This window comes from Anabrus simplex, chromosome 7 (assembly GCF_040414725.1).
Source record: "Anabrus simplex isolate iqAnaSimp1 chromosome 7, ASM4041472v1, whole genome shotgun sequence".
In the NCBI taxonomy this organism is placed as follows: Eukaryota; Metazoa; Arthropoda; class Insecta; order Orthoptera; family Tettigoniidae; genus Anabrus; species Anabrus simplex.
This window is the reverse complement of record NC_090271.1, coordinates 298682692-298754780: the sequence shown is the minus strand read 5'-3', so window position 1 is coordinate 298754780 and position 72089 is coordinate 298682692.

Sequence of the window (72089 nt, the reverse complement as noted above, 5' to 3'; positions counted from 1 at the left end):
CAACCAGAATGTGGTTATCAGGTACACCCGAGCACAGAAATGGCGTCCTGATATAAACAAAGCATTGTATCCCCCCACCTCCTCGCTTAACTCATTGCTTCAGGGAGACAGCCCGCTACAAGGCTGTTGTGATTGAAATGGGCACTGTGGAGGATGTACAGCAATACACACACTGTGCCTTCAGCACTACCCGTTCACTCCCTTCCCCTTCTTTTCGGTACTGAAGTGGCCTTCAACACTACCCCTTCACTCACTCACCTCCTTTCCAGCACTGGAATGGGGCAGTGTTGATTGTTTACGTCGGGACACCATTTCTGTGCTTGCATGTACAATACCTGAATGACTCAGGAAGGACGACACTTCCAGCATCTTTTATAACATAAGATTTCATATAAGTTTGTATTCACGTTTAAAGCAGAGCGGCTGCGCGCCACAAAAGTTCGGCTGAGGCAGTTGCCTTGAGTTCGGTGTAGAGTTTATGAAATAATATGTATGTAATGTATGTAATGTATGTATGTAGATATGTATGTATACAGGCCAATGTAGTTGATTCCTGTCATGAACTCCACACTCCTAAATATAGCCAGAGTTCATCCAGTTCTGAGCGATGGTGATTTGGTCCCAGGCTCTAAGTAAGCCATCGGAATATTGAATCAGGTAACCTTAGCCAGACTTGACTTGCGGTTTAACGGCATCATACAATTGCATTTGATCGTCAGCCCAGGGTTTGCACACACACCCAATGATGTTTTAATTCAATCAATCAATCAATCAATCAATCAATCAATCAATCAATCAATCAATCAATCAATCAATCAATCAATCAATCAATCAATCAATCAATCAATCAATCAATCAAAGATCTACATTTAGGGCTGTCGCCCAGGTAGTTGACACCCCAACAATACTTCGCTTAGCATTTCCTTAAGTGTTTTCAAGGAACATGAAAATGTATCGGGTATTTCCCTTGATAAATTATTCCAATCCCATATTTCTCGTCTAATAAATGAATATTTGGCCTGATTTGTCCTGATTTGTCCTCTAGAATTCCAAATTTATATTCACATTATGGTCCTCCCCACTTTTGAAAGCTCCACTGAAACCTATTTGTCTACTAATGTCACTTCACGCCATCTCTCCACTGACAGCATAGTCGAGCAGCTCCTCTCCTTCCTCCTGAATTTTCCCACCCAGAAATTTGCATAATTTTCGTAACACTATTCTTTTGTCGGAAATCCCCAAGAATATATCGTGCTGCTTTCCTTTGGATCATTGCCAGTTCTCGTATCAAATAATGCTGGTGTGGGTTTCATACCCTGGATCCATGTTCTAATTGGGGTCTTACCAGAGATTCAAACATCCTTTCCTGCCGTACATGCTTACTACAACCCTCAAGTAAGCATGTTAAAGAATGTGTATCCTTTTTTGAAGATCTATCGAGGCTTCATGTTTAATTTTAATCCTGCCGTTGCCTCTATCCTTCCATCAACGATCCTAATATTTTGCTTGTAGGCTATACAGAAGATACGCATATTAGTGTGTAGGATACGTTGTTAAAAACTAAAGGTTAATATAGATTTGAATATGGTTTAGTTTTAACTTTGTAAATTTATTTTACTACTGTGTCACAGCAGAGGGAGTGCTGAGGACTCTGTATACTCTCTGAAAACTTTGTTATGCATATATGGATATATTAAATGACGAAATGAACATATGACTCATTTCGTACTTTAATACCCTTCGATTGTTGGATTTCAACTTGGTCGCAAAATCCCAGTCGATATGTGATACACATTGGTCGTGATGTATTTTCTCTTGCTCTTCAGTACTTCATCCCTACACATCTCGCTCATCTCCTTGTTCCATAATTTACCTCCACTGTCCCTAGAAGAGTTCTGTCAATACTGAGCCAGCCACGGTATTGGCAACTCCTCATTTCATTCTTTTTTAAAAACCTCTCTGTGCGAGAGATGAGAGGCAGATCTGCATCAGTTCTGATACGTTATAGCAACTTACGAGGGTTTTCCGTATAATAATAATAATAATAATAATAATAATAATAATAATAATAATAATAATAATAATAAAACCCCATGGCGCAACAACCCAGAAGAGTCACGGCGTACCAAGCGACCGCTGCTCAGCCCGAAGGCCTGCAGATTACGAGGCGTCGCGTGGTCAGCACAACGGATCCTCTCTGCCATTATTCTTGGCTTCCGACACCTGGACCGCCATCTCACCGTCAGACAGCTCCTCAATTGTAATCATCTAGGCTGAGTGGACCTCGAACCAGCTCTCAGATGTAGGTAAAATTCCCTGACCTGGCCGGGAATCGAACCCGGGTCCTGCGAGTAAGAGGCAGGTACGCCACCCCATACCGCGGGCCCGGCTTAATAATAATAATAATAATAATAATAATAATAATAATAATAATAATAATAATAATTGACTACTTGGCTGAATGTTTAGTGTTTTCAGTGTTCTCATTTTCGGTTCAGAGACTCCCGTTCGATTCCCGGCCGGTTCGGGGATTTTAACTTTATCTGGGTCATTCCGATAGTTTGGAAGCTGGGTGTTTGCCTTAATATAGGCTACAATTACATACACCATATAACACTAAAATCCACCTCAAAAACTCGCAGTAGTGAGTATATCCCTCCCCAAACGGTCGGCGTCAAGAAAGTGGCCATTTGACATGTTCATCTTCCTGACACCTAAGAATAGCAACAATAGGCCTAATAAGGGGCTCTAAATAAGCTTACCCCTGGATAAATCATTAGAAGCATTACTATCATGGTACAACTTTGCCTCTGGACTTGAAAAACGCCTGGATTCGATTAGGAAGTGCGTTCCCAAGGTTGTGCTGGTACGTCGCATCCAGCCTAAATCACTCGCTACCGAGCTCGATAGCTGCAGTCGCTTACGTGCCGCCAGTATCCAGTATTCGGGAGATAGTGGCTTTGAACCCCACTGTCGGCAGCCCTGAAGATCGTTTTCCGTCGTTTCCCATTTTCACACCAGTCAAATCCTGGGGTGTACCTTAATTAAGGCCACGGTCACTTCATTTTACTAGTCCTAGCCCTTTCCTGTCCCTTCGTCGCCATAAGACCAATATGCGTCGGTGCGACGTACAACCAATATCAGAAAAAAAAATCACTCGCTGAGGATTTGATCGCGCAATTCCACCAAATTGCGGGGATGCTGAGGTCGGCATTTTACCCGCTATTCCAACATGTTCCGCTGATTTCCAATGGAGTCCAATTCAGGTGATTTTTCAGGTCATTCGAGATGGAATAGGGTGGAGGAGTGTTCAGAAAACCAGTGACATGTGCGTCCAGCCCGATGAACTTTGCTCTTGTCATCTTGAAAAATCAGGGTATCAATAGCGCACTCATCATGCGGATGTTGACTGAAAGGCAACACCTGAGCATCCAGAACGCTTAAATCTACATACTGGTTCATGTTAGTGGTCACCTCAGTGAACAGGTCCAATGCATCATACGAAAACCACCCCCAAATTATCACAGATCCACCTCTGGCTTGAACCTGACCATGCACACATTCAGGATGAAATGCTTCATTTGACATTGGATGCGCTCGACGACGTGCGCCATTGGAATACAGGCAAAAATATGATTCTTCATACCACATTACGTTTCGCCAGTCAGCTACTGTCCACGTTCGATTATTTCTACCCCATTCAAAACGTGCAGCTTTATGTGCCTGTGTGAGCAGTGGCCTCTTGTGAGGTGATCGATTCCAAGTGTTCATTGCATGCAGGTCCTCTCGCAATGTCCTACTATCGCTAACAGGTTGGGATGGACCTTCAATCACTGATTCCAGAAATTCCTGTCTATTTTGGATGTAATCCGAATCACTATGGTGGTTGGTAGTGTAGTGTGTTGTCTAAATATGAAGAGGGTAGTGTTGGGAAAACACAACACCCAGCCTCCAAGCCAGAAGAATTAATCATTCGCAATTACAATCCACGACCCGGCCGGCAATCAAACCCGCGACCCTCTGAACCGAAGGCCTCAATGCTGATCATTCAGCCAAGGAGTCGAACTCAGTTAAAATTCCCCACCTGGACGAGAATCGAACCTATGGCCCTCTGAACCAAAGCCCTGGACGCTGACCAATCACATTCAGCCACAGAGCCGGACAATACCAACGATCTATTAATGTGAAGTAGTATTGTTCTTTATTATTTTTGCTTAATCCGTTTACAGTCCAGGGTTGGGTTCTCCCTCAGACTGAACCTAGGATTCTACCTTTACCGCCTCAAGGACAGTGTCCTGGAGCGTGAGACATTGCGTCGCGGAGGACCAGTATCTCGCCCAGGCGCCCTCACCTGCTATGCTGAACAGGGGCCTAGTGAGGGAATGGGAAGATCGGAAGTGATATACAAGGAAGAAGGAAGGAAGAGTCCCTGGCCTTAAGTAGGTACCATCCCCGCATTTGCCTCTAGAAGAAGCGGAAAACCACGGGAAACCACTTCGAGGTTGGCTTAGGTGGGAATCGAGCCCCTCTCTGCTCAGTTGACCTGAAGCTGAGTGGACCCCGTTTCGTGGCAGAGCCGGTAATCGAATCCGGACCTCCAGGGATGGCATATAATCACACAAACCACTACAAAACAGAGGCGGACAGTATTATTATTTTGCTAGTAGTTTAACGTCGCACTAACATATAAAAACTTTTCGACGACGAAAAGAGGGGAAAGGGTTACGATTTGGCAAGTAATGGCGATGGCCTTAAGGTACAATCCCAACAATTGCCTGGTGTGAAAATGGGAAACCAAGGAAAATAATCTTTAGTGTCGTCGACGGTGGGATTCGAATCCACGAACCCCCGAATGAAAGTACACAGCTGCGCGACCCTAACCGCTCGGTCAACTGTCTGGGCAATTAAATGAAGTAATTCATGTAACATTACTAATGCTTTATGAGAATAAAACTCTCCTTCGAGGTGATGGCGCTTTTGATGGAATTCCTTTTAACAATTAGAAGGGAAATGAAGGACACTGGAGACGCTGTATAGTATTCGGCACGAAGGCTATGAACTAAAAACCAAATATCGCCGCCCCATTGTCTATTTTTAATGGATCATGACTGCTACGAACTTGACTAGCTACATACTGAAATGAGACATAACCATCAACAAAGAAACCTCAATGTAAGCATCAATAATGGAGGTTCCCTTACCCCAGTAATTGATCAAACAACTGCAATTATGGTGTTCTTTAAAAAAATATAATTAAAGCGGTTTTCAGACTCAGTGAGGAATTAAGGAAAACACTCTCTCTCACCCTCACTCAATTTAATCTATAATTATAAAAGGAAGTGTTTGTCTGTCTGTCTGTGTGTCTGTGCGCGATGCCCAGCAAAATCTACAGCACACAGAGATCTGAAATTTTGAACATAGGTAGATGGAAAGGGGTCCGAATGCACCTCGAAGCCGGAATTTTCATTTTCGCTTTCGTTGGTGAGTTATGAACGAAAACCCATTGGAAAACGTGCATTGGGATATGACAATCCAACGTGCTGTCACGAAGATTAAATGCATAGAGTCGCTGTCGCTAGGCAACGTACATAAGATAGGTAGAGAACACAATATTCAAGGAGCCATTTTACGTCCAGGGCGTAGGAGACCGTTTTTGGTCTTACATGGTGTGACGGCATACGATGCTGTTGATGCTCTGCAATGAACACGGCTCTGAAACTGATGACGAATATTACTGAAGCCACCATCATTACTGAGCATGCCGCGGGCGAAGTAGTATTCCTCGGACTGTAAGTCCATTGAGTAGGAAGCAATTTTCGGCTCACGACACGAGGAGTCATCAGCCCGTAATATTCGGAAGTGTTTGTGTTTATGTGTGTATGTGTGTATGTGTGCCCAGCCAAATCTACGGCACACAGAGATCTGAAATTTTGACGTAGGACAATCGCTTAATGTTGTAGGACTCCATCTTCGAAAACGGTGCTTTTGCCAATGTCAGCTGTACGTGGATTGTTCAAGAGTCCGAAAGGCAAACACAATACAGTATACATCTTACCTTCAAATGGAAGGACATTAATATATTTTATTCCGAAGCTCTATAAGGAGACAATAGGCTATATTTTGTATTATATAACATGGTCTTTTACATGGTTTTAATATTATTTGTCCCATCCATCAACCCGGTATCTTAAGGATTGAAAGTAACAATATAATAAAAATGAAATAATGTGTTTCATGCAATTTACGTCAAAACGATGTGAGTTAATAAATATAATGCTTTAATTTGCTTTTAAATAAATAGTTTAGAAACATCTAACGATTGAATCAATAAACGCGGGCAAATTCGCGGACACACGCTAGTGTCATATATTTCGGCCTTTATTTTGATATACGCATTGCTATAACCTTATTCTTCGTCGTTTGCCTTGTAGGCTATAAATAATTCAGCTTCCTTGTTAAAAAAATATATTACTTGTGGCACTGAAATGAAACCACGCTGTAATAATACACACAAGAAAGTATATTACATGCACATATGCAACATGTCAATAAGAATATTCAAAGGCTAAGTCTTCAAACCGTACGCAAGTCGTCACAAGGCAAACTTAGGTTAGGTTAATAAAAAGAATCCCTTCCATTTCAACCGAATTGGTGTTTGTAGAGGAAGTAATATTGTTTTTCTTTTCGGAAGAGTTCTTGCAAATTTTATGGCATATTATACAACCTGACTAAATTCTATACATACCAATCGGACGAAATAATTCCGTATTAATAAAATGTTATGTTCTTCATTTAACGCCATATACTTTATTAAATGCATTTCCGGAGAATGCCACAATTGTATTTACATGGCATTACCCAAACAGATTTACAATCCTACAGAAAAAGGCCCCGAGTTCGATTTTCGACCATAACAGGGATTTTTACCTGAATATGAGGGCTAGTTTGAGGTCCACTCAGTCTACGTGATTAGAATTGAGAAGCTATCTGACAGTGAGCTAGCGGCCCCGGTCTAGAAAGCCAAGAATAACGACCGAGAGGATTCGTCGTGCCGTCCACACGACACCTCGTAAGCTGCAGGCCTTCGGGCTGAGCAGCGGTTGCATGGTATGGCAAGGCCCTTAACGGCTGTAGTGCCATGAGATGAGGTTTTTATACCCGCAAATGTAACAGTAGTGATTTTCATGATACGACACTGGCAATACGTATAATCTCGCAAGTCACGACAAAAAAATCATGACTAACATAGTGCCAACCTGCAAGATTAACAGTAACTGTAAGACGTCGTATCGGCAAGTAGAGTCCCTAAACTGTATGGTTTGTGATACTGAACCGAACCCAACAGCTAGAAAATAACTATGAATCACTAACTTCAGTATTAATAGGGGAGAAAGTGTAAGGTTGTACCCTTAGTGCATGCGCTTTCTTGGTAGGGACTAAAAGTACGGAATAAAAGGCATTGTGGAGCACTAATTTGATATGGAGTCAGTCAGATCTGAGACGCCGTTCGACCGACATCTAACCGTGTAAGGGACCACTGGTGTGCTAACATAAGCCTTCAATTGCAGTAATGCTCATATTGTGGTCGGTACAGATCCGCGGCTAATGTGACTCATGTGGGGAGGTATTCAGCGGACGCCTGGAGCACGGCATTCACAATACACACAACAGGTATTGAAAAGGGGTGTCCAGCAGTGCAATTGAATAACAACATGTATTGGGCAGAGGTGTGCACCAATGCAACACAGTGACAACATGTACTTGACAGGGGTGTCCGCTAGTGCAATAAGCACTCAACATTTACTGGGCATCAGTCACATTTTTTTTTTTCGAAATTGAGTTAATAGTGAATTTCTCATCTCGAATGGTCATCACATCGTTTTATAAAGAAAGGAGATCCGTCCAGCCTCTCCATCACTGTGATATTGTGACTGGAAAGTTAGCGTTATGTAATGCAAGGGCATCGGTCGGACTGGAGCCCTACTTTTACGAAATGCCCATAGAGGCGCTAGGTGATTATTAGAGGAGGATACGGAATATTTCGTCTCATGTCAGTAACTATTCTTCATCCTGAGACTAAGAATTTTGTTATATTATAACTTCCTAACATTTTTCCGTGAAAAATAAAAGGCTGTATGGAAACAACGAGTGGTTAGATAAAGCTATTCATTTGTAAACCTCTTTTACAAAGAAAGGTCATCAGTCCACAAGATTTTAAACAATCTGTATAATTTAACTACTGAAGATAAATTCATGAAATATGTTCAGAGGAATCCTAATATGCATTCCCTATTTAATGATAACAATTTTCACATAGTAAAATGTTCAGACAGGTTTTCTTGATTTCCCAACAATCAGCCAAACTGGACAGAAGCCCATTATTTATGAACCGATTCAGACGGTGTATAACTTTTATGCAAGTTTTATACACAGTTTATGTGTAATTTGTTACTAATAAACTGTGCATAAGTCTCCTGTGTATATACCTGTTATGGGTATACAGTGAATTACTTGTACAGACCAGGACCGTTGTTAGAGTTTTATAGCAGTGTGTGATGAAAGAGAAACAACGAGCGATCAGTTTATTTTAGTGGTATTTACTGTCTGCTGTAATATAATCATGTTAAAGTATCCGACTTATCAATTAACTACGCTTTGAAAGAATGAAAAATAAAGTTGATGATCTCCACACAGAAGGCATAGAACATGTAGAGATTATGGAGACTGGACTAGTTCGTAAATTAAAACACTTTAAGGTACGGAGTAACCCATTTCTCCTAGATGACGAAAGTTTTAAAATGAAATATATATTTACGAAAGAGTATGCTTGAATTGTCAAATGTTCCCACATCACTACGGAAATGAGCGCGGAATGAGGTTAATATTTATTAACAGCGACATAATTATTTCTAGCGCTGAAATATGTGTATTATTGTTCGTTCACGTTTATTCGAGCATTCTATTCTATTCCTGCTACCAGGCGGCTTCTTGAAAGATTACGTCAGAATATGAAGAGATAAGAAACAGAGTCACACTCGCAGCATGTTACTCAGTGTTCCCGGTCGAATGCACCCCTTGCATTAGTAAACATCGTTTTCAACCGCATACTTCTAGGCTGGTGTATGGTACAGCCGCACTATATTTACTGTCAGCAAACGCGATCATAAAGGCGGTGGACGTGAAGAAACACGCCAGTGAACTTCAGGAAGAGATTCCTCCGGCGTAGAAAGAGTGTATATGCGCAGTATATTAATACAATGCGTATACCATGTTTATTCGTTCTATAAATATGTAAATGAGGTTTATTCAGTGTATAACTATACAAGAGTCGGCCCCGTGTTGTAGAAGTAGCGTACCAGCCTCTTACCCGGAGGCCCCGGGTTCGATTCTCGGCCATGTCAGAGATTTTTACCTGGATCTGAGGGCAGGTTCAAGGTCCACTAAGCCTACGTAATTAGAATTGAGGAGCTATCTGACGGTGAGATAGCGGCCCCAGTCTAGAAAGCCAAAAATAACGGCTGAGAGGATTCGTGCTTACCACAATACACCTCGCAAACTGCAGGTCTTCGGGCTGAGCAGCGGTCGCTTGGTAGGCCAAGGCCCTTCAAGGGCTGTAGTGCCATGGGGTTTGGTTTTTGGTTTTATATAACATGTAAAATGAGCTTGAAATTTACTCCCTTTTTAAGTTACTAAGCAGAGAATGGAAGAAACCAGGGGTGAAAAGGAAACGAGATGCAGTTTATGAGAGAAATGTGCGGAAGGAAATCTAAGGAAAGTGTGAACAGTTTCGCGTACGTCCAGCAAGCGGTAAGAATATACATAATGAAGTGTGCTACAGTCCACCTCAGTGGTACGGTGGTTAGTGTGATTAACTGCAACCCTGGAGGCCCGGGTTCGATTCCACGCTCTACTATGAAATTTGAAAAGTGGCACGAGGACTGGAACTGGGTCAACTCAGCCTCGGGAGGTCAACTGAGTAGAGGTAGGTTCGATCCCCACCTCAGCGATTCTTGAAGTGCTTTTCCGTGGTCTCCCACTTCTCCTCCAGGCAAATGCCGAGATGGTACCTAACTTAAGGCCACGGCCGCTTCCTTCCCTCCCCTTTGTCTATCCCTTCCAATCCTCCCATACCCCACCAAGACCACTGTTCAGCATAGCAGGTGAGGCCGCCTGGGCGAGGTACTGGTCATCCTCCCCAGTTGTATCGCCCGACCCAGTATCTCACGCTCCAGGACACTGCCCTTGAGGCGGTAGAGGTAGGATCCCTCGCTAAGTCCAAGGGAAACAAACCAACCCTGGAGGGTAAGCAGATTAAGAAAGAAAGAAAGAAAGAAAGAAAGAAAGAAAGAAAGAAAGAAAGAAAGAAAGAAATTGTACTATATCCTATGATTCTGCTGAAGATACTCTACATCCAACAAGAATTTATGGAATATACATACATAGAAAAATAACTTGCTTTTAATTATTTTGTTTTATTTTCATTATACTGGCTGTAACAATGGGGTAGGCCAACATTTCATTACAAATTCCTCCTAAATAGAAAAACGAAATATGTTATATGGACACAGGTCCGGAAACGCCTTATTTCCATGTTAAATTTTCTACAACTCTGCATAATGCATTAATCAAGAAAACATACAGAAACAGAACGTGCCTACGTATCATAATTTTTCTGACAAGAAATATTCAAAATTCTCTCCGTTAGCATTGATACACGCACACGGCGTCTCCGAAAACCGTAAAAGTAGTTAGTGGGACGTAAAGCAAATAACATTATTATTATTATTATTATTATTATTATTATTATTATTATTATTATTATTATTATTATTATGAGTTGCCTTTTTTGTTCGACATACATCCGGGATTCAATTCAATGGCGGACTGATACATGTATCGTGTTGGTATTTCAGAAATATTTTGTGTTTGGTGTCTGGAACGTGTTGAAATGAAAGGAATGTTCCGTTTGATACACAGAAAAGTAATTACGGAAACAATACTTTAAAAATTAATTGAATTTATATTATAATAAATTAAAGTATTTATGGAATTTTCGAGAAATTATCGAGTTCGAACGAAAAAGGTAATTAATAATATAAATGAAAAAATGAAGTAGCGTATGGCCTTTTGTGCCGGGAGTGTCCGAGGATATGTTCGACTCGCCAGGTGCAGGTCTTTTGATTTGACTCCCATAGGTGACCTGCGCGTCGTGATGAGGTTGAAATGATGATGAAGACGACACACACATAGTCCCCGTGCCAGGGAAATTAACCAATTAAAGTTAAAATTCCCGACCCTGCCGGGAATCGAAGCCGGGACCCCTGTGACCAAAGGCCAGCACGCTAACCATTTAGCCATGGAGCCGGAAATAATAATAATAATAATAATAATAATAATAATAATAATAATAATAATAATAATAATAATTGCTTTACGTCCCACTAACTGCTTTTACGATTTTCGGAGACGCCGACGTGCCGGAATTTAATCCTACAGGAGTTCCCTGCCAGTAAATCTACTGACACGAGACTGACGTATTTGAGCACCTTCAAATACCACCGGACTGAGCCAGGATCGAACCTGCCAAGTTGGGATCAGAAGGCCAGCGTCTCAACCGTCTGAGCCACTCATCCCGGCAAAAGACAATTCAGACAGCTCAAAATGTTTGCATTTGTTTCTCAGTGAAAAACTGGCTTAACATATCCCTCTGTACAGATGTTGGTTCCCATAGGGATTCTGACATATTTGTTCCGAATGAGTAAATTTATAATAACTTTATAAATTTCCCTACGGAAACCAACATCTAAATCATCTGATGGCCAGGCAGGCATCAATATTTGAAAATGAGAACGTTTCTCATAGAGTATTGTCACTGCCGGTGACTCTTAGTAGCTTACGCAACGCCCTCCACGGTACGCACTAGCCATGCGTCTTGGTAGGTGTGCTGTTTACCAACTGATGAGCTTAACTTAGTACACTAGGCGAAACGCTGGCAGCCAGGAATGAGTTAGCTGGAAAATTTATAATGTCCAATAACAGATCAACTATGTTGGTATTATATCCCTCTGTACCATAAATTGTCTACGCTAAACCTACAAATGACAAAGCAATTTAATCTCTTGTGTCCTCTGCATAGTATTTTAAGGTTGTCCGCACCTCAGTACATTTTATCTAGGTTTACCAAGTTCTCGAAGACACATCAGCTGAGCAATTGCTCTCAAAAGACGAACAACCTGACAATGCCTACACTCATCGCCAAACGGTACACTCGCTGTGCCATGTTTGGAAGGACAAGATTCGATCACGAGTGTCAGCTGAACAATTATAATGTGGAACAGGATGGGGAGCAAACGCGACAGTACTACGAACATCAGCTCTTGCCTTGATCTATCCAGTTGCAGAATACTGCTGCCCTGTGTGGCTTAACAGTGTATATACTTCAAAAGTTGATACACAACTGAATGATACCATGAGGACAATGTCAGGCACCATCAAATCGACACCCCTAAAATGGTTACCCGTTTTATCCATCCCCCTCACATACGAAGAGAACTGGCTCTAGTAAGAGAATGGCGGAAATGTCGCAGTAACCCTCAACTGCCCTTACATCATGACTACAACCCTCATAAACCGAAGAGATTAAAGTCCAGAAACCCATCATGGAAGTTAGGCGAGAAGCTCCTGGAAACACATTTTGATGCTGATGAGATATGGCACGAAGAATGGACCTCTTCAAATCCTGACCACCTGGGTTTAATCCACCATCCTTGTAGAGCTCCTCCTGGTTTCAACTTACCGAGAAGGGAATGGACATCTCTAAACAGAATCAGAACAAACCATGGAAGTTGTAAATTGTGGCTTGTCAGGTGGGGAAAATCTGAAGACCCATTCTGCGACTGTGATAATGTGCCTCGGACCATCCAGCACGTTGTTATGGACTGCCCAAAAAGAAGATTCAATGGATACATTAAAGAATTACATAGTGCCTCTACAGAAGCAGTGGACTGGCTGAAAAGTCTGGACATTAAGTTTTGAATGCTGACTTGTAAATCACATACTTACTTAAGAAATATGTATTTATATGTACTTATAATGTATCCTTGTGTTGCCATACGAAATAATAATAATAATAATAATAATAATAATAATAATGTGGAACTCTCATAGCCTTTATACCATCTGTTTAGGAAATCCTGCTGCTACAAACAGTTCCTTAAGTTCATTCACCACATCCTCAATAATTTACTTTCTTAATTTTGTGTCAAGGACCAATAATTAATTCAGTGATCTAAAGTATAACCCTAATCACATGTTAATTAGGGTTCAGTATATTAGGATATTCAATAAATAAATGACAGCGTTTTTAAAGCACATTTTATTCTGATATATCAACACTGATGAGCCCGATGGATACTTCACACCAGGCAAATGTTGGGGCTGTACCGTAATTAAGGCCACGGCCGCTTCCTTCCAACTCCCAGGCCTTTCCTATCCTATCGTCGCCATAAGACCTATTTGTGTCGGTGCGACGTAAAGTAACTAGTAGAAATGGATACAAAGTGTTGAATCAGTAAGTGATATTTTCAGTAGAATGTTCAGGTCTATAAATTCACTTATAGTGGTCTACAGTGAATAATAATACTCCATATTTTAAGAATAGAAAATCCTAGAAAACACTTCTTTGCCCTTGGCACCCTTCTGGCAATGTGACATCGCTCAAGATTTACCGGCAGTGCGTATCGATCTTTTGGCGAACTTCTTGGCTTCGCCTCCAAGACAGACGCGCTCTCCTCTTCTGAACTCCGAGACTCCCATCCATTTACTCGACAGCTTTCCGAGTCGAGCGGACTACCTACATACACTCGGTGATTGCAACTCTTCACGAGGTTGGAGGGTTTCGAAACCTTTTAAGCCGTTCCTCTTCAGGATTAGAGAAGAAATGTAATTTCCATTTAGTCGTTATTACCCCATTCCAAACTAATTTAAGTAAGATAATTGGCTATTTAGGATACAATTTCCTAGGAAACTACCTTACGACAATCAAAATTAGTATTATTTCGATTATTATCGAAATAACCGCTGTGAAATCAACAGCTTTATATGGCCGTTCGATGTCCCAACTGGTAATTGTTTAACGATGATAAACTAAACCAACCCCCAAAGCACTACAGCCCCAAAAGGCCATGACCTACCAAGTGACCGCTGTTCTGCCCGAAGTCCTGTAGGTTGCGGAGTGTCGTGTGGTCGGCACGACAATCCTCTCGGCCGTTATTCTTGGCTTTCTAGACCGAGGCCGCCACCTCACAGTCAGATGGCTTCTCAATTGTAACCACGAAGGCTGAGTGGACCTCGAATCAGGCCACAGATTCAGGTATACATCCCAGAGCTTGTCGAAAAACGAACCCAGGGCCTCTGGGTAGGAGGCAGACACGCTACTCCTACATCGCGGGGCCGGAAATCTGCTCTCAGATGAAGGTTAAAATCCCAAACATGGCCGGAAATCGAACCCCTACAGCGCGGGTCCGGCGAACGATGGTGATGATAATTATAATATCGCCATGGGACCTACCTTTGTTGGGGGACATAACGCAAATTGTTTAAAAAAGAATTGAGCCATGAAAATATGGCCTCCTCTGTATTTTGCACGCCCTCTAGCACCAACACTTGAAACGTTATGCAACAATGATAAATTTAGTTTTCGGTGTTTGGTATCCCGTTCTGAACTACTAAGATTTTACTAAATGTATCCAATCAACAGCCAGTCTGCCGCCTTTAAAAATGTTACAGTTTATAATAACGAATATCTTCATGCAAACGAAGTACAAAATAAACTTTTGGTGTGATGTTGGGTGGCCCCACAATCCAGCCTCTTATCTGAAAGTTCTTGAGCCGGGATGATTGGCTCAGACGGTTGAGGCGCAGGTCTTCTGACCCCAAATTTACAGGTTCGATCTCGGCTCAGTCCGGTGGTATTTGAAGGTGCTCAAATACGCCAGCATCGTGTCGGTAGATTGCTAGTATGTAAAAGATCTGTGGGGCTAAATACCAGCACATCGGCGTCTCCGAAAACCATAAAAGTAGTTAGTGAGACGTAAAGGTAATAAAATTAATATTATTGAAAGTTCTGAATTCGATTATCGGCCTGTTCGGGAAGTTTTACCGGGATATGAGCCTACGTGAGAACAACTGTCCTAGTCTACAAAGCCAAAAATAACGGCCGAGAGGATTCATGAAGCTGACCACGCGACATTTTGTAATGTGCAGGTCTCCGGGCTGATCAGCTATCGCTTGGTAGTCCTAGGTTCATTAGGACTCTAACGCCATGTGTTGAGGCGGAGATGTTAGCATTCAATAAATGAATTGTTTTACAATTGGCTTTACGTCGCACCAACACAGATAAGTCTTAAGGTGACGATGGAATAGGAGTTGAAAGGAAGCAACCGTGGCCTTAAATAAGATACAGCCCATGCATTTGCCTGGTGTGAAAATGGAAAACCACACAAAACCACCCTCAGGGCTACCGACAGTGAGGTTCGAACCAACTCTCTCTTCAATGCAATCTCTCAGCTGCGTGCCGCAAACCACACGACCAACTCGCTCGGTAAATGAATTATTAAATTTGTTTAAATGAAAATTTGTGGTTGGGATCATATGGTCCTTAAGTTCGGTTTGATATTACATCTATTGTGTGCAGTTGGCAAACGTAACGTTTGTTGTTCAGCATTTCACTCCGACATGCTTAACGTACGTAACAGTTTTGTTGTGTGTACACGCACGCACATTAATGGTGTCCCGACATAAACAATCAACACTGCCCCACTCCAGTACTGAAAAGGAGGGGAGAGAGTAAAGGGATACTGTTGAAGGCCACTCCAGTAGCGAGATGGAGGGGAAGGGAGTGAACATGCAGTGCTGAATACACAGTGTGTGTATTCCGGCGTTATACTGTAACATTGTAATAGGATGGCTCATATCCTATCACAGGTGAGTCGAGGACGTATTATTGGCATGTGGGATGCTCACATGGTCCCCCAAGCAATAGCACAAGCAATACCATGCATTCTTAAGACAGTTTGGAGATGGATAGAAATATGGCAAGAACGAGGTGAAGAAGGATTGGTAGACCCGATATAACGCAGCTACAAAATATTCCTAACTAGTATAAAATACTTTTCGGTTAAAAACCTCCTTTACCTCTTAATACCGTAATTATCAGAGTAGGTTACTTTTTATATTTTTATGTTAAAATGCTATTTGTTCGGGGCGTCGACCTATAGAGTTCTTTTGCCCCTACTTGCACAATATATGAACCTGCATGTAATTGGAATTGCGGAAGTGTTGAATGTTGAATGTGAGAAACGTTAAGGACGACACAAACACTTAGTCCCCAGGCCAGGGATATAATCATTTACAATTAAAACCCCCTGACCCTGCCGGGAATCGAACCCGGGGCGGCCGGAAGCGTTGCCCCATACACTGCGGGGCCGGACGAGTAGGTAACCTAATGCTGTACTTCAATAAATCCGACACTCGATCACAAGGAAGTCTTGTAGCGGGCTGTCTGCATGCAGTCCATGCAGCAATGCGTTAAGCGAGAAGGTGAGTCATTGTGCCTTCGACACTACCTCTTCACTCCCTTCCCCCATGTTTTGTACTGGATTGGCCTTCAACACTACCCCTTCACTGTCTCCCCTTCTTTTCAGTACTGGAGTGGGGCAGTGTTGATTGTTTATGTCGGGACACCATTAATGTGCACGTCTGTACCTAGGGCTTGAAATGTTATGTCATAATTTCCAAGTACCGAAGTCATTAGAGAAACTCTGCAAAGATGTTGGTAATGGTTCAATATTACGATGATTTGTGGGCTAGAGAGTTTTGTTTTACTAAGTGTCTTTAAATGATAGGCCTTTGTTCTTCTGTAATATTGATCTTTTCATTTCCCTCACCACAACAGGAAACGCAAAGTAAAAAGGCAATACACTACTACCCTCATGGAAGTCTTGGATGCCTCTTGAAGAGTAGAAAGGAAACTATTTGTAACCTCAGTAATGATAAGACACAGTGGTTAGTTTTGGGCTGTAGGCTGAGTGAACCCCAGTACCAAGTGCCTCCACAGAAATGGAAATCTCGTTCCTAAATTTCTGCCAGACTTTCGAAATTAAACCCACAACTTCCGAGGCGAGTCGATTTCATCTACACCACCTAGACTAATCCGTCTCCATAAACGCATATTCTTTGATTTTATTGGCAGGCCTTCGAAGACACTTACATAACTATCTAATTTACAAGTATTATTTGTAGTCTCAAAAATAAAAGGAGCTGATGGCATAGATGTTAGACTCATTAAACCACCAATCATCGCCAGAACTAACAGTAAGTAAAAGCAACTTCGTGTGTATATTGCTAGTCTGATGCAGCAGCATTTGTAAGACAGGACAGTTGAAAATGGAAACAACTTAATTCATTAAATTAAATTAAATTAATTCAAGTATAATACTATCACTGTATATTTTATTTTCAATGTATTTTATGAATTTAAGACTCAAAATTGGTTTCGACAGACTGAAAAGCCGGACAGTTATAAATTAACAGAGTCGAAAATGAAAAGGGATGGCCTGCTTCTTACCTGGAGGCCCCGGATTCGATTTCCGGCCAGTTCAGGGGTTTGTTTACCTGAATCTGACAGCTGGTTAGAGGTCCGCTCAGTCTACGTGAATATAATTTAGAAGCTATCTGACGGCGAGATAGCGGCCCCGGTCTAGGAAGCCAACAATAATGGCCGAGAGTATTCGCCGTGCTGACCACATGACATTTCGTAACCTGCAGTCCTTCGGGCTGAGCAGCGGTCGCTTGGTAGTCAAAGGCTCTTCAAGGCTGTAGTGCCTCGGTCCTGCCGTCCCTAAATTACTGTACCGGGATTGACCGTACATAAAGTATTTCTTAAATAAAATACGTCATAAATAATTTATGAAGTATTAAAAAATGTAAGCCTCCGTGACTCAGGCGGCAGCGCGCCTGCCTCTGACCGCTGGATACCGCGGCTCAAATCCCGCTCACTCTATGTGAGATTTGTGTTGGATAAAGCGGAGGCATGACAGGTTTTTCTCCGGGTACTCCGGTTTTCCCTGTCATCTTTCATTCCAGCAACACTCTCTAATATAATTTCAATTCATCTGTCAGTCATTTACCATTGCCCCAGTGGAGTACGACAGGCTTCGGTAGCCGGCACATTTCCTCCCTTCGCCGCCAGATGGGGCTTCATTCATTCCATTCCTGACCCGATCGAATGAATGGACACAGGCTATGGATTTGGTGTCGTAAAACTTGCGCCGAGTAAAAGTTGCGCTGTGTTAAAGTCAGTAAAACTTGCGCCGTGGTCATTAATCATTAGCGAGAAGTCCCGTTTGTCTGGGAACTCCACAGGGAAGTTTTGTGTTTCAGAATGTGGCAGTGTCCACTCCCTAGTTACCCCTTAACAGGGGTCCAGTGTTGGGACTATTTTGTGGAAGGATGGCTTGAAAATCGTAATGTACCACAGGCAATCTGGAACTGCCACGGAAGATGCCACAGAACAGCAAATGCTGTTCAAGGGTGGCACCACAAAATTAACGGTATTCCAGGGAGACCCTACCCATGAGTTAAAGATCCTATTTTGTGTCTCAAATCCGAAGCAGAAAGCTCCAATTTGAAGATTGCCAGGAATGATCTTCATCTTGAGGGCAAAATAAGAAAAAAGATGTTACGCGCAATTAGACCAAAATATCTTGAAAGCAACGGAGGTCTGTTTGGAAAACGGTAATGTAAAGAAATTCATCAAAAATACGTTTTACATCCTCCAACTGGATTAGACATTTAGTACTGAACCGTTCATTTAACGGCGCTTACTTTGTAAATCTACAGTGTAAATATTAGGTTTAAGACACTGACAAGGTTATACCGAAAATTTAAATCATGTATATAGGCGTTAATTTGAATAAGGGTGACAAGCCCGAATGGCCGCTTTCTGTATTGTTAGACTTGGTTTGTTAAATAATGTCAGATCATTCAAGTAATACTTAAGCGGCTGTTCTACATTCAACGGAGATCGTCTCAATAAGTCATAATGAAACAATGCTGATCGAATGAACATTTGCGACAGCAAGCTTTACATTTCAATGTAATACATGCTAAATTTAATATTCTGAAAAGTTTTTGGCGATGTTCCGACTGTTTATAATATTTTCTAAATTTCAGTTATTGTTAAGATTAAAAAAGCATCTTCATGACGCTGATCGTGAAACGTATGCCTCCCATCACTGCTCCGGGTGTTCAATGTCCGATCACTTCAGGTAGCGTTTGTGCTGGACAAATCTAGCGTTCAAAATATTATTTCTGATTTCTTCATCTTTATATCAGTATCACTGTTTGAAACAATTTCATTTGTCATTTATTAATCTTTTATACCCCGGGGAATGCGACAGACCTCGCCAGGGCACATAATTTCCTTTCCTTGGCAGTAGCTATGGTTCATTCTTGACCCCTATCACTTCATAAGGGGTGCATGTTGGGGGATACCTAGAGTGAAACAGTTTATCTCTGTTTTCACTGGTCATTCTTTATTCAACAAATTCGCTATCATTTCATTTCATTTGCCACCCATTAACCTTTGTCCGGAAAAGCACGTCAGACCTCGCATTTGGCAGCATTTTCTTCCTTTAGCGGTATTTCATTCTTCACTTATTCTATTCATGACCCTGTCAGTTAGCTACAAACATGCTTGTGGATATTCTTCATAAGACTGAAAGACTGATTCCATGTTTACACACTTGGTTTGTAAATAAAGTCAAACTACGTAGTTATACACATTTCACCCACTGATATAAATACGATGCAGGTCTTCTAAATGTGCAAGAAACCAATATTGATAGAGTGAATAACATTTTATATAAATTAATTTCAAAATCTCAGTACTACAGATATTCACACCATTCGCTGGACCTGAAAAATAGCCCCTGTGGCGCAGCGTAGGTAAAATCTGCTTAAAACAGCTGTCAAACCACTTCTACTCCCGGCAAGGAATCTCCATGGTGCAACTTTTACTCAGCGCAACTTTTACAGTACCGTGGATTTTCATTAGCAAGTGTATGTTCAGCGCTCATACCAAAGTCTCGCAGGAACAAGTAGTCAACCCCCACAACGCTACATTCATCACACAGACAGCGCAGTGTCAAGGACAGGTTGCGTCATACGATCTGGAAACATCAAAGCAAGAAATTTTCTGTGTCCTAATTGAAGTGTCGATTCAGAATCAACGGCATCTTAGAGTGCACATTTTAAAAGTCTACTCAAGTTAATTTCTCCAGACTCGATCTAGGGATTATGGAGATATTCAAGATTTTATAAAACATTAAGTCAGAGCTAGATCTGTACAAAAGACCTTAACTTTTCGTCCTATCACTACAGTTCACACCGGAAACACAACGATGTTGGTTCGCCGCATGATACGAAGTCAACCTGCAGAGCGAGATTGTGCCTAAGTAATATACGAGTTGTGGAACATAGAATAATAATTCCGGCGTTACGGTACTTATAAATTTTCAGTGAGTAGAACCTAATTGAGGAACTTATAAATATTGAAGAAGGTGGTTCTAAGACTTGTATAACCAAAATTTACGTGTATTCTAGAAGCCATAATAGTGATTTTTCCAAGTGAACTAGACTTGAACATTAGCATTACGATGTGAATAACAGAATATTCAGATACTTTAATTTTCGTTCAACAAGTGTTTAACAATTCACTTAGACATTATATCAAATGCGGCAGTGTAAGTGATATGTTTTTTATGCGAACAAACTTTCCATAATAATAATAATAATAATAATAATAATAATAATAATAATAATAATAATAATAATAATAGTAATAATAAAGAATTCGCATAGAATGCAGTAGTTAGGAATGCTAGTGATTTATACAAGTGATTTACACTACATAAATAGGAACAAGTGCACTCATAGACACTCATGCAAACTGCAAGTGAAATTTGCAAGTAAATTGTGCCTCTAGTAGGTCACTGCAAACATTCAATTTCTTTAGAATACTTCTAAAAGAGCAGTTTTCCATCGGACATTTTATTTCTCGACATGAATAGGAATCAACTATGTTGTGATGAGCTCCAGTGAAGAGTGAAAATTTTAATTTTGTCGATAGACTACACAAGTGATAGAAGTCGAACGTTTCTTTTTTTTTCTTGTGGAAAGCCGCCACAAATTTCCTAAGTGCAAATATCTTTTTTTCCAATTTTACGTTTTGGGTTCTAAGTCAGAACCGAGACAACGATTACAATTCACAAAGTGCTGTGGTTTATGTGAATCGTTTCGATACTCGGTTGGCAGTTAAATGTGGACGCTCGCGTAATATAATCAGTATACCTCGGTATTTTAGGTGGTAATAGGTTAGAATGCAAAGTAATTTGGTTTGTACGAGGTGTCATGCAACCCGTTGTACCACACTGTAGGAAGAGTAGCATAAACTCAAGGAGTTCTATAGGCTGTACACCTAACATCTATGCAAATCTCATAGTATAAGCGTTGTACAGTGTAGGGTATACTTGTTACTGGCTTAAGTAAGTTTGCGTTCTAACCTATCAGTACCTAATAATCCAGACTCTAATAATCAGTGAGTGGTATCCCTGCGCCGGGATCTTCAAGAATCAACGACGACCCACTGCTGCCTACAAGGCATCGTGGTTCCATGGTTTGGTTGTTGCCTACAAGGGATCGTGGTTCCATAGTTTGGTCGCTGCGCACGAGGGATCGTGTTTCCATGGCTGGGTCGCTGCCCATCAAGGAGGATCGATGCAAACAACTTCACAGTATCGAGCACAATTATTGTAAGGTGAACCTTATGTGAATACATTCAGTTTAAGGAATTTGGAACTCATTGTAGTTGAGACATCTCTCTGTACTCAGCTCCAGATCACCATCCAGTGTGCCCTGTGATTAAGTTATCATTCCTCTCCGAATTATCTAGTCGTGGCTTACTAAATACCGTAATTTCCTGGTACAGTAAGAAAATATCTATATATATATAATAACATATCCTGACTGGCTGACTGACTGACCGGGTCCGACTCGTTGGCTGAACGGTCAGAGTACTGGCCTTCAGTTCAGAGGGTCCCGGGTTCGATTCCCGGCCAGATCGGGGACTTAAATCGGTTCTGATTACTTCTTCTGGCTCGGGGACTGGGTTTGTGTGTCCATCCCAACAATTTCCTCATCATATTCAGACCATATACCACACTACCAACCACCACAGAAACACTCAATAGTGATTACATCCCTCCATATAGGGTTGGCGTCATGAAAGGCATCCGGTCGTGAAACAAGGCCAAATCCTATGTGCGACGCAATTCTCACCCGCGACCCCACAGGTGTGGGAAAAAGCGGTAGTGAAAGAAGAAGAAGATTGACTGACTGACCTATTCATCATCGCCGAGCCAAAACTACTGGACATATAGAAATTAAATTTTGGGGGTACATTTATATTCCAGTATAGGCGCTCGCTAAGAGAGGATTTTTGGATATTCCGTCTTCAACAGGGTGAAAATGGGGAGGGGGTGAAATTTTAAATGAGTATGTCTGTATCTCAAACACGTAACATTTTAAAGACGTGAAATTAGGTATATGGTATCCCTTTTAAAAATAAAGAAACATGTATTTTTGTGTTTCCAGAAAGTCCACTTAGGTCGAGATGGAGGGGGGAGGGGGTGGCGAAGGACTGATGAAGGTGTTGAATTCTTTTTTATGGAGATATTTATATGTCAAAAACTGAAGATGTTACAGACGTGGAAATATGTATTTGGAATCTCCTATAAAAATAAAGGAAACATAGTTTATTTTGTTTTCGACTTCAGAGAGGATTGTTTGTCACATTTACAGTTGTACTGTATGCCACATGGTTCTCTTACCCCCAAAATGCAATGCCACAAACGTGGTTTACACATAGTATCTGTGGTAAATGAAGCTCAATTTTTCTCTTATTATAATTTGGGGAATTTCACATAAATTCTTAGTGCAGTACTGAGGAAAGATTACTTTTATCGAATTGTGAAATCCACGCCAGCGAAGCTGCCGGTAACTGCTAGTATATATATGTTTGACACTTCGATATAACCACCTGGACAATAGAGGCGTTTTGTTTAATTTTAGGGTTCTAGAACAATTGAATCGTTTGTTTCAGAAACAACACTTCTCCAATGTACCAAATTGTTCAGAAAACAGGAAAAACTGTCTGTAGTGTGTAATGTCATTTCTATCCTTCCGATATGTATTATGCTTATTCTACTGTTGGAATGGCTATGACGGATAGGTTGTTTGTATGAATTAGTACAATACGTTCCTTTACAGACTTTGTTGAAATTGGTGGAGACGTGCTGTTTCTGCAACAAACACCATTAATGAGAATATATGGAAGTGTAACATTGATTTTAACGTCATTTTAATTTCAAAGGAACTTTATTTGTACTCAGGAAATGCAGTGTTTAAACCCATTATTTAATAGTTATTTGTAAGACTTACTTATTTGCACATACTATGATTAGACCACATTGTATAGAAAAACAAAGAGAAGAATACTCCTTTTATGTCCCTTTCCAAGGTTCAAAATATATATAAAACAAAACAACACAATATAATACAAGTAACATGTAAGTCTCTTATCTTTGAACAATGTTCCTCACTTCTATTGCGCTGATGTTGTCCATGCAAACAGTTCATTATAAAAGTCATGGTGTTCTTCTGGTATGTAAGATTCCAACTTCTTTATGTCTGCTAATTTCTTTCCATTTAATGGAACACAGCCTTGTGGATAAGCAAGTCTAGTTGGTAACACAGGGAGATGGGTTGTAGAAATAATCAACTTGAAAGTATGAACGCACAGTCCTTCAATACAGTATTTTCCTAAGACATGATTTGCCTCATACTGGAACTCCATAAATTGATTTATATGAAACGCAAATTCTGTATCTCTTTTCACAGCTCTTCTTAGCGAGTCAAGTGAAAGAACTGACACAACTACTTTGTGAAGCGGGCTGGTTTGTAGTAAAAACAACACCTCTCCAGGATAAGTGTTCTTTCTGCACAAAACGGAAATTTTCATTCGTGACTGACAGGCAGAGGTATATGGTAGAAGTTTTTTTCTGCACAAAATGGTAGCCCTTCGTGCATTAATCATGGCAGCATTAATAACTCGTATAGTGTCAAAAAGTGGAGAAGTGCTGTTTCTGCAACAAACGATTCAATTAAACACACGATACTGTAGTACGTTCCCGTGCCCAAACTAATTATAACATTACCAATGAAGCTTGACTGGAGCACTATTCATTTGCTTTTATAAAGGAAGCTGTTCAGTTATTTTCGTGTTTGATTATTTTTCAATTGTCCGGCTCCATGGCTAAATTGTTAGCGTGCTGGCCTTTGGCCACAGGGGTCCCGGGTTCGATTCCCGGCAGGGTCGGGAATTTTAACCTTAACTGGTTAATTTCGCTGGCCCGGGGGCTGGGTGTACGTGTCGTCTTCATCATCATTTCATCCTCATCATGACGCGCAGGTCGCCTACGGGAGTCAAATCAAAAGACCTGCATCTGGCAAGCCGAACGTGTCCTCGGACACTCCCGTCACTGAAAGCCATACGCCATTTCATTTTTTTTTCAATTTTCAATTCACATGTAGGCTATCAATACCCTCAAAACAGGGACAAAGGCTCACATACGTTCTTTCCGATACAACAGTATTTTATTTTATTTTGAAACATAAAAACCCCTATCCTTCTTTATTTCGTCTGCCATAAACTCTCATTGGATACATCACATTATAGAGTACTTACAAAGCATGCTTTGTGCGTACTATAAACTCGTACAGTACCGGTTGTTGGTTGGGATCACAAGGAAATAGCTCTTCCGCCAGCCAACCCAGTCTGACAGAGCAAGGTCAGTGTCCGTTCCTAGCCAATAGACCTGCGAGTTGAAACATTACTGGTACCTCAAACAATTACTGTCCAACGTATGAATTAACTACATTTCTGAGATTGTCTTCTTCTTCTTCTTCTTCTTCTTCTTCTTCTTAATCTGTTTACCCTCCAGGGTCGGTTTTTCCCTCAGACTCAGCGAGGGATCCCACCTCTACCGCCGCAAGGGCAGTGTCCTGGAGTTTCAGACTTTGGGTCGGGGGATACAACTGGGGAGAATGACCAGTACCTCGCCCAGGCGGCCTCACCTGCTATGCTGAACAGGGGCCTTGTGGAGGGATGGGGCGATTGGATGGGACAGGCAAGGAAGAGGGAAGGAAGCGGCCGTGGCCTTAAGTTAGGTACCATCCCGGCATTTACCTGGAGGAGAAGTGGGAAACCACGGAAAACCACTTCCAGGATGGCTGAGGTGGGAATCGAACCCACCTCTACTCAGTTGACCTCCCGAGGCTGAGTGGACCCCGTTCCAGCCCTCGTACCACTTTTCAAATTTCGTGGCAGAGCCGGGAATCGAACCCGGACCTCCGGGGGTGGCAGCTAATCACGCTAACCACTACACCACAGAGGTGGACTTCTGAGATTGTAACAGTACGAAATCTCCACTAGAGTCAGAAATTGTTATAGTTCTATCTAAAAGACAAAGTTAGTGTAAATATTTCCTTTATTAATTATTCCACGGCAGCCCGCCTGGTGGCCATGATCGTTAAGGCGCTGAAGTCTAAAAACGGTCTAACACCGAGGTTAGCCGGTTCGAGTCCCGTTGGTCGAAAAAATTTTCACCATCAGAATGTTGGCCGGCAGGGTAGGGGAGGTGGTGGTATACAATTTCTAATCACTAGATTGCGTGCCAAAAGCCTGGATTAAATTCCAAACCTCTCCGCAGTGCTCATATGGAGTGAGGGCATATGACGCTGTTGATGGTGATTCGTCCGTCGGATGGGGACGTTAAGCCTTGACCAGACCCCTTGGTGCTATTCGACAGGAGTAGGCTATGTGCCGGCACCGGGTTTCACCCTCTCCCTACTATCATATATCACGTCATTCATTTCATCTCTCATTAACTCCTCTGATGAGGTTGACGTCAGGAAGGGCATCCGGTCGTAAAAAACCGCCACGACAAATTCATCTCACCTCATACCCGACCCCGTAGGGAAACGGGACAAGGGTTGGACAAACAACATTAATTATTCCACGGCAAAACGTTGGAGTGGTTTACGAGCCATCTAGTAACAATTAAAAATATTATAACGGAATATCGTTTCTTCAATGAATTAGAAGTCATTTTGGTCTAATCTCTAAGATGAATAACCCTGTATAAGAACTGTAGTTTTACACATTGAAGAAGTATAGTTTGGGGGATAGTTTCGTGTTGAACTGAAAGGGAAAATTTGTTCAGGTGTTATTACAAGTGCTAATTCTATAAAGAAATACGCAGCTGATTCAAAACAGCTATGCTATTACAACTGGGAAATTATAAAGCAGTGAAAAATTCACGACAGGTAGCAGTATTCCTCATTAAAACTCGTAGCAATATTCCGTAAATTGTTACAGCTCTACAGTATATTCTTTTTAATAAAAATAATAATAATAATAATAATAATAATAATAATAATAATATTTGCTTTACGTCTCACTAACTACTTTTACGGTCTTTGGAGACGCCGAGGTGCCAGAATTTAGTCTCGCGGGATTTCTTTTACGTGCCAATAAATCTACCGACACGAGGCTGTCGTATTTGAGTACCTTCAAATACCACCGGACTGAGCCAGGATCGAACCTGCCAAGTTGGGGTTAGAAGGCCAGTGCCTTAACCGTCTGAGCCACTCAGCCCGGGTATCTTCTTTTTAACTTAATTAGTTTTGTTACCACAATGCTAACTATGTAAGGCTATTTTCCTTCAAACTTACCTGCATTCTACTACGTCAAATTTATACTCCTATTCCTTATACAACAGTATTGTTCTTATTCGTACTAATTTTTTATGCTGGCATTTGACTGGAGATATAACAATTTAGTTGGTGTCTGGAACATAATCACGCAATGTTGTCAATGTATTTCATTGGTATCGATTTGTTTCTCATTAATTCTTGCCTTTCCGTAGACTAGTAATTTACAGTTACTATAACCTTATGTAGGTACTTATACTTCTCGCAGGGATATGCATTTCCTCGCCCGTAATGAAACTTGTCATACAAGCTAAAATAAAGTTGATTGCTGACATCATTATCTATAAAGCCATCTGTAATAAAGGATATACAATGAAGGCCTTTAAATAATGTCATTTTAATGTAGGTAGTGCCTACACTGGAGAAACAGAATACTTTTAAATTGCAACTTGAAATTGGTTTCCGTGGGCCAGAGTTATAAATGACTAAATCCACCCACACTGTGTGGCCCAGACTGTAGAGCACACGTCTTTTGATCGCAACACGCCAGGTTCGATACCGGTCCAGTCCGACAGTACTTGAAGGGGCTCAAAGACACCAACCAAGTATCGGTAAAATTATCGACACGTAAAACTTCGGCGAGAAATAAAATGGTATCTCGGCCTTTCTGAAAACCATAAAAGTATGTAGTGGAACGAAATATTATTATTATTATTATTATTATTATTATTATTATTATTATTATCATTATTATTATTATTGTACCAGGTGGTACATCTCTGCGCCGCACGTTTAAATCTTGCGCCAATTAGAACTCCTCTACTGGAGAAACGCTGAACTTGGAACTAGACCAACTTAAATTTTTCTTCAGAAGGTGTCACTACCGTAAATTTTGTGATTACGAAGTTGTCAGAACTGTGTACATTTCTACTTGTTTTGTTTCCCGTTTAGCAATAAGTGTGAACATTCTCCCATAGAGGTCTCTGCTAAAAATCTATGATCATGCACCCTGGTGCGAAGTGAAGGAACTTTATTTGAAGAAATTTTGTATTCATAAGGTTTTTCTTTACAAAATTTCGTTCATTCGTTTGTGGGATGGCAATATTTATCTTTTCTTTCCGCCAGTTTTGAATTTAGCCAATCCCTAATTTCTGTAATTAATTTCCTACCAATCATGTATTTCTTCTTCGACTTTGAGTGTACCTTCAAGATTGACTAATAAAGTAAGAGGGTGTGGCTTGATTATTCATGAAAGGTCTCGAACTTTCCACGAGGGTTTATAAATAGCTGATTTTTTCGTCTCGTGGCCACTTGATTAACATCTAACCTAGTGTATGGACGTGTAGCAGGAGGCGGGAAGTGCCTATTTCATCAGGCAGCAGGTCTTCAGTAAGGTAATGGCCATGTAACATCTTATTTCTCGCTAGCTCAGCAGTTTAACCTGTCGGAAAGGTCCGAAACTTTAATATGTAACCTACCTTACTGTAATGTAAATTTCTGTCGGCTTATGTAAAAATTGTAAATCGGGGATAGAGAGTGCTTTACCTCCTCGAGCTCGTCTTTATTTTGGTTTGAGGTGACTACGTTTTGACGGTTATTTCTTTTACTCGAAGGCCCTGTAGGTTGTGTACGAGATACCCCTGTTTCAATTTGTAAGCTGGGACATGGAAGGCCTGAAAGTGTAAAACATTTTTGATGTTGCCTTGACTAGGCTTGTGAAAACTGAAAGCGGGTCTGCTCTTTTCTAGTATTGTAAAAGTGCCTCTAGGAGGCTTGACCTTGTAATTCACGGAGCTAGTGCTCCATGTATGAAGAGGTTTTCTACCCTTGAAAGTAGTGTGCTTGGTATATTCGAGCTAGAAGCTCAAGGAAATTGCAAAGCGAGGGGCGTAAGGCCCAGAATTGTTCTGAAACTTGGCTTTTCCTGGTCTTGTACCTGATTGTCGGTTATTTGTTGACTTGTTGTTATTTGTTAAAATTTGAAATTCTATGTAGAAATTGTTAAGTTTTGTCATTTTCGAAAATATAACCTTCAATAAAATTTTAATTCATATCTCGGCTTTGTACTTAGACCCATTTACCCCGGCACCTTCTTTCACATCTGCTGATCCACCAAATCACGGTAACAATTATTATTATTATTATTATTATTATTATTATTATTATTATTATTATTTGCTAGGGGCTTTACGTCGCACCGACACAGATAGGTCTTATGTCGACGATGGGATAGGAAGGGCCTAGGAGTTGGAAGGAAGCGGCCGTGGCCTTAAGGTACAGCCCCAGCAATTGCCTGGTGTGAAAATGGGAAACCACGGAAAACCATTTTCAGGGCTGCCGATAGTGGGATTCGAACCTACTATCTCCCGGATGCAAGCTCACAGCCGCGCGCCTCTACACGCACGGCCAACTCGCCCTATATATTATTATTATTATTATTATTATTATTATTATTATTATTATTATTATTATTATTATTATTATTATTATTATTATTATTATTATTATTATTCATTCAAACTCCTAGATTCAAGACCATCAAGGCTTGTCATACAGTGAATGGTGTGAGGCAATTAAGATGACAGCAAACATTTTAGCAGTTAGTTCGGTGCTTGGAAGATCTCAGAACGATTCCCTTAAGGAGATTGAAACTCTTGTGCATGTTCTGGGATCTTGTCCTCACAGTGAACTTTTATGGAAAACGAGCCATCATAACCTCCACGCGTTAACTGAGACAACGCTGAAAGACCATGGTTTCTAGACATTTGAAGAGGTTCATGGCTTGGTTGACAACAGAAGCCACAGAAAAATCGACATCATTGCCTTAAAAAGCAAGAAGAGAAGTTACATTATCGACCCAAGTGCCCGCTTTGAAAGCCGTAAGTCGCAGCCGTCAGATGTCAACCTCGAAAAGATAAATATTTACTTACCAACAGTTCCTTTCTACAGAGATAAACACCACCTAGAGGAAATCGACATAGTGGGTCTGATGATTGGAACTGGGGAAAAATCCCATTTTTCCACCAATTTATGGAAACAGATGTCTCTGTCAGTTACAATGTTGGAGGAAATTGGCAAAATTTCATTAAGGGTTTCATTAATAATAACTCTAAAAAAATATTGTTACGAACTTCCATCGAAATATTTCGAGCCGCTGTTTCGAGAGTTACCCTAATCAATTGGATCGCCAACCTTCCTAAGAAGACGGCGTCCTCAGTAAAAGTCCATTTAAATTTCTCAAAATCTAACCCTTATCTAAAAATTAATATAAAATTAGTCTCTGCATGAGAGGAAGTGTGTCGTAAGATAAAATAAATAATTTTGATATTTAACAAAGGAATAAGGGATGACTGCACGATTTCCATATATTCAATGCAAAGGGAGAAATGTCATGATATGCTATCAGTAAATGAACAGCCCATGCACACATTATGTTCCATAGCTTGCGTCATGGAAGGGAACGAATTAAATGTAGGGGGAATATTTCAGTCAACATTTTACTCTGCTTGCAATTACATAAGCTACAGCTGGAACACAATACCAGTTTGTATGAGCTGTATTTGTTGGCGGTTACCACTGGTGTGATATTTAATGCTGGCTTCTTTGTAGTGACAAAACACCAATGAATATAGTCATCTGTTATGGATTCAACGCAAAATAAATAATCGAGCTATTGTAGCTAACGGGTACAAAATGAGCCATGAGCTCACTTTATAACGCTGCGGCATGCGCTCAAATCCACCCGGTTATTTGGAGTTTAGGGTCGTAAAACTTCGTTCTGCTTGCTTGCACTATAATTACACACGTTTTCGTCCAATCGTAAAGGACCAAACTGTTACCTCGTTTTAGATCACCATTATCATAGTCGTTGTTACACAGGAAGTCCTAATGGGGTCGCAATGCTCATCGCTGAATGTGGATATATGGTAAACGTGCTTTTACTGATCCTTACTGAAATATATTTTCTTTCAGATTCTCGATACTGGAAAATATATAGGTCATGTTTAGGGACTGGAAATTTAGTCACTAATAGGTTAGAATTCAAACTAATTTGGCTGGTAGGAATTATCGTCTAGACCGTTCTTCCGTAACGTAGCGAGAGTAGCATAACTTCTAGGGGTTCTAACAGGCCGTACCCCTGATGTGTATGCAAACCGCACAGCAGAACTATTGTGCGAGCTAGAGTATACTTGAATCGGGTTTTTTTTTGAAACAGCACATGTCAATAAATATTAGTTTGGAGATATCCACCTAATACGTACAGTGTCAGTGACAAGTGCTGTTTCTCCAACAAACTATTATTACCAGACAGAGCTACCGGATAAAGCAATGGAGTGACGTGTGTAGTTTCTGCAGAAAACGATAGATCTATACTTGAAGACTGTATTACTTGCCTTAACTCAATTGTGGCAACATATTGACATGTGTTGTTTCAAAAAAAGAACGATTCACTTGTTACTTTATTCAGTAAGTTTGCGTTCTAACCTATACACGCCTAAACTGGTGGTGGTGATTATTGATTTAAAATGAAGTACAACTAGGCAATCATCCTCTAGATAACATTAATCAGAAGGAATAATGGAAGGGATCCGACACTTCGAAAAATGAAAATATCAGCCTAAGAAAGACAAGGTCCACGAAGCGTGTGAAAATGAAATTCTCCCTAGACCTCGAATGCTGTAATAGCGCCGGGGTCTGAAAAGAACAATTAAATGTAAGCAATGCCAGGACTCAGGTAAAAGACTCGTGTTCGCCAATCCACGCTCCTAAAATGAGTGCCCCTGGGGCCCCCTTTATTCACCATTTACGACAGGCAGGGGATACAGTGGATGTTACTCTACCGCCCCCACCCACAGGGGGATAAAAATGCTTATACATCCGTCTCTACTCATGTTGGAAATCAAATGTAAGCTTTTGTTTTAACCCGAGATAGGTAAGAAAGCCTGGTGTCCTATGCCCAATGCGTTGTTTCAAACGAGAATTAGTAGAGAGGATTCCTGAAGAGAAACTTAGGAATTCATTCAAAAAATCTCTCAGCATACTGATCTATCTACACAGATTGCTTGGTCTCGCTAGTAAGCGAGAGTCTATTTCGCTTGACTGTTGACATCGTAATCACATCCACGGAATCTCCATGTATAGAGGAATGTGAATTTTCTTTCAAAAACCCTACATACACTGGCCAGTATTCAACCTATGGCCTCTTTTATCAGAAGCAGGAAGAATGATAATCGGCTATCATACAGACTAAAAGCATCAAATTTTACGCACTCATTCACGTCCATCACTAAGCATAACAAAGATGGTATAGATCCGTTATTTTTTCTTTTCTTTTCTGACTAATTGTTATACGTCGCACAGAAACAGACAAGTCAATGGTTAGCATACGATAGGAGAGGGTTTCTCATTGTTCATCTTACGGTGCCATAAACAGGGTGGTCGGAAGCTGGTACATTTAATTTATTTAAGTATATCTAGTCAACCGTTCCCTCTTAACGTAATCAGATAGAAAGTAAAGCAACAGGCCCGATCCTTGGAAGAATTAAGATACTGACAAAAGGAAGGGCCACGCAAATCTAATAATAGTGCGGGATCGTACGGGAACAAATGAAGACCAACAGACGTGAAATATCTGCCGTCCTTATGATACAACATAATCAGTAAAATATGAGGGTCGTATTTGTCTTCCTTATCAGCCTATGCCTTGGGTTGCACAAGGCTCGTTACTCGGATAATTTATTGTGTTCCCCCGATTTGTTAATAATATGCTATCACAAATTAATTCGAGCAACTACCTGCTCCATGCTGATGACCTTAACGTTTACACGGTAATTAGGTTGCAATAGTACAAGCATGCACAGAAGTGGGGTCCCGGCATAAACAATCAACACTGCCCCACTCTAGTACTGTAAAAGAGGAGAGGGGATGAAGGGTTAGTGTTGAAGGCCAATCCAGTACCCAAAAAGAGGGGAAGGGAGTGAACGGGTAGTGCTGAAGGCACAGTGTGTATATTGCTATACATACACCACTGTGCCCATTTCAGTCACAACAGTCTCGTAGCGGGCTGTCTCCCCGCAGCAATGCGTTAAGCGAGAAGGTGGGAGGACGCTATGATTTGTTTATTTATTTATTTGTTTATTTATTTATTTATTTATTTATTTATTTATTTATTTATTTATTTATTTAGAGACACCATTTCTGTGCATGCGTGTACTCACACAGCTAGTTCCGGATCACCTGAAGGTAGGAAGAGAGTACCAGTAATCATTTATTGTAATCCAAATTATTTTTAATAAATACATGATTTACTTTATTAAAATTATTTCATCTATTACTGTGTTAAATATTACAACTAAGCCGAGGAACACTGTACTTACACCCAATATTTAAATTATATGTCTTTTAATGTTTTTGTGCTAGATCAGGGGCTCTCAGGGTGCATGCAACTGGTGCATGCACTGTGCACGGTGCAAAAGACGACTTCGCTTGTTTGACTAGAGTGCAGACCCGCATTCCTCGATTTGGAGCAATAGCGCTGTCTCTCTCTTTCCCCACGCCTGTCTCGCTCGCTCCGCCTGTCTCCCTCTTCCTCACTTGCTCCGTAGCGCTCCAAATCCGAGCCGAGTTGAGCCGAACTTAGCCAAGTAGCCCAGACACGAAGCGTTGGTCCAAGCCGAGCCGAGTGGGACCGATGCAATGTGCACAGAAACTCTGCCCCTCAATTTGCACGCGTGAGATTTTGGGCGTTTGAAAGGCCCTCTCCTAGATGTAAAATAACGTTATGTAGTATAAGACAGCGTGTAGCCTATCTTACGCTTCGTGAATTAGACATTTCTTTTCTTTTATTCTCTTTTGTCACATATTTTTAACTATATTAAAAATTGCTGCCCCGGTGGGATCCATTCTTTATTTAATAATTGTATAAAATTCCTTCTTCCTCTTTGTTTTTCATTTACTATCACTGGCTAGGTGTTTGATCCTGAGTGAGTTTGGTTGTTCGGTCTCGAGTCAGTGCGTTGGGATTTGCAGGTGCTAAAAATATATCAGTCTCGTGTCGGTAGATTTACCAGTATGTTAAAGAACTCCGAAAAGCAAAACAAATCCATCTCCATACAGGCTATGAAGGCCCTTACAGAAGTTGAAGTTAAGGACATGCACTTTACGTAACCTCAGGGTTAAGTGGTTAGCGCTATGCCCTACCACCTTTGTATCCAGAAATTAAGGTGGTGAGTACTAATTTTAGTTGTAGCTTGAGTTAGCCTCAGGGCCATGTGCCGTTCCAGAAGTAAAAATTTCGTTTCTGAAATTTTTCCACTTGCCGACGGGGAATCGATCCCATGTCCTTATGGCCAAATTCAGCACTCCTTTTCAACAATGGCTAGGTAACCCAGGGATAAATAAATACTATAACACAAAATTCTGGTACCTCGGCTTCTCTAAAACACTTAGACGTGGTTAGAGCGACGTAGAACCAACGGTGTATTTTAATGAACAATTAAGTGGAAATAATGTCAGAGTTACCAGCCTTCGCTGCCAAGTTAAGAGCCTGTACGTCGCCCCGTACGACAAGACAGGGTACATCTTGGGCGTATTCTAGTGAGCGTAATGATACAGGGCGAATTCTTCACATAGAGAGAAGAAACAAGTGTATGACAACAAGGGTCCGGAAATGCATAATTGCAGAGTTATCTGACCTTTGTTTGGCCACCACACTCTCCTGACATAAAACCCCTAATCGTTTACTTCTGATGACACGTGAAGTGTGTCTTGTATTGGAGACCTGTTGATGACAAACCAATTCTACATGCGCACTGTATAGCACCCTATCAGACAGTACGCACTACAGCTGGCATTTCTGATCCTGTTTTGGCACTCAGAGGGAAGATAAGTGGAGGCCTTTATTCAATTTCATTATTTCATTTGATACTGCAGCGACGTTTTCGGGCTAGAGTTACAGCCGTATTCAGTGTAACAGTGCAACGATGTTGGGAGTGTTGGATTCTACCAACGTTATTAAATGTCGGATAACTGTACTAATGCGTAGCCAGAATTGTTCGATGAGGGAAGTTATAGTTACAAAAATCATGACAGAACACAGTGAAGGTTCTTGTGTATGTGCGGTGCGTGCATGTATAACTTGTCACTATAAGGACACTGATACAAATGAATTTTGATATTGAGACTGCAGTACGCTACAAACTCTTACGTTAATGTACAGGACCAAAACAATATGATCAACGTCAAAAGTTTAACAGCGAATGGTATATTCCGTTTACAGTCTAAAATCCAACATTTGAGGCCTCTTATAGGAAACAGATTCAACAGATCTGTATCTGAATGTTTCTTCTTCTTCTTCTTCCTCTTCTTCTTCTACCGTTTTTCCCACGCCTGTGGGGTCGCGGGTGCGAACTGTGTCACACATGTGGATTTGTCCCTGTTTTACGGTCAGTTTCCCTTCCTGACGCCAACCCTGTATGGAGGGATGTAATCACTATTGCGTGTTTCTGTGGTGTGTTGTCTGAATGCGAAGAGGAAAGTGTTGGAACAAACACTCAAACCCTGTCCCCGAGCCATAAGAATTAATCAGAGGCAATTAAAATCCCCGACCCGCCCGGGAATCGAACCCGGGACTCTCTGAACCGAAGGCCTCAACGCTGACCATTCAACCAATGAGTCGGACCTTTATCTGAATGTTTATTCAGTTTATTATTTATTGTCAGTTTTTATTTATTTTTGTAAAATTTCCATGGAAGGGGGTTTCAGTCCCCGAATAATCCTCCCTCCCTGGCTACACTCCGATGCATTTCCTGATATAAGTAATCCATTACTGAATTTCGCCGTAGAGTTTTGACACTCACTATCTACGAACTTCTGAATGTAGTAGTAAGAAAGTTTACTCTATATTTGGCCGCAGTTGATTCCCTCCCACTCCTAGCCCTTTCCTATCCCATCGTCCCCACAAGACCTACCTGTGTCGATGCGACGTAAACAAGATGGCAAAAAGAAAAAAATAACCACTTTCTCATTTGAAGATAACATACACGACCACCCAGATTCATCCCCTCCAACGAAAGAAGAAATCTAACTGATTATCCAGTCCCTTAAGAATAACAAGGCACCAGGCGAGGACTCGATAACTGCTGAATTGTGGAAGTATGCTGGTAACAAAATGATTGATAAATTGACTGACATCATCAAAGAGATTTGGGAAACTGAGAAACTTTCACGTGACTGGACTTCTGCCTTGATTCACCCATTGCATAAGAAAGGGGAAAAACCGGATGTCAGCAATTACCTCGGTATTTCCCTCCTATTGGTATCTTACAAAATTCTCTTAAAATCTCTGCAGATTAGGGCGGAACAACAACTTGATCCACAACTGGGGGAGTACCAAGCAGGGTTCAGGAAAGAGCGCTCATGTGCCAAGCAAATTATGAATCTGAAATCTATCCTCTCATATGTAAACTAAGGAACAAGAAATTTGTTGTGACCTTCGTCGACTTCAATAAGGCTTATGACTCTTGATAGAATCACGCTTATTCAAGTCCTAAAAGAATTTGGCTTGGATAACAAAACTAGGGCAATCATCGAACAGACCCTAACTAACACAGCCTCCAGAGTTAAGTTCAGAGGAGAAATTTCAGACTCTTTCAAGATAAAGACAGGAGTTAGGCAGGGAGATGGGCTCTCGCCCCTGGTCTTCAATTGCGTCCTTGAAAATGTCATCCGTGAGTGGCGCAATGAAATTAACAACGATGGGCTCCAAAATGGTGTGAGAATGGGTTACAAGAACATGAACCTTTCAATTCATTGCTTAGCTTTTGCAGATAATCTAGCAATTTTTTCTCATTCTTTGGGCATGGCTACAAAGCAAATTAATCACCTAGACACGGGCGAAAAAAAGCAGGCTTCCAGATATCACTGGAGAAAACGCAATTCATAACTAACATCAAGCCAGCACCAAGAGAGCTAAAAGTAAACCAGGGGGCAATCAAACGGACAGATAAGTTTACATATCTTGGCGAGTGGATGGAACCAAACATCTCTGAAAAAGAAGCCTTTGCGTCACGCATGAATGAAATGGAAATGGCTTATCAAATGACCAAAGACATTTACAACGAAATGTCCATATCCTTGAACGCAAAACTCAGACAGTACTGCACTGTCATAAGACCAGAGGCTTTATATGCAGCGGAATGCCTTGCTATGAACAAGATAGGCCTGATGGAAAAATTGGAAATTAAAGAGAGAAATATGTTAAGGAAAATTCTCAGCCCAATTAAAGACAAAGATGACTATAGTGTCGGCATAACTATGAGCTGTATACTCATGTTCAGAAGATCTCTGATGTCATGTGGAGATGGGGAATTGCATTTTATGGCCACTTGCTAAGATTGAAACCCACACGATTATCGAACCAGATCTTCACCTATTTCAAAGATGAGAAGACCCAGCCAACTTGGTTCAAGGAGGTGAAAAGGGATCTACAGGAGATGAGTATCACTTATGGAGATATACAAGAACGCAACCCACTCAGGAAGAAACTAAAAGACCACCAGGGTTTTCAAGAAAGGCCAAAGTTGAAGACTGGAAAGACGTGAACGGAGGAAAGTAAAAGTAACGCCGGCAAAGAATGAAGGAACACTGGCCAAAGATCAAAGCCCAGAGAAGGCAGCTGAAATAACGTGGTGCTTAGTAGGCAGATACGAACAAATAATAATAATAATAATAATAATAATAATAATAATAATAATAATAATAATAATAATAATAATAATAATAATAATAATAATAATAATAATAATAATGACCAGTCGGGCTATTTCATTGTAATCTATTCTGTACATCTACTGATATTACTTTTTTTTCATCTCGCACCGACACAGGTAAGTCTTATGGGTACGACGTGATAGGTCTGGGAAGGAAGTCACCGCGGCCTTCATTGTAGGTAGAGCCCAAGGGTATGCCTCGTGTGAAAATGGAAAACCATATTCAGGGCTGTCGACAGTAGCGTTAGAATCTATCATCTGCCGAATACAAGCTCGCTGCTAAGTAACCCAAACTGCGTAGCCAACATGTTCGGTATATCTACTGATGGTTACTCATGCATATTACACAGTCTAATGTTGTTCATCAATGTAATGACTAAGATCAAAGCATAGAATGGCGTATGAAGCGACAAGAGAAAATCCACTTGGTCATAGTCTGCAGATTACCTTGAGCTGCTACTTTCGGTGTACTGAACAGGAAACAATATCCGAATACGCCAGTAAGCCCCACGGAACATAAAAGCTTCCACTGCTATTAAACTCAGTACTAATTAGAATGGAGCAATTATCTCGTATCCTGACGCTTATAATCAGAGTCGAATTGAGAGGCTCAGTTTGTTAATTTTATCCTGTTCGCAAGATCACTGGGTTCAGCAGGTTGAGATCGGTGCCATATGAAAATATCTAAATGCGACAACTCTTTGTCGTTGTTTTCCGCCACTTTAAATTCTCTTGGCGGAGGTTGTGGAGTATCTATGTTGAGATCGCGGACCCACGGTTTGACGAAGAGTACGCATCCCGTCATAGGTATCGGAGAAATAAACAATATATTTCAGGGATTCTTAACCATTCTTGTGTCACAAACACCTTTGGAAAACCGATATAACCTGTGAACTTTCTCCCTATAAAAATCAATATAATCACAAACATTATTATTCATAGACATGTTACAGGCTTTCGGGCTTATGCCGTGTCAAGAAAATAATTTCCTCTTATTATCATTATTTTCAATCTTTTATTTATTTTTAGAGGTAATTATTCTTATGATAATTATAATTTTCTTGGCACGTCATAAGTCCAAAAGTCTATATCATTTCTATAAGTACGGCTGTGAAAGCATCAGTGGCAACACTATTTTTCATGCCATGAATATACTGTATTTGTTACAAAAATATCTAAAATATACGGTTCCAGTTGCATTAGGCTAGTGCAGTTCATTTTGTGTATATCTATGTCCTTTGTAAATATTTGTATATTTCTCATTTTAGATACATTTTTGTAAGTAGTATTGTGCATAAGAGATTTATTAGATCCTTGTAATTCGCCGCTATGCTGCTTTGAGTTCTAAAGAAATAATACATTAAATAAGAAACTGATTGTCCCACAGACAAAGTACAAATAAAGTTAGCGATTCTACCAAAACATTTATTTTTTCCAGTGTCTGTCGCACAAACCGCTCCATACAAAAATGAAATACAGTAGTTCAGTGCGCATAGAACAGGACAAATCTTTAATTGACCTTTAGTGTTCATTTCAATGAGAACGTCGTCTTGGTTGTTGTTGCTGTTGTGGCTGTTGTTCTATGATTAAGAAGGTGAAACTATGAAATTATCTTCAACAAGGCAACATCCCATCTATTTCAACGTTATGGTTTCGATATAAAGAAAAATTGAAAACTCCCTATCACAAAAATATCTTTCGCTGTGTATAACCATGGATTTCTGAGTAAAGTGTACCTATGATAATCTCCTGGAACTATTTATTTATTCTGCCTAAGCGGATTGCACAAACCAGTAAATGACAAGCAATCCTTGTCTTTGATTGCGACGTCTTTTCCGAGCGAAGAAGAAATCTTGATAACAAATTATGACATGGTCGGTAGAATAGAGTAGAATACTGCCATTCCCTAGTTCCGGATCGCCTGAAACTGAGGAGATATCATTCGCTTATTGCAATTCAGTAAATTCAATATATGCTTTACAATCTCCTAACTATTATTTAACTGTTACTACATGTAACCGTTACTTCAGCGGCTACAACAAACACAGTAAAGGGAGGAAATTAAGTGCAATTACACGGCACCTAAGACACTACACACACAAGAAAACAGCTGATGTACTAAGCGGAACTCCGCCGATAACAACACTGGTAAATATCAGTAGGGGCAACTTAACGATAAAAACCCAGAAAGGTGAAAGGAGCTGGGAGCCTACCAAGGGCATGGAGATGGCTTAGGTTGCAGATTCCGGAAAAATCAACCCTGATCCTTGATTTTCAAAATATATTATTTACCAAAACATTATTTACAAAGGACTTTACAAACGAATTCCGAACAATTTCAGTCATACCGAACTCGTGAACTACAAATTACATGTTCCTTGAGACATACAAAGTGGACGTTCCTTGACAATAGCTTCTGTAAGTTCAAAGAGTCAAGCAAATACCATACCTCTAATTACAACCCAAGTCATACAATACAATTTAGAGTGAAGTTAAACGTACCTTTCAAAATTTCTGAACAACATAATTGAACACGTCAAGTGACACGGAACTACTAGAGGCAAAACCCCCAAGGCAAATACATAAAACTACAATTTACATGTTTAGTGAAACAAGGAAAGGGGTATGCCTCGGAAACAAACTGGCATCCGAAATACTCGAGTGGCTAGTCTGGGTGAGGTTAGAGCAAACTCCTATATGAAAAAGCAAGCGAACATAAGTGAAATTTAAGGTGGAAATGAAATCGAGAGTGCTTAACCCAAAGTGGCCCATGCCGGTAGCGAGACGACGCCAGGACTTTGGACAGTCAAGAGATAGGACTTTGGACAGTCAAGAGATAGAAGACGGACAGCCAGACAGACCACGAAATGCCGGCTCGCTCTCTTTAAAAGGGAACCCTGGCCTTGGAGTAGCAATGAGAACGCCGGAGCCCGCCTATCGCCACCCAGATTCACCAAACACAACTCCTATTTCAGCCGCGAACTTTAAATAATTTTCTCGAATACGCACGATCGCGAATCTTCCATTTCCAGAAAAGGCAGAACATACTTTCTAGAGTACATAACTAACAAAGGCCAATACACCCTGTTCAAAAATTCAAGTTACAACTTTCTGTATAGTTCCAGTAAATATACAGGGTGTTTCAAAAATAGGGGGCACAATTTCAGGTGTGTATTGGTTACATGTAGACAATCAAAATAGTGCATTACAACATGTGTCCGGAAATGCTTCATTTCCGAGTTATGGCGTTCACAACACTGAACTTCACCGGAACGTTTTTCTTCCGCAGGTCACTGTCATTACAGAAGAAGTTAGAAATGTCCACCTCATGCTTGAATACAGACCTCACATCGATGTCTCATTGACCTGCGAACACGATCCCAAACGCCAGGAGTATTGCGTATGTCCTCACACGATGCCACAATTCGATTCCGAAGGGTTTCCATATCAGGCAGTGGAGACGAATACACCGATGATTTTAAATGGTCCCACAAATAGAAAACGAGAGGCTTCAGATCAGGTGAACGTGGAGACCAAGCAATCGGGTCAACTCTACCTATCCATCGATCAGGAAAAATTCGATCCAAGTCAATGAGACATATATGTGAGGTCTGTATTCAAGCAGGAGGTGGACATTTTGAACATCTTCTGTAATGACAATGACCTGCGGAAGAAAAACGTTCCGGTGTTCACTTTTGTGAAGGCCATAACTCGGAAACGAAGCATTTCCGGACACATATTGTAATGAACTATTTTGATTGTCTACATATAACAAATACATACCTGAAATTATGCCCCCCATTTTGAAACACCCTGTAGAAATGAAATATAGTTGTTACAAATATCATATGTTACCAAAATATTTGCACTGTACAGGTTAGGTAGTTACATGGAATACAAATAAAATATTTTATCGCCGCACTTCAGATCATACAGTAAGTACTACTTAATAAGGTTTACAAATAAAATCTTCAATAAACACTTTCCATTTCCAATATATTCTACACTACACTAAATATAATTTATTTTGTCCTCGACGTTAACAGTGTTATATAGTCTTGGACAACATGTATCTTCCCCTTCCTAAGCTTATTTACTGATTACTTTCATGTTTTCAAGAGTTATCCTATCATTAAGAACATACAATATGACTGAATTGAATGAGTGAATGACTGCATGAATTAGTGAATGGATAATTTCATGATTGAATTGTGGTCGTGCGTGCATGGATGAATAACAAAAGTCTTCTCACCCGGTCACGCAGAGCCACTAACTGGTGAGAAATCATTCCTTCATTCATGAATCAGTGATTCATTGAGTGAGTGACTCGATGGACTGAATTGAACAATTCACTGTGAATGAACGAATTGCTGACTGCTATGAATGAATGAACGAATTAATTAATGGACTGGATTCTAAGTCCTCTGTCCCAGTTACGGATAGCCACCAACTGGGAAGAGAGTTTCATGAATTACGAATGGTTGATTCCATGATTGAACTGTGTTCATTCATGAATGAATAAAAACTCTTCCCTCCCAGTCACGGATAACCACCTACTGGGGAGAAAGCATTCGTCAATGCATCAGTGTTTGATAATACGAATGATGAATTCATGAAATAACTTGAACATTCCATTATGGATGAATGAATTACTGACTGCCTAAATACATGAATGAATGGACAAACGAATGAATGAATGAATGAATGAATGAATGAATGTACTGGATTCCAATCCTCTCTCCCAATCACGGATAACCACCAACTGGGGAGAGAGTAACATGAATGGAATGAATGAATGAATGAATGTTTTCATTCAATTCACCTGCACATTTTTCCGGCTCCATGGCTAAATAGTCAGCTTCCTGGCCTTTGGTCCAGGAGTCCCGGGTTCGATTCCCCACAGAGTTGGGAATTTTAACCATAATTGGTTAATTACCCTGGCACGGGAACTGGATGTATGTGCCGTCTAAACCATCATCTTATCTTCATCACGACGCGCAGGTCGCCTACGGAAGTCAAAACAAAAGACCTGAACCAGGCCTCTCCGGAGGCCACGAGCCATTATTAACCTTCACTTTAATAATTAAATTACGGAAAATGATAATGACACGACAGTACGACAATCTATATAATACTACATTTAATATTATATTTAACCTATAATAGTTATATTCGTTTCGCCTGTTGACACCCCCTTTTTTCTGCCCTGAATGTAATACAGTGTTACATATTCTAGGACAGGGGTTCTCGAACTTTTTTCGTTCGCGGCACATCCCAACGTACAAGTAACTAACTACGCCTGCTTTAGAGGAATTTCGTACGCTACAGAGCAGTCTCGAAAGATTAATAACCCTAGCGGAGGGTGCACGAACCACTGGAATGTTATTAGAGAAACATGTAGATAACTCCCAAACCTTAGTGGAGCATATATAAACCAATCAAAGGTCACCTGCATCAGTCAGGTTTTACATGTATGCATCTTTCTATTTTCGCCTATGTGGTTTTGTCCTGACCCACATTACAAGATTACATCGCTATTGATACCCATCACCAGATCTGGACTGGTAACATGCTGATCATGGGGACAGGCGGATACTCCTGTACTATCACACTCCCACTCCTCCCTGCTATATTTTTCTTCTTAGAACTAATAGCATGTCGGAGGCAATGTAGAAGAGTGTCTATTGCCATGCGGGGGGAGCGGACTACGCCCCCCCACCACCACCGCAGAAACAAACCTGCAGTTAGTTCAGTACTTCAGTTGGATTCGGAAAGAAGTTTAAATGTAGTTAAATGTTTAAATAGTAGCAATATTTGATGTTATTATAAAACTGAAGTAAATATACAGATATTGTGTTGTAATTTGGAGAAGTTTTTAATTTAACGCCTACAATTAAACAGCAGCGAAGAACATCAGAGTGAAAACAGAACAAGTGAATCACCCGGATCAGGTGTCAGTGAGAAGCTACTTCCTCATCGTCTGGTGCTGAGCGCAGGTATCAGGATTCTTATTTATGCTTCCGATTTACATGTAATGAATCTGGAAATCGTGAACTTCGTGAGTGTGTTCTGTGTGTGTGGCGAAAGAGAATGTATGGCTTCAAGCAAACTAAAGAAACACTTGGAAACGGCACACAGTCACTTGGAAAATAAATATAAAGTTTATTTAAATTGCTTACTCTCTTCTCAAATTAAGGAAGACACAGCAATAACAAAATAATTACAACTTTGGAAAAAAGCGCTAGTAGCTAGCTATAAAGTAGCAGAAATAATTTCCCGGAATATGCAGTCACATACAGCAGCTGAAACTTTGATTTTACCTACTTGTAAAGAAATAGTTACTCCATGTTAGAAGTAGCTGCCGAGAGGGAGATATCAAGAGTACCTTTGTCAAACGATACAATTGCTCGCCGCATAGAAGACATGTCAGATTATATTAAAAATGGAGTGGAAAAATTACATGAGGGTAAAAATGTGCACTTTAACTGGAGGAATTAACAGAGGAGATACATAAGATTTTTAAACGAAGAATCACTTATTGAACAGTTCCTATCCGACAAAGAATTGTCTCTGACGTCGATAGCATCAGACATAATTCTGTGACAGCGACTTCAGAAGAAAATGGACTGAGTTAGAACAATATTGTATTTCAGTGCGCACTGATGGAGCCCCAGCAATGACTGGTCGAATGACAGGTTTTACTTCAAGGTTTAAGCAAGATTTTCCACACATCGCTTTTTTACATCGGGAAGCTTTGGTGGCAAAACCCATTTATTCAGATCTAAGAAACGTTACGAGCTCGGTTGTTGAAATGGTTAATTACATTAAAAGTAGTGCTCCAAAAATTAGACTCGTCAAAGTAATGTGTCAGGAAGCAGGAGCTGTTCATGAAACTCTGGTCCTTCACACCTAAATTCGCTGGTTGTCCAAAGGAAGTGTACTTTCCAGATTTTATGAAATTAGAAATGAGTTATTACAGATATTTGCCACATATAAACCTGAGTTTTCTGACCACATTGGCGATGAAACTTGGTGTTCCAAAGTTGCATACTTAGCTGATATTTTTGGACATTTGAATAATCTCAATGCCAGTATGCAGGGAAATAAAGAATATTCCTACATCAACTGAAAAAACTGAAGGGATTCTTAAGAAAAATTTAACTGTCGAAGTTTACATTTGAAAAATTGATATTGAAATGCTTCCTCTCCCAGCTGATACCGATATTTGTTCCAGTCTTATTTTAGAACACCTTTCTGCTTTGGAGAATAAACTGCATGAATATTTTCCTTCCATCATCGTGAACTGATGCAACTGGGTTTGCAATCCCTTTGCTGGTACTGCTGAGGACACAAAACATGTACCATTAGAAGAGGCAGAAGAAATGGCTGAACTTCAAGCCGATCGAACTTTGAAGCTGAAATTCAGGGAAGAAACGCTATTTCAGTGAAAAGAGTTCTCACTTTTCAGTGTTATCAGAGCATGCCATATCTTTATTAACACAGTTTTCAACAACATATCTGTGCGAATAGGGATTTCCGGCACTTACCTGCATTGAAAACAAGAAACGTGAGCGACTTCTTTCTGTAGACCAGTGGTTCCCAACCTTTGCCAGCTGACGCCCCCTTTTCAGATACGGGTGGACATCGCCCCCCACCCTCCCGTCGCTTCTATAACCACGCCGATTAACTGACGTGGAGGATATAGGCCTAACCTAATGACACTACATAATTAATTATTATATTATTCAATTATTTATGAAAAAATAATATGAAGTACGCGCTTTATATCTATGACATACTAACTTCATTTTAGCACAATACAAAGAAAACACTTTTACAAAAATCCTTAAATAATGCCTATACAATTATTTTCATATTCAATTTTCATGGAATAACCCTGTTCCATTGCCTATGATATGAAATTTGATAGGAAAAATCTCAGCAGTGTTATTTCACAAAACATTAATTCTACCTAAAATGGTAAAATGCATAAATTGGACTTGAATTTTCAAATATACCGAATTCAAATAAGCCGTAAGTCTTATTACATAACCATATATCTAATGTTACCCATGTTTTTGACATAATAAGAAATTTTAACTCACCATCTGGACGAGGCACACTCATTTCCCTCATGATTTAGTCTTCAGGTAAGTGGTTGATACACACAACAGTGTGGTGATTAACTATTAATTTCTCCCTAGTAATAGTCTTCTTCCATAACCTAACTCTTTCTTGATCAGAAGGAAACGCAAATACTGGAGTGTACTCTCCTCGTTTATAATCGGCTTTGCAGCCAGGCACAGAGCAACTCTTAGCATGGTGATTTCTCTCACTGTTAACCTTAATTCAACTATATACACATCGTGGTTGATAATAAAACGCTGAATGCACTAACTCCATTCATTTTACATTATGGATATAACATTACACAAATAAACTACATGCTCACACTAAGCTTTCTTCACAAATTGAGGACTTTTCACTTGATAATGCAGTCGATAACGACTCTGTCTGATATATGTCTGAGTAAACATGCGGTCAACGTTTAAAATTTCAATAAAACAGCGAAGAATTCAAATGTGACTCAACTAACTCACGTGATTACTACGGCCTGTACTTCACGAAGGAAGTGCAACTGCTACATCGTTGATGAGTTCAAACATGTCGCGTACGGTCATAGTTTATTTTTACGCAAGTAGGTCCACAAAGTGTGCAATTAAACGTCCGTTGAGTGGTCTTGTTCCCGCATCTGATCTCAGGCTTCATTTTGCTCCTCACAACACAGGAAATTCCTTATTTCACCTCCAACTTCGCGGGTTCGCAGGGGTTTGTGCCGGCAGTTGGCAAATATCAGTGCTTTTGAACGATTGACTTGGCGCGACAATCACTTGGAGAGATTCGAAGAATGTTTATTACACAAAATTGTAATATTCGATTTAAAAAAACTAATTCGGAATAACTTCACGCCCCCCTGATAAAGCACCACGCCCCCCAGGTTGGGAACCCCTGCTGTAGACCAAGAATTACAGCCGTGTTTGTGTACGATTCCTCCCCGCATCGAGTAGTTGTGCAAAAGTAAACAAGCCCACACTTCCCATTAAATTGCAGCAATAGTATGATATTATTGTCAGAGCATCTTATTTTTGAGTTCTTACTACATGCAGGCTTACTCAGTTCTGTAATTTTAATAAATAGTATTACTAAAGGAGCCTCCGTGGCTCAGACGGCAGCGCGTCGGCCTCTCACCGCTGGATACCGTGGTTCAAATCCCGGTGACTCCATGTGAGATTTGTGCTGGACAAAGCGGAGGCGGGACAGGTTTTTCTCCGGGTACTCCGGTTTTCCCTGTCATCTTTCATTCTAGCAACACTCTCCATTATCATTGCATAGCATTTATCACTCATTAATAAATCACCTTGGGAGTGGCGACCCCATTGTAAAAACAGTCTTATATATGTTTCATTCATTCCATCCCTGACCCGGTCAATGACTGGATAACAGGTTGTAGGTTATCATTATCAGTATTACTAAAATATTGTCCGACTCGTTGGCTGAACGGTCAACGTACTGCCCTTCGGTTCAGAGGGTTCCGGGTTCGATTCCCGGCCGGGTCGGGGATTTTAACCTTAATTGGTTAATTCGAATGGCACGGGGGCTGGGTGTATGTGTTGTCTTCAACGTCATTTCATCCTCATCACGACGCGCAGGTCACCTACGGGAGTCAAATAGAAAGACCTGCACCTAGCGAGCCGAACCCATCCTGGGATATCCGGGCACTAAAAGCCATACAACATTTCATTTCACTAAAATATTGAATACACAAGGAATTATTTTCGCGGCACAATCCAACAATTTCACGGCACACCCCTTGAGATCCCCTGTTCTAGGACAATCATGTCTCTTATCCTTTTTATCCTTATCCTCCATTATTTTCGTTAATGCTTGTTCTTTTTTTTCTGATTTCCTTTTACGACATAACTTCCTTCTTGCATTTATTGATTCTTTCTTTCTTTCTTTCTTTCTTTCTTTCTTTCTTTCTTAATCCGCTTACCCTCCACGGTTATTTTCCCTCGGACTCAGCGTGGTATCCCACCTCTACCACCTTAAGGGCAGTGCCCGGGAGCGTTATACTTTGGGTTGGGATACACAGCTGCAAAGGAGGACCAGTACCTCGCCCCAGCGGCGTCACTTGCTATGCTGAACAGGGTCGTTGTCGGGATGGGAAGATCTTAAGGGATAGACAAGGAAGAGGGAAGGAAGTGGCCGTGGCCTTCAAATAGGATCCATCCCGGCATTTGCCTGGAGGAGAAGTGGGATGGCTGAGGTGGGAAGCGAGAAACCCCTCCCTTCCACTCAGTTGACCTTCCAAGGCTGGGTGGATCACGTTGCAGCCCTCATACCATTTTTCAGATTTCGTAGCAGATCCGATAATCGAACCCGGGCCTCCGAGGGTGGCAGCTAATCACACCAACCACTAACCCACTGAGGCGGAACAGATGCTATTTAAAATAGAAAAAATATATTTTTTCTGGTGTAATTCACTCTTTATTTAATAATTTAACGAGTGTATAGAATGCTGTCTCTTTCTATTTTTGTTTTATATTAACTACCCAAATATTTAATTCTCAATGAGTCAGTTCCCCCACATACTCTTAGTTATTCTATTCTTTCTGCACAGAATAAACTCTCTTTTTCGTTATTTTTCTCTCTCAGGCCCTTATTTTTATATATCCCCAGTAGCCATCGCGACATGATTAGTATTTTCGACATTCTTATTTCCTTTCAAGTTCGATTTCAAACTCCGAACATTATAGTTGAATAACAGCCGGCACAAACATACCATGAAGCGAGTGAAAACTATGTCAGTTAGCTGGAGTTGTGGTGAGTGCGATCAATATACTTTACCAGGAAGTTGAACGAAGACAGCCTCAGAGTTAACTGTGGTGCACGTGCTGACAGTGAACTCGAGCAAAAACCATTATGATCGACGGTCAAATAAAAAGAATGAATACATGATATTGTATGTAGTCTACCTCGCATTTCATATTTTATCAGAGTACTGGGATTAAGGGTAGATTAATGAAAGTAATCAAAGTTATTTATGTTGAAAATTGGGCAGCAGTAGGTAGAATGAGTACTTTGTTCAAGGTACTTACAGGGGTTAGACAAGGCTGTAATCCTTCACCGTTGTTGTTCATAATGTACATGGATAATCTATGGAAAGTTATGAATTGGCATTGGCTGGATTCAGTTAGATGGGAATGTAGTAAGCAGTTTGGCCTATGCCACCGACTTTGTCTTAAAAGCAGACTGTGCTGAAGCCTGCAGTCTGGTACCTTGGAATTTGAAAATAGATGCAATGTGTATGATGTGTTAATTAGCCTTTCCAAGAACAACTGCGAAAGTCTAAGTACCTTGGCAGCTGGATTAATAAGTACTTAGATCCGTATTTAGAGATCCGTTTACGAATAGAAATGGCTAGTGCTAGCTTTTTGATCTTGAGGAATCCACTGTGTGACAGAAGCTTCAGCTTAAAGACACGTCGCAACTTCGTCAGATGCTATGTATATTCAGTGCTCCTGAAACATGGACTCAGAAATATTTTCGAGATGTGGATACTGCGAAGAATGTTACGGATCTTGTGGACTAACCACGTCTCCAATCCTGCCGTTCTCAGACGGATGAGGAGGGAACGAATATTGATGTATTCAATCAAGAACAGAAAGTCAGCCTGCCTTTGGCATTTTATGAGGACTTGAAAGTACAACCTTCATAAATTGGTCACCCAGGGCAAAATTGATGGACGTAGGGGTCGCGGTCGAAGGAAACAGTCTTGGCTGAGGATCTTACGAGATTGGACAGGACTAGATTCTAGTAGACTGATGAGGACAGACTAACATCGTGCAGACTTCGCTGTGATTATGGCCAACCTTCAATAATGGAGAATGCACTACAAGAAGACGAAGAAGACTAAAGTCACGTAGGTAAGACACCTAATAGAACTGAGTGTCAGGTTGGAAATACAGAGCTGGAGCAGGTAGATAATTTCAATTACTTAGTATATGTATCTTCCTGAATGTTAGTCTAGTAGGTGAGATTAAAACAAGGTCCAAGAAAGCTAATGCAATGAACTCCCAGTTGCGATCAACAGTACTCTGTAAGAAAGAAGTCTGCATCCTGATGATACTAACTTTACATCGATCTCTTAAGACCAACTTTGCTTTACGGGAATGACAGCTGGGAGAAGGCAGAATACCTTCTTCAAAATGTAGAAGTATCAGACTTGAAAGTAGCGAGAATGATTTCTGGTACAAACAAGTGGGAACAATGAGAAGAGTGTACTCGAAATGAGGTGATAAAGGCTGAGTGAGGAACGAATTCGATCGATGAAGCTGACGCTTCAGTGCTGGGCCATTTGAGGCAAATGGAGGAGGGTAAGTTTTCAGGAGTATAATGGTCTCGGTCATTGAGCGTAAGAGAAGTAGAGGGAGATCAAGACAAAGATGGTTAGACTTAGTTTCTAATGAATTAAAAATAGGAGGTAGGGAACTAAATGAAACCACACAGTTAGTTACAAATAGAGGATTGTGGTGGAGTTTGGTAAAATCACAGGGAATTGCAGAGTGAACGCTGAAATGCATAACAGTCTATAATGAAGATCAATGTACTGTATATTAATTTAAATTGTTAGGAAAATATCAGTCAACTCCCGTACAAAACCCAATGGATACTCGCAACGCAGATTATATCTACTATATAGGTTCAATTGTTTATGAGAAAAGTATACCTGCCAGGAAATTATACAACACCATGCGCTAATACTTTTTTACTGACTATACACGTTCCTATTCAGAAAGTAACAGGAATCAAGTATGAAGTAATTAACATATAACGTTGTATACTTCGCACTGTCGTAATATTTTTACGTAGAATACTTTACCATTTCGTTCGTGTACTGCGCTTCGAGTAGAATTTCGAACATTACACATGAGCGCATTATAAATTCGGCGTAATATTTTAAAATTTTCTTTACGTTATACCGACACACATAGGAATAGGAAAGGGCTAGGAGTGGAAAAGGAGCGACCCTGGCCTTATTTAAGGTACAGCCCCAGCCAGAATTTGCCTGAGGTGAAAATTGGGAACGACGCAAAACGATCTTCAGGACTGCAAACAGCGGGGTTCTAACCCAATTTCTCCCGAATGCAAGTCAGGGTAATATCATTGCAGCTATAAATTACTTTAACTCTTAAAATATATTTGTTATATACAAAAACTGAATTTATGACAAATACCAAAACTGCTCCACCTGAACTTACCATTGAAATGAGTGAAATTGGACGAGTAAAGGAATTTAAGTATCTAGGTGAACGGATCACTGAACATGGCAGTGAAACTCAATCAGTAGCTTCAAGAATCCAGAAAATTGAAATTGTTTTTAAACACATAAAGAATGCTTATAACAAGAAAATTCAGTAAAAAAAACAGTACAATTCGTCATTACTGAACAGTGATCAAACGTGTTCTTTATGTTCAGAAACCCTAAATTTATATCATAAAAAATTAAAAGAACAACTAGAGGTCAAAGAAGGGAAAATCTTGAGAAAAATCTTAGGGCCAAGAATTTTTCCTTTTTTTTTTCTTCTTTTTTTTTTTTTTTTTTTTTTTTTTTTTTGCTTTACGTCGCGCCGACACAGATATGTCTTATGGTGACGATGGGACGGGGAAGGGCTAGGAGTGGGAAGGAAGCGGCCGTTGCCTTAATTAAGGTATAGCTCCAGCATTTGCCTGGTGTGAAAATGGGAAACCACAGAAAACCATCTTCAGTGCTGCCGACAGTGGGATTCGAACCTACTATCTCCCGAATACTGGATACTGGCCGCACTTAAGCGACTACAGCGATCGAGCTCGGTGGGCCAAGAATTAAAATGGAATACATTACCTCAAACTCAACTCAGAAATATATTTCAAAATGTCTAAACTTACTGATACAATGACACTGCGACGAATTCAATTTATACGCCATTTGGAAAGAATAAATAACAATAGACTTACTTATCAAATACGCACATTTTTGCATATCTAGCGTACGAGATCAAAACGGTGTAAGCAAGTGGAGAAAACTCTTCACTGAATTAGGATCACCAAATCTGCAGGATAGAAATATAAACAAGAAAATTGTTCACACAAGGGGTTTTGAGGAAGATGAGAAGAAACCGATACGACGTACTTGGTCGGGGGAACAGAAAATACAACAATCGATGAAAATGAAGAACTACAGGGCAAGGAGGAAATGTTGAATCCGCGTGGTTCTAAGGGACCCATACGCGCAGAATAATAAAAAGAAGAAGAAGTATTATTTTAAATTAGTCTGAAGAGATAAGAATCGAGGGCTTTGAAAAGGATGTAGTAATCCCTAAAGGTGCGAGGCAAGGTCGCGGTTTGTCACGTCTCATTTTAATGTTTACCCAGAAACGGCGGCAAAGAAAATAGAAATGGAATCACAATCCGAGAAAAGGAGAAAGGAACTTTGATGTATGCTGCTGACATTGTTATTTTCTCTGAGTTTGCGGAAAATATGCAGAAATTGCTCAATGGTATGGAAACAGTCTTGGAAGAGTAAGAGATGAAAGTAAATAAATCTGAAACAAAAGTAGCGGAGTGCAGTCGAACGAAGTCAGGTGATGCAGAAAATATTATATTAGGAAATAAAGTCTTAAAGGAAGTAGAGGAATATTGTTCCAGAATAAGTAACGATCGCAGAAGTAAGGAGGGCATAAAATGCAGACTAACATGAATATGGAAGACGTTTCTCAAGAAAGGAAATTTATTGACTTCGTACATTGATACGGGAATTTTTTGAATACTGTTGTCTGGAGCGTGGAATTGTACGGAAGTGAAATATGGACTATAACTAGCACCTTTTGAAACGTGGTGTTACAGAACAATGCTGAAAATGAGATGCTGAGATCAAATCACTGTAATGAATCGAATTGCTGAGAGTAGAATGAATTGGTAAAATTTAACCAGAAGAGGAGAGAGAGAATGTTAGGATATATTGTAAGACAGCCAGGATTTGTTCAGTTATATGGGAGAGAAGTGTAGCAGGGTTAGACCAAGGTATAAATATGACAAAGAGATTATAGTAGATGTAGGATGTAGTATTTACGTTGAGATGAAAATTTAGCACAGAATAGGGTGGTAGGAAGGGTTGCATAAAGCCAGTCTTTGTATAGAAGAATAACTTCGAGTGCTGTTTTTAAAAGTAGGATAGATCACTATATGAAAATAAACTTGGAATTCGAGGGGACGAATTGGGGCAAATATTCGTTTACAGGAAGGGGAGTTACGGATTGGAATAACTTACCAAGGGAGATATTCAATAAATTTACAATTCCTTTGTAATAAATTAAGAAATGGTTAGGAAAACAACGGATAGGGAATATGCCCTTCTTGGTGACTGCCCTAAATGCAGAGCAGGATTGATTGATTGATAAGGTTACGTCATTTACGGTTCGTCCGGCTCCATAGCTAAATTTTTAGTGTCCTCGCCTTTCGTCCGGAGTGTCCCTGGTTCACTTCCAGGCTGGGTCGGAAATTTTAACCTTAATTGCTGTATAAAAACCGAGATTTTCCTACACAAGAGAAGAACAGCAACGCGAATCTACCTTTTTTTCTTTTTTTCTTTTTTGTTTTGCTAGTGGCTTTACGTCGCACCGACACAGGTAGGTATTATGGCGGAATCTAGCTTTATTGTCCCCCTTCATAGCTTGAGTCAGCCTTCTCAGCTAGTGGTTTACTTCAGAAGAGATTGTAGAATAGGCCGGTCTCATGACATCTGTACAGGTTTTGAAGCTGATATTATTGTGTGATTTCTGGTAGAACCTCTACAGTATATGCCGGTCTGCACTGTGACTTCGCCCAAAGATTTGGACTCGTTGGAAACTGTTCTTCCGTTGATTCCATGATGATCTTTAAATCATTGCAACCATCCTGACAAAGCCTTAAAATATTCAGAAATGAGTGACATATAAACCAGTATATATTAACAATCTGATCAGAAGAATTGAATGAAAAAATACACGCAAATAAGATGTTGATATTCGGAGTAAACCTCAGAATGAAATTGAAATGTTTTAATTTAAAGGCCAGTTCTCTCAGAGTAAGTTCCTTTCAGATGTTCCAAATAAATAATAGAAGGTAGTTTTGTGTTCTTACACGACCGGAGTGACTACTGCTGTGGGTGGGAGATAGTGTATATCCAGTCGTAAGCGAAATTCTCTTCTTGACAGAATGAGATGGCGAAGACGCTGAGTCTCGTATTCCATCTAATTTCTATCTTAGTGTCCGGCTCCGTGGCTAAATGGTTAGCGTGCTGACCTTCGGTCATAGGGGTTCCGGGTTCGATTCCCGGCAGGTTCGGGAATTTTAACCACACTTGGTTAATTTTGCTGGCACGGGGGCTGGGTGTATGTGTAGCCATGTGTCGTCTTCATCACCATTTCATTTCATCCTCATCACGACGCGCAGTCGCTTACGGGCGTCAAATCAAAAGACCCGCACCTGGCGAGCCGAACATGTCCTCGGACACTCCCGACACTAAAAGCCATACGCTATTTCATTTCTCTCTTAGTAAAGTTTTACTCCTTTCATATCCCACTACCTGTAAGTTCGTTGAAAAAAAAAAAGTCGAATGGCTTTTATTGCCGGGAGTGTCCGAGGACACGTTCGGTTCGCCAGGTGGAGGTCTTTTGATTTGACTCCCGTAGGCGACATGCGTGTCGTGATGAGGATGAAATGATGACGAAGACAACACATACACCCAGCCCCCGTGCCAGAGAAATTAACCAATGATGGTTAAAATTCCCGACCCTACCGGGAATCGAACCCGGGACCCTTGTGACCAAAGGCCAGCACGCTAACCATTTAGCCACGGAGCCGGAATTTAGCTTAGTTTTGACAGTTTAACAGTTTTCGAATACGTCGAAATGCCGGAAGTTTCGCACCTGACGTAGAAGTAAATCTACCAACAAGAGGCTAGCCTATTTGTATATCTTCAAATACCATCAGTCTGAGCTGAGTTGAAATCGAATCACCGCCAAGCGTTCAGAAACCCAACTACTATCCGAGACACTCATTTTTGTACGGTATGTGGAGTGATTTATTTATTTATTTATTTATTTATTTATTTATTTATTTATTTATTTATTTATTTATTTATTTATTTATTTATTCATTCATTCATTTTTCATTTATTTATTAGTACTTGGAGAAGATAGAGCTCTAAAATAAAAAATAATTTGTTTAAAATAAATTAACAGAACAATGAAATAAATACACTTTCACGCTTTTAATTGCCCTTCTTGTTACCCTTTGCCAATAATTACATTCTTGGACTGCATTCCCTGCAGTGTTAATAATAGTTAATAATAATAATGTTATTTGCTTTACGTCCCACTAACTGCTTTTACGGTCTTCGGAGACGCCGAGGTGCCGGAATTTAGTACCGCAGGAGTTCTTTTACGTGCCAGTAAATCTACCGACACGAGGCTGACGTATTTGAGCACCTTCAAATACCACCAGACTGAGCCAGGATCGAACCTGCCAAGTTGGAGTCAGTTCTGAAAGTGTCAAAAAACAAACGCATATATTCCAGGCAGGCCCAGAGTTAAAGATCTTACAGCTGGTAGATCAATTCAAGTATTTAAGATAAGTATTCGTCATGATGATGGTCTAGTGTGAGAAATAGAATGAAGATGAGACTAATGCTAATATAGTGAGTACGAGGTTGCGATCACAAATATTTGATAAGGTAGGGAGATTTCTTTACAGTCTGCTTTACGTCGCACCGACACAGATAAATTTTATGGCGACGATGTGATAAGGAAAGTGCTACGAGTGGGAAGGGATCGGCCTTGGCCTTAATTAAGGTACAGATCTAGCCGTGTCGTCTCAAAACTCAAGAGTCTCAAAACTCACGAGTCCCAAAAATCACGAATTCCAGGAAGAGGATTAGTGAGAACAGGTCTCTCTATCTGGGCCAGACTCAAAACTCACGACCAGGGCCAGTTCTTCTTTGAATGGATAAATGTCCACCCTATTACTGATGGGATAATGTAGTACTTTTAATAATCAAATAACATCCATCCGATTATTTCAATAATCGAATGAGTTTCAAATATCATTCAGTTTATATCGCACAGAATAATCGGATGCGTCGTGAGTAATGTTTTTCGTATTAAGTGTGTCAGGTAGACAATCTATTGAAATAAGCGAATAGATGAACTCTTACGAAAAATAGAAATACGCCTTTTTTTTCAAATTAATCTCTAAGTGATGAAACTAAATGAGTGAATTAACTTTCTTGATCTTTAATATCTCTAAATAAAATGCCTTATCAAGTAAATGGCGCCTTCTGGCTGCATAATGGAACTAAGCCCCAGTACTACCAATTGACAGTTTCTTTTAAGCAGCAGCGGGCAATATACCTACTTTAATTTTATGTCGTCCGGGTACATGCATAAATTGTTAGCATGCTGGCATTTGCTCCAAGGGGTCCAGGGAGTAGTCCCGGGTTCGATTTCCGGTCGGGTTGGAGATTTTTACTTACATTAGTTAATTCCTATGGCTCGGGGACTGTATGTTCGTGCCATCTTCAGCATTAGACTTCATCTGAAGTAGGGCCTTATCCTTACACACGTGCTGGTCACCTATACGGCGTCAACTCTGAAGACCTGCACCAGACCTCCCCGTAGGCCACATATCATTATTATAAATGTATGTGAAAGTTAAAAAATGCATTATATTAGCTTTATGATAACAACAACAAATTTTAATAATAATAATAATAATAATAATAATAATAATAATAATAATAATCCTCGGTCTCTTTCATTCACCAGCCATTATCTAAATGGTTAGCGTGCTGGCCTTTGGCCACAGGGGTCCCGGGTTCGATTCCCGGCAGGGTCGGGAATTTTAACCTTAATTGCTTAATTTCGCCGGCACGGGGGCTGGGTGTATGTGTCGTCTTCATCATCATCATTTCACCCTCATCATGACGCGCAGGTCGCCTACGGGAGTCAAATCAAAAGACCTGCATCTGGCGAGCCGAACTTGTCCTCGGACACTCCCGGCACTAAAAGCCATACGCCATTTCATTTTTTTTACCAGCCATTATTTTTCCCCTGTGAGTTGGAGTGGCAGAATAACATCCACAATATCCCCTGCCTGTCGTAAGGGAAGCGTGAGTCACAGGGCACCTCATCCCTCATGCGGTAATCGCAAGCACCTGCTGTCCGGAGTCGTGAATTTTAAGACTCATTAGAATGTTTACTTTAGCTACCAATCTGTAGTCGTGAGTTTTGATACTATTTGTAACTAATTTTAGCCCGTGAGTTTTGAAACTCGTGAGTTTTGAGACGTAACCGATCTAGCATTTGCCTGGTGTGAAAATGGGAAACCACGAAAACCATCTTCAGGGCTGTCTACAGTGGAGTTCGAACTCACTAACTCCCGAATGCAAGCTCACAGCTGCGCACCCCTAACCGCACGGCCAACTCGCTCGGTAAGGTTGGGAGACTGAAGATATAATTAACCATATAACGCTCAGTTTTGTGGTAACTTGCCTTGGATGTTCCAGAAATGAACGTAGTGAGAATGAATGCCAAAAAAATAGCTGGTAACGATTGTAGTAGGGAATTCGTAAATCAGAGATGAAGTTTATGGTGGAAACAAATGTGTTCAGTGATGGCTGTGTGCGGGACGGCTAGATAAGTTTACATTATCGATTTTAGACGGTAAGAAAAGAGGAAGGGGACTTGGGAGACAAAACAGGCTTGCAAGCAAACATAGATTCACGCGATTGTTGATGCCGTGATCACAATAGCCACGGGCCCCAACGTTTTACGCATAACCCACGAATTAAGCCACGCTCACCTTGGCGAGAAGTCGTGGACAATATTACACTACTCGGGCTCAAAGGTCCTATGGTGACGATGGGGTAGGGGAAATATAGGACTGTGAAGGAAGCGACCATGGCCTTATTTAATGCATAGACCCAGCATCTGACTGGTGTGAAAATGGGAAATCTTGAAGGAAAATTTTCAGCCCTGCTAACGGTGAGGTTCGAACCTGCGATATCCTATTACGCAAACACGAATCACGCAGCTAACTCACTAGTTCGTAGGAAATGATGGTCATTGTCATGATTATGATTTATTATTATTAATTATTATTAATATGAAACAGACCACTATCTGATCTGTAGTGAACTAAGTATCTCTAAGCCTAGGGTAGAGAATGTGAAATCTGTCTGCAAACGAATACGGGTAGAAAATCTCCAGGACGAGAAAATTAGATGAAAGTACATGGATATGATAAATGAGAAGTTTCGGACAGTAGACAGTAAGCAAGAAGCAGGTTCAGGATATAGAAAGAGAATGGGTGGCATACAGGGATGCTGTAGTAGAAATAGCAAGGGAATGCCTAGGAACAACTGTTTGTAAAGATGAGAAAAGGCGAACGTCTTGGTGGAATGATGAAGTAAGAGGAGCTTGTAAACGTAAAAAGAAAGCATTTCAGAAATGGCTCCAAACAAGGGCCTAGGCAGACAGGGATCTGTACGTAGATGAAAGAAACAGAGCTAAACAAACAGTTGTTGAATCCAAAAAGAAGTCGTGGGATATTTTGGTAATAATCTGGAAAGCCTAGGTCAAGCAGCAGGGAAAACTTTCTGGACAGTAATAAATAATCTTAGGAAGGGAGGGAAAAAGGAAATGAACAGTGTTTTTAGTAATTCAGGTGAACTCATAGTGAACTCATAATAGATCCCAGGGAATCACTGGAGAGGTGGAGGGAATATTTTGAACGTCTTCTCAACGTAAAAGGAAATCATCCTGGTGGTGTTGCGAACAGCCAAACTCATGGGGAGGAAGTAAATGATGTTGGTGAAAGTACGCTTGAGGAAGTGGAAAGGATTGTAAATACACTTAATTGACATAAAGCAGCAGGAATAGATGACATTAGAACCGAAATTTTGAAGTATAGTGAGAAGACAGGGATGAAATGGCTTCATAGAGTAATAAGATTAGCACGAGTATTGGTTAAGTACCTTCGGATTGGACAGAAGCAGTAATTGCACCTACCTGTAAGCAAGGGAACAGGAAGGATTGCAACAACTATCGAGGTATCTCATTGATTAGTATACCACGCAAAGTATTCAATGGCGTCTTGGAAGGGAGGGTGTGATCAGTAGTTGAGAGGAAGTTGGATGAAAACCAGTGTGGTTTCAAACCACAGAGGGACTGACAGGATCAGATTTTCAGTTTGCGCCAGGTAATTGAACAATGCTACGCCAGGAATAGGCAGTAGTGTTTATGTTTCGTAGATCTAGAGAAAGCACATGGCAGGGTACCGAGGGAAAAGGTGCCTGCCATACTGGAGGACTATGGAATTAAAGGTAGATTATTAAAATCAATCAAATTCATTTATGTTGACAATTGGGCTTCAGTGAGAATTGATGGTAGAATGAGTTCTTGGTTCAGGGTACTCACAGGGGTAAGACAAGGCTGTAATCTTTCACCTTTGCTGTTCGTAGTTTACATGTATCATCTGCTGAAAGGTATGAAATGGCAGGGAGCGACTCACTTGGGTGGAAATTTAGTAAGCAGTCTGGCCTATGCTGACGGCTTGGTCTTAGTGGCAGATTGTGCTGAAAGCCTGCAGTCAAATATCTTGGAACTTAAAAACAGGTGCAATGAGTATGGTATGAAAATTAGCCTTCCGAAGACGAAATTGATGTCAGTAGGTAAGAAATTCAACAGAATTGATTATCAGATTGGTGACACAAAACTAGAACAGGTCGATAATTTCAAGTATTTAGGTTGTGTGTTCTCCCAGGATGGTAATATAGTAAGTTTTAATTGAATCAAGGTGTAGTAAAGCTAATGCAGTGAGATCGCAGTTGTAGTATTCTGTTTTCAGACCAATTTTCCTTTACGGGAGTGAAAGCTGGGTGGACTCAGGATATCATATTCATCAGTTAGAAATAACGGACATGAAAGTAGCGATAATGATTGCTGGTACAAACATTTGGGAACAATGACAGGAGGGTACTCGGAATGAGGAGATAAAGGCTAACTTAGGAATGAACTCGATGGATGAAGCTGTACGCATAAACCGGTTTCGGTGGTGGGGTTATGTGAGGCGAATGGAGGCGGATAAGTTACCTAGGAGAATGATGGACTCTGTTATGGAGGGTAAGGGAAGTAGAGGGAGACCATGACGACGATGATTAGACTCAGTTCCTAACGATTTAAAGATAAGAGGTATAGAACTAAATGAGGCCACAGCTATAGTTGCAAATAGAGGATTGTGATGTCGTTTAGTACATTCACAGAGGCTAGCAGGCTGAACGTTGTAAGGCATAACAGTCTATAATGGTAATGTATGTATAAAAATACTTTATTATTATTTTTATTTTAGCGTCGGCATTGAGTGCCGGGAGTATCCGAGGACAAGTTCGGATCACTAGGTGCAGGTGGTGATGATGAAGATCAGGTAGGGATAGCGTAAGACCCGAAACCTAGTATCAACACATTGCTCACTACTGTCGACTAACAACAAAGGGTCTCCAGAAGGCTTAGCTTCTCCATCAGACGGACTAATCACAATCAGCAGCGTCATATGACTCACTCCATATGAACGCTGCGTAGAAGTTTGAAATTGAATCCATGTTTTTGGCACGCAATCTAGTAATTAGAAATTGTATACCATCACCTCTTTTACCATCCTGACCAACATTCTGATGGTAAAATATTTTCTACTAACGGAACTCAAACCGGCAAACTACGGTGTCAGACCATATAGGTAGATGATGATTATTATGATATTGATAAGTATGCACAAACACAGGGTTCGATCACATACGACGGATGGATGGCTCTCGATGGGGAAAACGCCTATTTAACAACTTTGATTCAAAACAATAAACACTTACCAGGTACGTCAAGAAAGACCTTGAAGAAATGGGCCTATTGCCAGAAGACGCGCCCGAATGAGACCATTTCAGAACATGCATTGCGACTTTTGGGATTTCCCGAGATGAGAATTGGACATGTGGTGCAACGCTGTCGAATGAACTCCGTGCCCGACACAGTGAGTTGATGAAAATAATAATAATAATAATAATAATAATAATAATAATAATAATAATAATAATAATAATAATAATAATAATAATAATAATAATAATAATAATAATAATAATAATAATAATAATAATAATTTCACCCCCCTCCCCCATGGACCATATACACTCCACACCTTGAGAATCTTGGCCGCCAGGCGGGCAGCAGGAGATGACGGTTAGACTATGTGTCAAATATTTTTCAATATAAGAGACGTCGAAGCAGAAAAGAACAACAATTTCCTAATAGAGATACCAAGAGAAAAATTAATACGGCTATTTGAAAAGCTGTTCATAGGTTCCATTAACGGCATTAAATACTGCTCGCGTCCGTCTCTGTGGTGTAGTGGTTAGTGTGATTACCTGACACACCCGGAGGCCCGGGTTCGATTCCCGGCCCTGCCACGAAATTTGAAAAGTGGTACGAGGGTTGAAAAGGGGTCCACTCAGCCTCGGGAGGTCAATTGAGAGGTGGATTCGATTCCCACCTCAGCCATCCTGGAAGTGGTTTTCTATGGTTTCCCACTTCTCCTCCAGGCAAACGCCGGGATGGTATCTAACTTAAGGCCACGCCGTTCCCTTCCCCCTTCCTTGTCTATCCCTTCCAGTCTTTCCATACCCCCGCAAAGTCCGTCTTCAGCATAGTAGGAGAGGCCGCCTGGGTGAGGTACTGGTCATCTTCCCCAGTTGTATCTCCGATCCAGAGTCTGAAGCTCCAGATCACTGCCCTTGAGGTGGGATCCCTCGCTGAGTCCGAGGGAAAAACCGACCCGGGAGGGTAAACAGATAAATAAGAAGAAGGGGAAGAAGAAGAATAATAAGAAGAATACTGCTCGCCAGTATAATTATAATAAAAATTAATTAATTGTAGTTTTATTGGTTTCAGGTCCCACTAAATAATTTTACGACTTTCTGAGGCGCCGAGGTCCTGGAATTTTGTCTCCGTGAAGTCATTTAATGAGGCAGTAGATCTAACGACGTCAGGCTGACGTATTTTATTACATCTAAATACCGCCTCATTTGACTGGGATCAAACCCTGAGACTTAAACTGAGAAGGCCACCGCTTTACCGTCTGAGCCGCTTATTTCGGCTAATTAATATTAATTTAATAATTTTTACTAATTTCAGTTGAATGAGATTGTATATTTGTTGTATTTATTACTAAAATGACTATCATTGATTATATATTTTATCTCATATTAAGTGATGCAACTTTATTAAATAATTCTGTAAGTTTTCCAATGTAAGACTAAAATGTGTATCGTCCTTCACAACCGGTTAGTCCTTGGCAACCATTTCCCTAGCTATTTAATTTGTTCTCTTTTTATTTCCGTTATCAGTTGACCATTCAACCTGCCCCAATTTTTTTAATATTTCTGAATCATGCTGAACCTCATTTGAACTAGAATTACATATTATTCGTGGCGATGGGTGGCGTAAATACGAAACAATTGTGGTAAGAGTTCACGATTCAATGACTATCTAAAAAAGATCATAAACATTCATACTCGAGACTGGACTCGAACCAGCTGCAGATGAGCCACACAGCTGCGCATTCTCTCACTTTGGATCTGAGATAAGTCAGCCGGCTTGATTCCAAGATAGAGGGTTCGATCCTGAACGAGGTCGGTGATATTTGAGGATATTTAAACCCGACAACTTCGGGTTGTTGGCTTACTTCCGACCATCTCGGAGTCTTCGTATTGTTAGCAGCTAAAAGGATATTATTATTATTATTATTATTATTATTATTATTATTATTATTATTATTATTATTATTATTATATCATCAAGAACCATAGTGTAATATTTATCTATCTATCGATATTTATTTATTTATTTATTTATTTTTTATTTATTTATTTATTTTGCCTCATTTTGCATAGCGTAGTTAAGGTTATGAAGTCCACTCTTACACTAAATCAAGATTAACATTACATGAAATGACACTTACAATAAGTCGGAAATAATAAACAACCATGATATAAAATAATTACATCGAGCAAGTGGCTGTACAGTTTGGGTCACGTAGCTAATAGTTTGCGTTCGTGAGAGAGTGAGCTCGAATCCCACTGTCGGCAGCCCTGAAGATGGTTTTCCGTTTTCACACCAGGCAAATGCTGGGGCTATACCCTAATTAAAACAACGGTCGCTTCCTTCCCACTCCTAGCCCTTTCCTACCTCATCGTCGTCATAAGACCTATCTGTGTCGGTGCGAGGTAAAGTATATTGTAAACATAAATTACAACTGCATCACGAATTTTTATATGATTATTATTGTTATTATAAATATAACAGTAGTAACAGTACATGAACAAGCCATCAATCACTGAGGGGCTAAAGATCAATATTCGAATTGAAATTGAGGTGTTGTTCTTAAAACTTCATTCACGCTTAGTAGTGACATTATTTGGAGAATTTCGCACTTGACGTTTACTTTATCTAATTTCTTTTCGAAATTTGCGCACCTAACTCTTTAGTCTTCCTGGAAGTCACGTGAAAAATTTGACCTTTTCATTTCATTCTCAACTGAATAACCAGGGAGACGAACATGTGAGAAAAGTTGAATCAGAAGAGTCCGACGCAATATGTCAGGCTCCATAACTCGTCTCGTATGGAGTTCCAGACGTGCTGCGCCTGCCGAGAAGTGGGAGTACCATTTGATGTGTGCGGGAATGGTCAGGATGTTCCTGTTGTGGGAACGGGTCTTCAGTTGACGAGACTCCGAGAGCTTGGTAAACTTGGATGCTACGTACAGAGCTGTAGCCGTACTTAGAATGTTGCGCAACAGATACAAGGCATGAAGTTGCCTTCTCAATTGCAAGTTTAGCATAAACACTTTGTTCAGATGCGGATAATCACAGTAATAAAAATAGGGGTATTATTAGTGTGTTCATTAAGTTAATTTTTGTTGCCAGAGTTTGGAATTTTATGGCTCTTGTAATAGATGGAGGGACCGATACACTCTCATACATGAATATTTTACATGCTCTGCCCATGAGAGGTCTTCGTCAAACATAACACTAAATGTTTTTACTGTTTTATTCAGCGCAACGTTTCTGTTATGTAACACACTGTCAGGTAGGTTCCACTTTTTTTATTTTTTTATTTTACAATTGGCACTGACACAACTAGGTCTTATGGCGAGGACGGGACAGGGAAGGGCTACGACTAGGAAGGAAGCGTCCGTGGCCTTAAGGTACAGCAATTGCCTGGTGTGAAAATGGGCAACCACGGAAAACCATCTTCAGGTAGGACTGCCGACAGTGGAATTCGAGCTCGCTATCTCCCTGATGCAAGCTCACAGCTTCGCGCTCCTAACTGTACGGGTAACTCGCCCGGTACTTTCATGATGTCAAAGTCAAGGATGAGACTGAGACAGGTGATTGAAAATAACAAATTTGGTCTAGCCCAGTCCAGAAGACATAGTGTAGTGTAAACACAAGATCTTGCCAGCAAAGAGAGTTCATATAGTCAAAGTTAATAATCTGGTGAATAGTATAGTTATGTTATCACAGTAGTAGGCCTACGCATTATCTTCACCGTCCCTGAAACTATAATAATAAAATAGTAATAATAATAATAACAATTGACATTAATTATTATTAATTCTTTATTGTTAAATAGTTATATTTCATTCATACTTCTAGGTTAAATGTTAGATGTGTATTTCTATTTTCTGGTCAGATGGGAGAAAGGGACTAACGATCTTAAAATTTCGAGAAAAGCAAGTTTGTAGGTTTTCGTACAGGTGGTATTATGATCTTAGTCTCAGGACCTAAAGATTCAAGTGGTATCTGAATTCACGGAAACGTTAAGTTTCGATTGAAAATTCCCATATGCATTGGCCGAAATTTGAACTGTGACCACAGTGGTGATACGCATGTGACTACATCACCCAACTACCACAAACCCAGGATATTATGATGATAATAATGATAATAATAAATTTTATTTTTTAATTATTAGGATTTGCTTTGCGTCGCACTGACACAGATAGATCTTATGGCGACGATATGATAGGATAGGCCTAAGGGTGGGAAGGAAGCGGCCGTAGCATTAATTAAGGTACAACCCCAGCATTTTCCTGGTGTGCAAATGAGAAACCACGGAAAATCATCTTCAGGGCTGCCGACAGTGGGGTTCTAACCCACTATCTCCCGGATGCAAACTCACAGCTGTGCGCCCCTAACCGCACGGCCAGCTCGCCCGGTAATAATAATAATGATAAGAAGAAGAAGAAGAATGGAAGATTCAAATCTGTGAAAGTGGAAAGTAAACATCATTCATACTCAAGCTGCATATTCTAAGGGTTCTTTGGCCTGTTAGTGTCACGGACCACTTTCTTAATCGCGTGAAAACTATGAATCCTCTTCCTACGTAAGTTTTGTTACTGTGATAGTCTCGTACACAAATTCTGAATCAAGTAAATAATCTTAACCAAAATATATATTCATTCTTTATCACCCTTTTTTCGTCAGACTCGTTGGCTAAATGGTCAGCGTACTGGCCTTCGATTCAGAGGGTCCCGGGTTCGATTCCCGGCAGGGTCGGGAATTTTTACCATCTTTGGTTAATTTCTCTGGTACGGGGGCTGGGTGTATGTGTTGTCTTCATCATCATTTAATCCTGGTCGCCTACGGGAGTCAAATAAAAAGACCTGCACCTGGCGAGCCGAACCCGTCCTGGGATATCCCGGCACTAAAAGTTATACGGCATTTCATTTAATGTCGGGATGGTATTCAACATAAAGTCATGGCCGCTTCCTTCGCTCCTCCTTGACTCTCCCTTTCAACCTTCCCATCCCCCCACAAGGCCCCTGTTCAGCATAGACCTGGGCGTTGTACTTGTCCTTCCTCTCAGTTGTATTCCTGACCCAAAAATCTCACTCCCCAGGACACTGCCCTTGAGGCGGTAGAAGTGGGATCCTTCGCTGAGTCCGAGCGGAAAACCAACCCTGGACGACAAACTAATTAAGAAAGAAAGGTCAATTGCAATAGAATGTGGCGGATGGTATCTAGTACTACATTGCGGTTCATTCTTTTCGAATTCTAGCTGTTTATTTACTCACATATGGATTGCCATAACGTCAAAGCATAACTTACCAAAAAGCCTCCGTTAAACAACATAATTAAGGTTACAGAGGAATTAATTACTGTGTAGTTCAGGTATAATCTACTAATGCTAATAGTACAAAGGATTTCTGAAAATCTGAAGGGATCTCTTCAGTGCCAGTAGATGTACGTTTTGAACTATTTTACGAGATAACATACTTTAAGTACATTTAATTTCCACTTTCTTAGATTTTAATCTTCCATCAACCAACATCAATCACCCATGATCTGCGCTGAGTACAGTCGCCCAGGTTACAGATGCCGCATCAGTTGTTTACATAGTTTTTACTTGAATAATTTCAATTGGAAATTTATCAGACATCTCCCTTAGTAAATTATTCCTATCCCTAACTCCTCTTTCTATAAAGGAATATTTACCCCAATTTGTCATCTTCAATCATAAATTTATCTTCATAATAGGATCTGGCCTATTTTTAAGAAGTCCACCCAAGCTTATTCGTCCACTAATGCTATTCCACGCCATCTCTCCACTGACAACTCGGAACATCCCACTTAGTCGAGCAGCTCGTATGCTTACTGCCAAGTCTTCCGCGCCTGAAAGTATTGAAACTTCTTTTTCATTTTTTTTTTTTTTACTTTAACCTACGTTCCTCCGACACAGATAGGTCTTACGACGAAGGTGGGAGAGGAAAGGCCTAGAAGTGGGAAGGAAGCGGCGAGGCCTTAATTAAGGTACAGCACCAGCATTTGCCTGGTTTGGAAATGGAAAACCACGGAAAATCAGCTTCAAGGCTGCCGAGAGTGGGGCCCGAATCCACTATCTCCCGGATGCACACGTAGCCCGAAGTTTTCAACATATTCGTAACACTATTCTTTTGTCAGAAATAATCCAGAAAGAATCGCACTATCCATTACTATTATTATTATCATCATCAACAACAGTAATTATTATTATAGCCTATAGTTATAAATGCTATTAATAATAATAGGACCGGGCGAGTTGGCCGTGCTCGTAGAGGCGCGCGGCTGTGAGCTTGCATCCGGGAGATAGTAGGTTCGAATCCCACTATCGGCAGCCCTGAAGATGGTTTTCCGTGGTTTCCCATTTTCACACCAGGCAAATGCTGGGGCTGTACCTTAATTAAGGCCACGGCCGCTTCCTTCCAACTCCTAGGCCTTTCCTATCCCATCGTCGCCATAAGACCTATCTGTGTCGGTGCGACGTAAAGCCCCTAGCAAAAAATAATAATAATAATAATAATAATAGGATGTGGAAGTAGTTTGAATTTCACTACGGATGATGCACAATAGAAGAGAGTTCACAACATCGACAGTCTAGGATCACTTGAAGAGAAACCACTAATAAGGGGACCCAAACGAATCATTTCCGAAGAGGAAAGATGAGAGGCGAAAGAATGAAGAGGTTTTCGGAAGAGCTAGTTGCTTTACGTCGCACTGACACAGATAGGTCTTATGGCGACGATGGGACAGGAAAGGGCTAGGACTGGGAAGGAAGCGGTCGTGGCCTTAATTAAGGTACAACCACAGCATTTGCCTGGTGTGAAAATGGAAAACCACGGAAAACCATCTTCAGGCTGCCGACAGTGGGCTTCGAACCCACTATCTCCCGAATACTGGACGCACTTAAGCGACTGCAGCTATCGAGCTCGGTGTTTTGGGAAGAGAAGGGAAGAAAGGCTAGTAAGTCTTAAGGTCTATGCGGTCTGTAGATGGCCAAATTCGGGGGGATAATAATAATAATAATAATAATAATAATAATAATAATAATAATAATAATAGTATTAATAATACTTGTTATTTAAAGGGCCAAACGTCTGTGTCATCGGCCCATAATACTAATAATAATAATAATAATAATAATAATAATAATAATAATAATAATAATGCATGTTGTTTGAAGGGACTAACATCTGGGTTATCGGCCCATAATCATAATAGTGCAAACTCTCTCTGTCCTAAAGAGCAGGGGCTGCTGACAACGGTACCCCAAGCCCCCGCTCCTTACGTATGGTAGTAACAACAACAACAACAACAACAACAACAACAACAACATTAATAATAACAACAACAAAATAACAAACATATCAACTATAAACATTTTAGGAATAAAGTACCTAACTATATTATTATTATTATTATTATTTTTATTATTATTCATTGTATTTTAATTTCTTCGTAGGTATTATATTATTGTAGTCAGAGAACAAAATGTTAATTTATATTGTGTACGGTATTATAATATATATTTTTATGTACAGTAAGATAGGATAGTAACTTGTTCCAGTCTCTCTTTTCATGCATTATTTTAATATTTTTATTTTATGTTATTTATGTATTTTACTTGTTAAGTGTAAGACAGGGACACGTGCCCCTAACTTTGCCAGTTAAAATAAACAATATCTACCGGTATCTATCTATACATCCACGATGTCATCAAGAATCCATTCGGATCATTATCTTGTTGGTAAATTTTAGGGAAATATTACTGGACTACTGAAAGAAACCCGGTTCCTTGGCTGACTGGTCAGCGTACTGGCTTCGATTCCCGGCCGGGCTGTGAATCCTAATTAAGTATGGTTAGTTCATCTGGCTAGAGGAATGGTTGTTTGTGTTAGTTTAAATACTCTTATATTCATCTAAATACAACATGCCTGCCAGGAATAACTCCCTTCACAGAAAACTGGGGTCAGGAACGGAGTACGGCAGTAAAATGGGGCAAACACTAACGGCGAACCCCAGGAAACTGGGAAAAATGCCAATAAAAGCAAGAAGACTGGATTAATATGAAAGCATACCAGCATACTCTTAGTAACGATCACAATATTTATGGGCGATGAATTTCAAAAATTAGCATCTACAATATGATGACATGTATTCTACCTTGAATAGCTGCGAGAAGGCACCAGCACAGCCGCGCCGCTATCCCCGTCCAGAGCTTCATCACGTCACCTTTCACTTCACTGTGTCACTATCACTACACTGATCACTGCACTGTCCACACGAACGCATGAGACACACTGACTAGCCAACTCGCGCCAACATTTGGGGTTCACTCCGTTGGTGCTCCAGGCGCATGCGCACTTGCCTGCTGCCCTCTCCCACCCACGAATGAGCATCTGTTAGTGGATACTGTACCCGAGTACAATTCTTCAGGGCTAAACTAACCATCAACTGGGTCAAATTCTCAACACCGCAAGATCTCTGAAAAATATACACTAGGCTTTCCACTCTGGCAGTAGAATAAAGTGGATTTCGTCCGGCTCGAGTCCTTTGGTTCATAGCATCCCGGGTTCGATTCCCGGCTGAGTTGAGATTTCATCTTCGGTAAATTCATCTTATACCAATATATTTCTCTTCATATAGACAGAAGAAGATATGCCACACTACGCAATCCCTTCTCACCCCCACAATCACATAGAAGAAAATAGATTCCTCCTCCTAGCGTTGAAGTCAGGTGGGGCATCCGGCCGTAAAACAGGGCCGGTTAACACATGCCATACTGTTCACACCCTAGATCCCACCAATGCGTGGCAAAGGAGGTGAAAGAAGAAATAGTATGTGGTTTTCGATACCAGCTTGTGAGAATTGCATCTGCGTGAAGATGTTCCATCAAGAAGAAGACTTGATCAAACTACCAATATAAGACTGTCATATTTCGTCATGCTTAAACAATTTCCGCTGAACACTATGAGCGTTCAAAACGAGCTCGATAGCTGCAGTCGCTTAAGTGCGGCCAGTGTCCAGTAATCGGGAGATAGTGGGTTCGAGCCCAACTGCCGGGAGCCCTGAAGGTGGTTTTCCGTGGTTTCCCATTTTCCACCAGGAAAATGCCGAGGCTGTACCTTAAGACCACGGCCGCTTCCTTCCACTTCCTAGGCCTATCCTATCCCATTGTCGCTACAAGACGTATCTGTATCGGTGCGACGCAAAGCAAATAGCTATGAGCGTTCAAAATCAAGTTCACTGCTAGAATAATTCCCTTCGAACCAGCTCTTCTATATTATATGCAAGAAGCCTTGTATTCAGGAAAAGTACACATTTTAATTAACGTCTAAACTTTGAGAAAGTGCCTTTTTTCTCCTTTTCTTTACATGCTTCTTCCCCCACGCCTATTCTTGATGTAACTGACTTCAATATGCCGGGTGATTTCACAAACTGTTTACGTATTTATCTCCATTAATTGTAAAAGTACCGAGCTCGATAGCTGCAGTCGCTTAAGTGCGGCCAGTATCCAGTAATCGGGAGATAGTGGGTTCGAACCCCACTGTCGGCAGCCCTGAAGATGGTTTTCCGTGGTTTTCCATTGTCATACCACGCAAATGCTGGGGTTGTACCTTAATTAAGGCCATGGGCGCTTCCTTCCCATTCCTAGGCCTTTCCTGTCCCATCGTCGCCATAAGACATATCTGTGTCGGTGCGATGTAAAGCAAATAGCAAAAAAAAAAAGTAAAAGTTAATTTCAAAATGGGACGGTCGTAACTAATTCAGTTAATTCAACATGCTGGTTGCGATGTCTAGGTGAAGCCAGTCTGCTTCTTACTCGAACGACCAGGCTTCGATTCCAGCCAGGTTAAGGATTTTACATGGGTCTGTGGGATGATTCGAGGTGCTCTTAACCTACGTAAGAGCCATGGAGAGCTATTTGACGGTGAGATAGCTGCCCTGGACTACAAAGCCAAGAATAACGGCCGAGAGAATTAGTGTACTCACAACGCGTCTCCTCGTTATATGCAGGCTTACGGGCTGACCAGCGGTCGATTGGTAGGCCAAGGTCTATCAAGACTACAGCGTCAAGGGGTTTGTTTATGTTACCTTAACGTCCTATAGCCACCAGAGTCGGAAATACGGATGTTTCAACCGAAACCCGAGAACCTTTAAAAGATTACCTGTAGTTTCTCGAGTTCAACATCGTACGAATGTGTGAGAAATTGTTGTTTTGGATTAGGTAGTTGGTTCCCTTCATATTCTTATCCGATATTAATAAACAAATTGTGTTCCCCAACCTGATTCACCGTCCGTGCAAGTATCCGAAATTAAATGCCGATAGATTTAATAGATTTTCAGTTCAAGAATGAATCCATGTACAGTAGTACACTAATTCTCCGAAATATTTTGTAAATGTGAAGAATATGGATTCTGCAATCTGCAAAATCCAGCCATCAAAATTGATCTTCTTCTTCTTTTTAATCATTGTTAACAATATCTGCAGATCATATTGCTGAGAGGGAGGTTCTAGCCAAGCCTTGTAATAAGTGTATGTCTCTTTGCATTTCTTTCTGATATTGGATTGCGGAATTAAAATCTTGACCTAGCAACGATCTTACCCTATCAAACTATTTTACCCCTACCTCCTTCTGTTCCGTGGCCTACTCGTGTGTACTACAGGAAGTCAGAAAGGGCTTTATGACGAAAAAATGAACTCATCTCTCCTGCATCCCAACAAGCAAAACAAATAAATCCCTTACTTACATAAGTCACTAACAACAGCAGGCGAGTGAAGATAACCTCAGGTTTTCGTAGGACTCATGTTCTATACAAGAAAAAAGGTAATCTCAAGAAAAGCTAAACTCAGGCACTATAACACAGTGATCAAACCCGTGTGTCTGTACACAAGTACATGCCTCAGAATGACAGAAAATGCTAAACTGAGAGAAGCGGAGGAGTATGAGCGCAAGATCTTTCACAAAATAATGGGTCCTAAGACAAGAGATGGACAGCATAGACTCCGAGGAAGTGGAAAGCTATACGGGGATAACGAACGGCTGATTGAGTCAATAAGGAAATGACGACAGAAGTTCTACGGATATCTTTTCAGCATGGATGTAACCCGACTAAAGAAGCAGATTTTAATAATAATAATAATAATAATAATAATAATAATAATAATAATAGTAATAATAATAATAATAATGTAATTGGCTTAACGTCCCACTAACTAATTTTACGGTTTTCGAAGACACCGAGGTGCCGGAATTCAGTCCCGCAGGAGTTCTTTTACGTGCCGGTAAATCTAGCGACACGAGGCAGACGTATTTGAACACCTTCAAATACCACCGGACTGAGCCAGGATCGAACCTGCCAAGTTGGGGTCAGAAGGGTAGCCCCTCAAACGTCTGAGCCACTCAGCCCGGCAAGCAGTC